The sequence below is a fragment of the Ananas comosus genome, linkage group 7 (assembly GCF_001540865.1).
Source record: "Ananas comosus cultivar F153 linkage group 7, ASM154086v1, whole genome shotgun sequence".
Lineage (NCBI taxonomy): Eukaryota > Viridiplantae > Streptophyta > Magnoliopsida > Poales > Bromeliaceae > Ananas > Ananas comosus.
In genome coordinates, this window is record NC_033627.1 from 9,501,644 (window position 1) to 9,573,539 (window position 71,896).

At 37.6% G+C, this 71,896-nt stretch overlaps 1 protein-coding gene and 1 long non-coding RNA gene across 2 annotated transcripts; both read right to left on the reverse strand.

The window, feature by feature from the left end:
- Window positions 5,429-5,778, reverse strand: LOC109712559. Its single transcript, XR_002216908.1, has 3 exons — window positions 5,745-5,778; window positions 5,580-5,647; window positions 5,429-5,461 (listed from the first exon to the last, which is right to left on the reverse strand). It is a non-coding gene; the product is annotated as an uncharacterized LOC109712559 (long non-coding RNA).
- On the reverse strand, window positions 30,703-45,618 carry LOC109712410 (L-gulonolactone oxidase 2-like). Its single transcript, XM_020235965.1, has 3 exons — window positions 44,837-45,618; window positions 36,629-36,884; window positions 30,703-31,672 (listed from the first exon to the last, which is right to left on the reverse strand). The coding sequence occupies exons 1-3, from the start codon at window positions 45,518-45,520 to the stop codon at window positions 30,861-30,863; spliced, it is 1,752 nt and encodes a 583-aa protein (XP_020091554.1). The 5' UTR covers window positions 45,521-45,618; the 3' UTR covers window positions 30,703-30,860.

The window sequence follows — 71,896 nt, forward strand, 5'->3', positions numbered from 1 at the left end:
ATACGGTGTTTGATGTGCTTCTTTTAGAATTTCTTCTTTAATGTCAAAGTCTGTCGATACACAAAGTCGGTTGCAGAATCTTAACAACCCTTGATCATCTACTCGAAAATCATCAAAATGATCAATAGTGATTTTTGCTCGAATCTTTTGCAAAAATTCATCTTGAGCTTGTTTTTCTTTAATTCGATCGATCAGGGTAGGCCGCACCACCAATGACATAAGTCTCCAAGGCGTGTCAGGAGCTACAACTTCCAAATTCAACTGCTCTATTTCCTTTACCAACAGTGGTTGCATAGTTATCGACATCGCTAAATTTTTCGTCGATTTTCGACTTAAAGCATCTGCTACAACATTCGCTTTTCCTCGATGATAGAGGATAGTCAAATCATAATCCTTGAGCAACTCCAACCATCTACGTTGTCTCAAGTTTAATTCCTTCTGAGTAAACAGATACTTTAAGCTTTTATGATCTGTGTAAATCTCGCAACGCTCACCGTAGAGGTAGTGGCGCCAAAGCTTTAAAGCAAAAACTACTGCAACCAACTCAAGATCATGTGTAGGGTAGTTCTTTTCATAATCCGTTAATTGGCGAGATGCATATGCAATTACTCGGCCATTCTGCATTAGAACACACCCTAATCCATTCAGCGACGCATTGCTGTAAATCACATAATCCACTCCAGTAACAGGTAATGCTAAAATCAGGGCGGTGGTCAATCGTTCCTTCAGCTCTTGAAAACTTCTTTCGCAGGCTTCATTCCACAAGAATTTAGCTCCTTTATGAGTGAGTCGAGTAAGAGGAGTAGACATCTTCGCAAACCCTTCTACAAATCTTTGGTAGTATCCCGCCAAACCAAGGAAACTCCGAATCTCTGTAACATTTGTCGGCCTGGGCCAATCTTTTATCGCTTCAATTTTCTTTGGATCCACAGCTATCCCAGCCTCTGAAATGACATGTCCCAGAAATGCTACTTCTCGAAGCCAAAATTCGCATTTCTTTAATTTTACAAACAGTTTCTTTTCTCGAAGTACTTGTAACACCACTCTTAAATGGTTTTCATGCTCCTCATCACTTCGAGAATATATCAAGATATCGTCGATAAACACGACCACAAACCTGTCCAAATAAGGCTTAAAGACACGGTTCATTAAATCCATAAAGGCTGCAGAGGCATTGGTCAGTCCAAATGGCATAACTGTAAATTCATAATGCCCATATCGTGTCCTGAAAGCGGTCTTGGAAACCTCTTCAGGCTTGATCTTAAGCTGATGATAACCTGACTGCAAATCAATCTTAGAATATACTTTCGATCTTTGCAGCTGATCGAATAAATCATCGATTCTAGGTAATGGATATTTATTCTTAATTGTGATTTTGTTGATTTCTCGATAATCCACACACAATCGAAGAGATCCATCATTCTTCTTAACAAATAATACCGGGGCTCCCCAAGGAGATACACTCGGTCGAATAAAACCCTTATCCAATAAATCTTGTAACTGTGCCTTTAGCTCTTTCAATTCAGCGGGTGCCATTCTATAGGGTGCTTTTGAGATTGGGGTAGTCTCAGAGACAAGATCTATCACAAACTCAACTTCCCTATCAGGTGGCATACCCGGCAACTCAGCTGGAAACACATCCCCGAATTCTCGCACAACTGGGATATCTTCGATCTTGACGGCTCCTCCGTCACTCACAGAAATGCTAGCCAGATAGGCTACACTCCCTCTCTGAATCAACTGTCGTGCTCGCGAAGAGCTAATAGTCATTGCGAACAATGAACTTTGACACCCCTTATAAACAAACTCTTGCTGACCCGGTTCCCTAAAGGTCACCGTTCTGTTCGTGCAATCTTTGGTGACATAATACTGTGTCAACCAATCCATACCCAATACTACATCAAACTCACCTAGTTTGTGTAGTGCCAATAAATCCACCGGTATAATCCAGTCGCCTACCCTAACTGGGCAGAGAGGGCAAAACTCACGAACATCTAAGGTATGGTCGGGCACGGTCACTCGTCCCGGATGCAAAATAGGTGCTAAACGAATGCTATGCAACTCGGCAAACTGCCGATCAATAAAAGAATGCGAAGCACCGGTATCAAATAAAGCACGAACACGAACATCATAAAGCATAATAATACCTGCTACGACCTCCTCCGCTGCTGCGGCCTCCTCAGTCTGGGCAGCATACATGCGCCCACTCGAACCCTGTCGAGGACTCTCAGACTGCCGCTATCCCGGTGATCGTCTGTACTGAGAGGGTGCTGACGGAGTCCCCTGGCTCGGAGCTGAAGATGCAGGTGCTGATGCTGATGAGGGTGCAGGTGAAGAACCTCTCGGGCACTCTGAGCGAAAATGGCCCTCCTGGCCGCAGATAAAACACTTGCCCCCACGTTGTGGACATTGTGGTGGAAAGTGAGGCCCACCACAAATGACACAACGTGGCTGTCGACGACGCTCGGGTGCTCCACGGGGTGCTGAAGAACCTCGACCTCTTGACTAGCCCGGCTGGCCCCTCGGATACTTTGGCGGTCTCCTGAAGGGTTGCTGACCACTGCTCTCAGTCGCTGGCCTCTTCCCTTTACTTCGAACCACAATGTCTCTTTCTTTCATGATCTCTGCCCCCTTTTCAACTATCAGTGCCCGGTTTACCACCTCCCTGTAAGTAGAAAGGTTTGACGCCTGGACCAATCTAAAAATCGCAGGCCGTAAACCCACCTCAAAAATCCGAGCCTTGTCTCATCATCTCTAACCACAAAAGGAACACAATGCAGCAATCGGAAAAACTCTCGCTCATACTCAGCCACTGTCCTGTCCCCCTGTCTTAGGTTTCTCAAATCCCTTTCCATTTGCCTCTTTACACTCTGAGGAAAATAGGTAGTCAACAGTAATTTCTTGAACCTCGTCCAGGTAATAGCGGACAAATCAGCACGGGGATCCTCACGGATATCCACCCACCACCTGTAAGCCTCGCCATCAAGGTGGTGTGTAGCAAACCAAACCCGATATCGCTCCTCGGCGAAAGTATCATAGAATAGCTTTTCCATGTGCATCAGCCATTTCTCGACCACCCAATGATCAGCTTTCTCCCCGTCAAAGACACGAGGGTTGCAATGACGAAACTCATTCAACCTTTCCATCATCCGCTCTCGCTCCTCAATCGCCACCATCTTTGGTAACACGGTCCCTATCGCAGCCACATGCACTGGTGGTGGTACTACTGTCTCCTGCCGGGTCTCTACCCTCGGAGCTACCGGTGAGGTATCTGGTATTGGTGACTGTGCTCTCACTGTCGTATCCCTATCTGGTACTATAGGCATGGAATTAGGGATCCCTCTGTCAGTCGTCTGCTGCAGTAATATATCCTCTAACCTCTTCATCCTATCCTCCTGTCGACCCGCGGCATTCATCTGTAGTCGCGCTGCCGCAGCCTGCTGAGCCACCAAATCCGTCAGCTTCGCGAGCTGATCCTACAACTCATGGATCTCACTAGATCCAGAAGTAACGGAAGTCCCCACTTCTTCCGCATCCGTCGCCTCAGCCGCCCCGGCGGCTCTCGAAACGAGTCAAAGGCATCTTGAGCTGCAGCACAAAAATAAATATAGATTAATAAAACCTATACTATTGAACCTTTACTTCAGGTATAAGCCAGCTAACCAAGCGAAAGTAAGAAAATGTAACACATACTAACTTCCGATGTCACGTTGTCGGCCGCCAACGTGGCCCTCTGCAAAGTTAGTAATTGCACATTCCGATCAAACTCCTATCATTTGAAGTTTATAAATTACCCAATCAAAGTACTTTCGCTAACAACAACGTCGACTAGATCTCATCTCTCATGAGCCTATTCTTATAGTCCAACCGGCCTAAGGTTTGCTAGGTCTACTAAGACTCAACCCTAGGCTCTGATACCACTATAATCTGTCACGCCTGGGTACCAGCGGAAGCATATCCGGTACGTGCACAGATCCGCCATACACCTGCAGTATATAAGGCGTCTACAATTAACAAGTCGATAGGAAGAAAATATAGAAAATCCTATCCTGATATCAGAGCAAAGCACAAGTCGATAATACAATCAATAATAGAACGAGGAGTAAACAATACAAAATCTCAACTAAAGGAGAAGTACCACAACCGTAGTGTCTGGTCCAAAAGTAAATATACATCACAGGTATACACAAAAAGCAGATACAATGGTAGTGTCTCTATACATAGGGACATCACCCTCGGCCGTAGCCCGAGTAGCAAGGTGATCGATTAGCAAGCCCCTAGCAATGTCTAGCTAGACGCGACTCCCTTGCCACGATCCCTAGCCTCTCCTGTAGATGGCTCTGTAAAAACAACCACAAAAAGGGCGTGAGAACTATTAACAATAGTTCCCAATGGGTAAGCCGCCAGTCTCGGCGAATTACACCACTAGGCTCATAATGTACTAAATAAAAGTAAAATCAGTAATTACATGACATATGTATGCAATGCTAACAAGTAATCAACATGTAATCATGATTTCTGCAGTAATGAATCAACTGAATAATAGAAGCATAGCAACTACTGTAAGCATGAACATAAGTATGGATGTGTAAGTAAATACTGTACACTATAACTGATAATCATTCATTACTGTCCTTGGTCAACTGTCCTTGTCATTTAGTACTTTCATTTCATTTAGAATTTTCCATTCATTCATCAGGACCTACACAAGGTAGTCCGGCTTGCGCCGCGCCTAATGGCCCCGTGGTAGTATATACTCCTCACGGCAATCCACTTCAGCACCCAATCCCGCACGGGCGAGCAACTGTCGCGTAGGCCAACTCCGGAGTGCCGGCTTATAGGGAGCGACCCTCACAAGCATGTGCGAATGAGCACAATGGCAAGCAAGCATAATCCACAGTCCAACATGTCTCAATCATCATGTTTTAGCTCACAATATTCTCGCTCTCGATCCTTTGATCGGCATTTCAATATAACAAATATTGACAATACTAGTATCTACTAGATTAATAAACGTACTAGAGTAATGATAATTTACATATGGCATTAGAATCTTTCCACTATCATGGCACTATCAACATAGGCATAAAGTCTGTTATTGTTCTCTACTTTAGAGTCAAGAGAGTGTCATTGTTCTCTACTTTACAAAGGCATAATTAATATGTCCATTAGTTACTCAACTTAACTAAATATAAACATAAACAAGAGCATAAAGACAATTATGCATGAGTTCTCTCTACTTCATAGCGGTTCTATTTCCATTTCATCAATGTTATGGCAAAAAGGTTCCGCATCCATTTAGTAACCACATAGTGACAATAACGCACGACTATATCAATTCTATAGTTACATATAGAACATAGGGGAGCTTCACTTGCTCTGGTTAGGTCAAACCCACCTATTATTAGGCTCAAATCAGTCCACAAGAGGTTCCGAATTCAAGCTCCATGAAGCTTCAATCCTGCGGTAACAAGGTACGAAAGTCGTATCAATACTACAACCGAAATGTCCAATTTCGGGACAATTCGCACTTAATACAAGGTAATAGCTTAAATTCCTGTTTCGGGTCACATTAGTACCTCAAATTAAGCCTCCAATTGCTCTCCAATGCCAACTGAAAATGATCCAAGGCTCAATCACGCTCTTGCTGCGAACAATATCAAAGCGGCATTAGAATGCTTGTATACAAGCCTTTATAGTCGAATTCTTGCGAAAATGGATTTCTAGCTAAAATTCCTGCTTACCCTTGGTTAGAATACCTTCCTAACCAGATCCCCAGGTCACCAAATTAGCTCAAAATGGTTCGAAAACCTGCTGCGAAGGAACAATTCCAAATTGCATCAAGTTACTCGATTAACTCGCGTATAGTTCCGAAATAGCTTTAGAAATCATACTTTACTTTTAACTAGCTTTAAAGCAGCTTATCCCTGATCCAAGGTGATTAATTCACAGCTAATTAACTTCTCTCAAGCTGCTGAAAACATCCTCGAATTCAGTTGGAAGCAGTGAAACAAAAACACATCAAATTCCAATACTAAAGCACAAACTAGAGAGAAAATTGAGCTAAATCCTTTTCGAAAGCTGAGATTCAGCTTCTCTAGTACTAACCTCACAGAAAACTCAGAGAAAAATCCTCCTCCCCACGTGCTGAAAGCATCCCTTGAGTACAAAAACAGCGAGCGTCGGCCGGAGCGCGAAATCGACTCGAATCGGCGACTTTTCCGTAGAGAGAGAAAAACCCTAGAGAGAGAGAGAGAGAGAAAAGGTGGAGGATCAAATTCTGAGCTCCAGAAACCTCTACTGAGCATCCCTGGTCGAGCTGGTGATAAGGGATAAGAACAGGAGGCAAAAAGACCAAAAAAACCCTGCTGCCACGCACCTACTGCAGCCACTGCTTGCTGTACCGGTACAGGGTGATGGCTGTACCGGTACACAATGCAGAAAATGTTGAATTTTGCCAGTTCAATGCACTTTTTTGCTTCTAGCTTTCCAATCATCCTCTAACTTGTTCAAAAACTTATCCAAACCTTTTAGAACATATAGGATAGTTTCACATTTCATTCCACACACTCGAACTCCGCAATTTGCAAAAGTTCAGTGTATTACAAGGAATGAGCTTATCCCACCCGCCCCAGTAGGCTACCCAATACCGCACGAGTGAGCATATGTCGCGTAGGCTAACTCCAGAGCGCCGGTTTGTGAGGAGCGACCCTCACAAGAATGTGCGAATGAGCACAAATGGCAACCAAGCATAATCATCATCTCAAGTATACGGTCATCATGTCTCCAACATGGTATGAATACTAGCAACCCCAAAGGTCTAGTTCTATGTCACATTGTAAAGGCTGAACCATTTACTAAGTCTAATGCCACTTTATGACATTATGGTTTACTATATCGATACATGTTCTAAGTCCAATGGCACTTTATGACATTATATATTCCCTATGTTTAACATATGTCCAATATTCACAAACAAGTAAAAGCTTGTCATATCACTACAAATAACATGATTTCTAGCATATCATAAGATTGTCATACACTAGCATGAGTGCTATACATATACCTCTCTACTACATAGAGATGAAAAGTCATGATACCTAACATACGCATTTTAAACATTCTAAAATTCATTTATGCTCTATTTGCATGAATATACATAATTTTTTATTTTACAACAAAGAATACAACATAGGGGGAGTTCACCCATTTCGATGAGGTCAAACCCACCGAGAACTCCTAAGATCTCCTTTGTTTGCGCGAACGAAGATGTCCACTAGCCTCCTAACTCCCTAGAGAATATTCTAAGAGGGTTATACGAAATAAACAAACACCCCATGAGTTAAACTTTAACCAACCTAAGAAAAGGGCAAAACTCACCTTGTATGGTGAAATACTCTCTCAATCCCCAAATGGAAGCTAGAGTACTTCTATTCCAACCTAAATGAAGGTTCTACACCTATCAATTAAGTCCCAAAAGCCACAAATCAAAAACCCTCATATAAAATCCTAGATTTTACATTCTAGGTTTCCATCTCAAGAAATCTACTAAAACATGGATCAAATGAGGGATTAAGGTTACCAACCTCTTTAGAAGCCCCAAACCAAGCTAGAAATGAGCTAGGGTTAAAGATCTCTTCTCCAACAAGCTCCTATCCAAGCTCCAAAGCTTTTCCTGTGGTGGAAAAGTCACCAAGATACAAAATAAAGCAAAAGGGAGAGATCAATCTCCTAAATCCCAAACAAAAAGAGAGGAAAATCAAGGAAAATGGGAGGGGAACCCTACTTTTCCTGCTTATCTATTGCAGCACAAAAGCCCCAGCCAAAGGGTGTGGGGAAATATATAGTGTAGCAACAATTACAAAAAGAACCTTAAAAAACTGGCAGTCTGCGAACTGTACTGCGTACTGGTGACACGGGATGGGGTACCGGTACCAGGCAACAGCATGCACAAACCCGAGCCTCGGGTTGGAGAGAAAACACACTACGTACTGGTACTATCACGATACAGTACCGATACCAGGTCGAGTGCCGGTACTCTGCCCTGCAGAGTCCAACCCGAGAGCAGTCCAAAATTTAAAATTTGGAGACTTTGGTGTTAAGTTTTAAACCTCACTCCTCGGGATGTGAGTCATAAGTCGGAACACAGTCAACGACCCTCCAGAATATCTGAAAAAGCTCAAAACATAGATCAAACACTTGAACCTCGCAATTTGCAAAGGTCCAGTGCATTACAAGTGGCCCACGAAATTAGGAATGTGACTGATCATGGGGAATAACTGAATAATGACAGGCGGATTATAATGTCACGCCCCAGCACCGCCACCTTGGTCGGTTCGGGCACGCGCACAAACCGCCGAAGGGATAGAATTTCTTCTGTCCGCCCAATGCTTAAACAAAACAGGTACAATGATTTTTACCCAGGAAAAATAATATCATACAGTTCTACACGAGGGCATATCACAAGAGAAGAATTTAAACTAATTATTACAACATTCCATCATTCGCATTTTAACATTCTCCCTTCAATTTACAAGTTTGCTCTTTCCTTACAAGATAGATCATTTACAACATACATTTACAATCTTTTATCTGTACACAGGTGACCTACACTTGGTGACCCTACTATCTAGGGCGCGACGCCCACGTCTCGGTCCGGTGCTGTTCCGCTATTGATAGTTGTGTGTATTATTGTAAACTTAATAATAGTTCTTTTATTCTGCTAATGCTTTATATAGATGATATGTTGATTGCAGCAAAAGATCCAACAGAAGTGCAAAAGTTAAAGAATCTGTTGAGCCAAGAATTTGACATAAAGGACCTAGGAAGTGCCAAAAAAAATCTAGGTATGGAGATTAGAAGAGAACGCAAATAAGGGAAGCTTTGGCTATCCTGAAAGACATATATAAAGAAATTAAATTGTAAAGCAATTCAGTATGTCAGATGCAAAGACGGTCAAGACTCCGTTAGCCCAGCACTTCAAGCTAGCAGAGAAGATGTGCCCAAAAACTGAGCAAGAGGTAAATTGTATAGCAAAGATACCATATGCTAGTGCAGTTGATAGTTTAATATATGCTATGATTTGTACTAGACTTGACATTTCACATGCAGTTAGTGTTGTTAGTCAATATTTGTCGAATCCAGGGAAGCAACACTGGGAGGGAGTGAAATGGATCTTGTGGTATTTAAAAGGCACAGCTTATGTAGAAATTCTCTACGCTGGAGAATCTAGAATTGCTAAAGTAAGAGGGTATGTGGATTTTGACTATGCTGGAGATTTAGACAGGAGAAGATCCATTACAGGTTACACCTTTTTGCTGAGTGGCGGATCTGTTAGTTGGAAGTCCACGTTGTAGCGCACTGTAGCCTTGTCAACTATAGAGGCGAAATATATGGTAGCAATTGAAACAGCCAAGGAAGCAGTCTCGCTCAAAGGCTTTGTAGGTGAATTCAGAATTATACATGATAAGGTAAAAATATTTTGTGATAGTCAAAGTGCTATTTATCTTGGTAAAAATTAGGTGTACCATGTAAGGACTAAAGTATATAGACATAAGGTATCATAAGGTATCACAAATTAAGAGAGTTCACAAATGAAGATGATGGAGAAATTCAACTTATAAAGGTGTCTACAAAGGACAACGTAGTTGATATTATGACAAAGCCGGTAACATCTGAAAAGTTTAGGCACTACCTAAACTTGGCAAATTTATAAGATTGCTGATGACTGGAAGCTCTAGGCAGAGAGGGCATTAAGATGAAAGAGACTGAATGAAGAATAAAAGAAGCCAAGGTGGAGATTGTTGGTTATATATCTTCTTTTGTATAAGATATAAAGATATTTGTTTGGCCCATAAGGTTTTTTGGACTACTATGCAAAAAAGACATAAATATGGAAGTTGGTTCATGGTGCATTTGGTCTACCAGAGTATTTAAAGTGTGAAAATAATGGCTTTTATTGGAGGGTGAAGTATGCTTGTGTTTCATACATGCATGCATAAAACACATGCTGCCATGATTATCAAAAAGCCTATACATAGGCTAATTAAGGAAAGTTGACAATTGAAATTGCCGACTTCAATTGTAAAACTTCATGCATGCCTATAAAAGACTTTCAACTCCATAGATAATGCAACAAGAACAAGAAGCACAAGCAACAAGCAACGAGTGAATTAAGTGAGGTGTTAGGAGAAGCATGGAAACTTAATTAGTAGCTTGTTGAGTTTCTCTCTATTTAAAAAAAAAAATTCATTTGAGATTAAGACGGAAATTTTTTCTTGTAACAAGGGAAGGGTGATAGTAATTAAGGGTGATAGAAACTATAAGGCTCTTGTATTAGATTGAGAGAAACATAAAGGTGTGAGCTTGTATTTTTGTTTTCTTCATATAAAGGATACATCTCTCTTGCTCTCTCCGTGGACATAGGCAACTTGCCGAACCATGTAAATCGCTGTCTCTTTTTCTGTGTATTTTTTCCTATTATTTTTTGCTATTTCTTTGTTTGTGTATTTTTGTTGATAGCACATGCAGGACGATTCTAACTCCCAACAACTGCTCCCTACGGCAACGGCAGTGGCAGTGGCCGCAGAGCACCAAGGTCGTGATATTTGCGAATCAGCTGAGGCGGAACAACGAGGTCATAATGTTCGAGAGCAGCTCTGTTCAAGAATTGGTTCCAATTGATCAGAGTGTCGACGATTTGAGGAATTTGGACTCTGTTGTGAATCAACTCTTGCTTCTTGCGGACAAGTTACCTCTGATGCCTGTCACGCGTCAGCAGCCGCAAAGTGATGATGGTGGCAATAGTGAGAATAATATCACTAGTGACAATAGTACTGCTCGTGGCAGCAACGGCAACGGTAGTGGCAGTGGCAGTAGTAGGAAAGTTATCATGAAAGACGGACTTAGTGAACCGGCGAACATTGGTGTCGTTGCTGGAGGGGTAGAGGCACAGGGGTATGGGCAGGGACAGGGGTGGTGGTGGGTGTGATTATCACGACGTGAAATCGAATAGTTTCTGACGAGAAAAAGGGAAGAGCTAAAAAAAAGAGGAGTAGCATCTCTGCCATAGCCAACAGCGGGGTCCACACATGCGAGAAGTGCGGGATGACGTTCGCGACGGGGCAATTGCTCGGTGGTCACATGAGGAAGCACTACGAGGGCCCGCTGATTATAAACAAGAAAAGATCTTGTGAACAGTGGAAGAAAATGCTCGCCCTGGCGGTTGAGCTCAGAGTTCAAGAACTGGTTGCGCCAATCGGCCATACAATGGCAATGATGACGGCGACAGAAGAGAGGATGGCAAGTTACTTCAATACGCCTTTAGAATCACATAATCCTGAGCTTCTGTCGCAATCCACCCAAGCAAGTGATGGTGGTGATTATGCGATGAATAGAGAAGAACCTGAGAGGTTGTCGGCAAGCAACGGAGCTCGCCGTCTGCATGACTTCGACCTTAATGTGTCAACAAGGCCAAAAGAGGAGCCTGAGAACCTACTGCAGCCACAGTCGGAGAGGAAAGATGATGATGGTAATAATGCATTGCTCTCCTTTCGACTTGGCCACTTTGATTTTTGAAGATCTAGTCGTGTTTAATTTTTTTCTTTTCGATTACTTTTCCTTTTTTTCCTCCTTTGTTGATTGGAAGATTTCATTTCGAATAGTGCAGCCCTTCAATTTTTTTGTAGTTCTTCAGAAGTTAAGATAAATAAAGAATATCTACCGTTGGGTCACTAGCATTTGTATTTGTTACTTCACTTAACTGTTTTTGCTCATTTTGATCATTTGGATAAGTCGTGATGATGTTTAGAAAATTTACGAAATCGTCAGTTTTACCTTTGATTCTGGTTAATTGCTATCTTAAAAGAAGTAAAACTCATGAATAAGTTCTAATTAAACTAGCTCTGCACTTACAATTACATCATGCAAAATGTTACAGCACAAATTGGAACAAAGTTCTATTTCACCATGGTATTTTAGTTCAATGTTTCGGGATAAATCGTGTTATTTCATGCAGAATGATGCTAGTATTTAAGTCAATTTATATTGGTAGTTGAATGGCTTAATTGATCAATTATTCTTGGTGTTTCACCATGGTCTTTGGCTATTTCATGCATTAGTTGGTGTTACTTTCTTATTATAGTTGTACCTTCTAATCTACTTAACATGCTAATTAGTAATTACTCCTAAAGTCAATCTCTGAAAACCTCATGATTTTGTTTAACTATTGCACAAAGGAATCACTCCTTTCTTTTTTTGGTTACAATAATCTAGTTACATATTTCTTTTTATTCTTATTTTTCTTTATCAAAATTCGTAAAAATGTATAAAATTTATTTGAATTAAAAGCACATGCTTACTTGGGTTATGGCTTTCGTTCTCTTCTGCTCGTGCTCTCGCTTTTAACAGTGCGCCAAGGTTCTCGTGCACAATAAAGTCGGTGGGGCCGAGGAACAATTTAGCAGCAGTTTTGGGCCCAGGGAAGAGAAGGGTGGGATAGAGAAAAAGCCATGGGTGGGGTAGATGTAAGGTCACTGTTAGGGAGAGGTGAGATAAACCATATGGTAGTGAGAGATGTGGCTATGGTTGTCACACCCCGGATTACTCGTTTTCCCGGGCACATTAACAGACCCGCCGTATATATAGAAATTTTTTCTGTATACGAAGCGAAGCTGTACCTGTACCTATAATCATACCACACTACAACCAGTAGTATAGAGCTGCTAAAAGAAAACATGTAAATAACAAAGGTTCACTATACATACATAATATCCTGGTATACAAAACGCTCGCTCTAGCGAGATACAACATAAGTATGTATAAGAATCCAAAAACCAACACTATCTGCAGCGGGTGTGTCTCTAAGTCAGCAGCAACTGGGAAGGGATCTAACTCGCGACTCCCTTTCCACGATCAGTATCAGTAGTAGCAGCAGCCGCAACCGAAGGCTCTACAAAAGATCCACAACTGGGCATAAGAACTACTGCAAAAAGAAATAGTCCTCAGTAGGTATCGCTACCGACCTCAACGGCTCACCCACTAAGTCTACAGAAGGTATGCTCAATGATAGTAAAGAACTGAAAATAATCTACAGCTATATGCCACTATACTATCATTATCCAATGCTAACTATCTATAGAATAAAATAAGCTCTGACCCAATCTAACTAGGACTGTGAATACACCCGTCCCAGGGACTGTGAATACACTCGTCCCGCTTGTCGAAGCTATACAGCTACCTCCACGCTCAGCCGTCTGTGGAGAGCAAGTCCAACCAAGACACAATGACAGCAACGGAGACGCACGAAGCCCGACTCCGGAGTAGCACTCGTAGGCGCTACCCAACCGAGTATGCAAGGGTATCTCTGTCGAGCTCAATCAGGCTCTCACAAGCTATAGTCAAGTAAACAGGGTCTAACTGGTCTAACAACCAAACTCACGTGCCCTTGGCATAATCTGATGCAAAATCAGCAATCTGGGTCCACCGTCAACCTCAACGGTATCCGACAGTCCGGAACAGCCTAAACACTGCTGTAAAAATAAACTTGGCATCCCAGCACAAGCGTAAATACATTCTACACTATCCTGGATATTCACCGCCCACAAACTGCGGTGATACAAACAAATTACGACTTCTAGAGCTAAATCTTGTAGTTTTAACATATGACAGTGTAGAAGTGTTAGTTTTCTCCTAAGTCAAATCCAAGTCCAACATGTATAATTTAGCTAACATCCTGAGCTTCAATTCAGATTTCAAATCATGCATATCATAGAATTAAGCTACTAAACATGATGAAACAAGCTAAACACATGCTGTCCAACATAGGCTTAGGAGAAAATTCGTGTATTTCGGTAACTTAACATTCAACCCACCTCAACACGACACGACGACAGCCCGCAACTGCTAGAAACCCTGTCAAGGCCAACCAAGATCACCAAAATCAGCAACTAAACCACTCCAAAGATCTACACATCAAAATCACCAAAACTTGGATCAAAACTCTAAAAATTCAGCACTTAAGCTAATTTCATCCAATTCCAATGTCAAAACTCACCTATCAATCCCCAAATCCACAATTCAGGTGAAGAACACTCTCAAAACTAGTAGGAAAAAGGTGGAGCAACTTCCGCTGGTTGAAATTACAGCTCTCTCCACGAATTGGTCCATAAAACCAAAGAAAACTCAATTTCAGGTCTAAAACAACAGCAGTCCAAAAGAATAGTAATTTGACCAAACTAACCTCAATCAAATGCAATTAAAATGGACTCTACGAAATCTCCCAGAAGTCAGCTAACCACCAAACCAAGTTTTGCAGCAATCTGATCCTCCTACGTCGCACACGAGCCAAAACGTCGAAGGTCGTTGCTGGAATTCTGCTGAAACTACAGTTCTCAAGCTTCAAATTATGGAATTTGGAAAATTAGAGGGGTTAAAGTGCAAAAATAGGCCTTCTTTGTGAAGAAGAGGTGAAAAGGGTTCACTGAGGTCGAACTCTAGCTATTTATAGGGAGGAGAAATGGTTAGATAAACCCCAGGAACAAAGAACTCAAACCTGCTGTTCTTGCAGAAACGGGCACTTTCAGGCGCCCAAAACCCTTTCTGGGCGTCCGAAACCTCCAGGCTACACAAAGCTCCTACTTCGGTTCCTCCGCCTGCGGTCTGTTATGCCCATATCCTGGTCTAGCGGACCTCACCTACCACCAGCCACATGTCAGCACAATCGATATTCACGAAGTAAACTTTCGGACACTCTTCTGGGCGCACGAAACTAGGATCCGAATTGGCTTCCAGTTCTGCTCAGTTTAGCACTTGAGTTCTGGGCGACCTAAACCCTGTTCTGGGTGCCCGAAACTGGCAAAACTCCAGTTTTGCTCATTTAAGTGCGCCAAGTCTATTTCTGCATCCATTTCATGCGGAAACGACTTCGACCCAATCCGACACTCATCGGATATGTTGACCAGTCACTAATACTGTAGCCAATCCTATCCAAACCTCCGGAACACTACAGTGGTAGATGAGGGTTGTTCGGATAAAATAAAAATAAATAAATTAATTGGATTTGGGTTTTGGGTTTTGACGCCTATTTTTGGGGGCTCCCACGTCTATTGAGCCGTTCCCGCATTTATTAAGCTGATGCTCAAGAGTTGCATCGCTATTTTTGGATAGATGATTAAAGATGCTGACGCTTTGTTAAAGCGTCATTTTAAAAGTGTCTTTGGAACCCTATTTTCCTGTAGTGTTTGCAGACACCTTTATAAGTTGAATTTAGCTTAATTGAATTGATATCCGGTTGGTCTCAAGGCTGCAGGATGTGCTGCTTGAGGAGCAGCATGGCTTCACCAGACGTCGAACAACGCGTCATATACATTGTACCATCAGTTCAACAGCATTGCATTCAGAGCGCAAGACAATGACTATTCTTTAAACCGGGACGACAAGTAAGTTAGCACCAAAATCCTCCTTGCAGAGGTGCATGCGAAAGTACTATTGTAACATACCGAAACCTCGGTAATTAAATTCGAATCTTGTTCAAATTGACCAAATTGCGAGGTTGGTACACTTCGGAGAGGTCGAAGGCATCAAATAATGCAAAATGCATTACTGGGGATCTTCGAGAGATTTTGAAAATCAAAATCTGCAAACTGCAGGTTTTGTGCTCTCGGGGACCGGTCCCTGGTGGGAGAGACCGGTCCCCGAACGCGTAGGCAGCGAGATGGCTGAGAAATCGGCTAAGTCTTAAAAAATCAGCTCTCGGGAATCGGTCCTTGGGAGGAGAGACCGGTCCCCAAAGACCGGTTCCATTGGGGGAGACCGGTTGCATCGCGCGGAGCCTGCGCAGTCCGCGGGAGAAGCTCTCGGGGACCGGTCCCAAGTCGGGGAGACCGATCCCTCACTGCAAAAAATGCCCAGTCTGGGCAGTGTACTGGGAATAAAGTGGAGGGGTCTTATTGTAAATGTTACAACACCTTATATACTCAACCCTTCTCCCTTTCCTCAGCCAAAACCCCCACTCCTCTCATTTTCTCTCATCTCTCTCTCTAGAACTCACCTAGGGCTTGAAGGAGAAGAAGAAGAAGAAGCTTGAGCAGGGATTTTTGGTGGACTTGGTGGGTCTAGAAGCTCTCCAACAAGAAGGAGCTTGCTAGAACTTGGGCCAAGATAAGTTTTTAGCATGTAGAGCTCTAGGGTTTGGATTTAAACTCTAAGTCTTGGAGTTTTGAGCTTCTTAGAGGCTTTAGAAGCATGTTAGAGCCATGAACACCATGAAACCCTAGTTTTCTTCATGGTGCTCTAATGGAGGATTTCTAGGGTTTGCATTCTAAGTCTTAGAGATAGTTAGGATGGTTCTAAATGAGCTTCTAGAGGTTAGGCAATCTCTCTTTTGCTTGTTTTAGAGATCAAAACCTAGGGTTTAGCAATGGGTTTGGTTAAGGCACCAAATTTGGGGCTTTTGCCTTCGAGTGTTTCTAAGGCAAATTGACCTTGTAGAAACCTAATTGGGGGTGTTCTCGACGCGTTGGACAACTCCGTTCGACGTTACGAAAATGTTTAAGTATGGTTCATGTACAAAAGGCCTAATATGACACTATTTTGGTTATAGGACGTGGGATCGGCTTTCGTAAAGTTTGGGAGTCGTCATGTTCTACACCCACACGACCACTCGAGGTGCGTGGTGCATTCCAAGGACCTCGAAAATCCCTTTATGTTTAAGTGTCCATGTTTTGAGCATATGTATATATTTGAGCATTTTGCATAATAGGGTTAAATTGTGAACTTTTTATTGCATGATGTAAATTCAAATGCATGTTAAATATTTGTAAGAATGTGAGAATGACAAACCCTATTTATGCATGACAAGTGACAAGAACTTAGAAGGGTTAGTGAACAAAAGTGACACATCGACATAGATCTAGTGAGTGACATTGATGAGTCTAGAACACTTAGAAAACAAGAGTGGCGTTTGGCATGAGAACAAGAATATAGCACTTAGAAAATAAGTGTGGCATGAGTACAAGAACTTAGTAGTGCATATGACACTAGCCATAGTAAAGAATGCAAAGAAAAGAATGATTGAGTCATTATGACATTTCAACCTTAGAGTTAAGGGTCATTTGGGCATGGTCTTCCTTAAAGTTAAGAAATGGATTGAACTTGGAATCCTCAATGTAGGATTGATCGTACTCACATTTTAGTCCTTGCTCGAGGGTGGTAGCTCCCCTTCGGGCGATATGCTCCGGAGTCGACATCACTGGGTTGTAGCGGGTATCTCCTCAGAGGACGGTCCTATCAGGTTGTAGCCGGTATCTCCCCGGTTAATAGGATTTTGGGTTGGTGAGTTTGTTGAGGGCGAAACCTACGGGTTAGCCAAGAGATTGGGTAAAGAAATTGTGATCCTGCATTCATCACGAGCATTATATCGAGCATCGCATTTTATATTGTTCAAGCATATTAGTTGCATTTGTTAGTTGGTTACTTTCCTTCTTCTATTCTATTATGCCTGATTAGACCTAGTGGGATAGTCGGCGTGGTTGATTGCCGAACCCACTGGAAACTTTGTTGTAGTTCTCACACCCCTATTTCCACAGAGCTGGGACCGAACGAGCCGGCAGACGACCGCGGTAAGGGCATCGCGCCCTAGGTAGAGACCGCCCGAGATGTTTTATTTCTTAGTTGCATACTCTTTTGATATATCATCTTTTGTATTTCGATGATTATAGTTGTTAAATGAAAGGACATGAATGATGTAAAAGAGTTTATTTAATATCCATGTTATATTTTGGAGGAATGAGAGGTAAAAAGAAATGATGCAAAATTGTAATTGATTTTCTAAGTGTAGTTATTTACTTTCACTATTGGCTATTGCTTGCCCTCGCGCAAGCCATTGTGAATGCTTTCGCTTATGCAAACTTTATACTCTATTGATACTTGTTGTTGAGCCTTGGGCGGACAGGGGAGGCTCTGTTCGTTCGGCGTCTGTTCGACGCTCTCGAACCGGCCAAAAAGGATCGGGCTTGGGGCGTGATAACTATTTTGTTTAAATTTGATCAATGGGCAACAAACATTGCATAGCAGTCTAATTTGTTAATCGTAGTACTTACATGAGATCGTGAGTTCAAGTCCTAACATATGTATTTAAAAAAATTAAGAATTTAGAATTCTGGGCGTCTCAAATAATATAATATATTCTTGTACCATACATATATTTTTATATTTTTTTAGAATAAGGCAGTATGCTATCTCTTCATTCAATTTACAGGATAAACTGGGCTACATACGAAGGCAGCCAGGCCTAATAAAATAATAATAATAATAATAATATAATAACAGCCCCAAGCATCATAATGAGCATATCTTGGGCATCACTTGCCCCGGAGTGTGTGTAATTTTCTCAAAAGTTCTTCTATTCCGCTCCAATCATATAACCCACCATATAGTGGAGATTGATAGTAATTCCCATCCCCTAGGAGCTTCACTCTTTAGACTACTCGCCTTCCAAAGCCAGCGGATTGCAGTACAATTAAGAAGAGCCAATTTATTTCGTAGCAGTCCCTCCAACAAGAGTCTGGTACTTTGGCACCTTGTGAAGAGATGATCCACTGTTTCAATCTTGTCCCTGCAAAAAGCAAAGCTCTCCTCTCCACCCCAACCCCTTTTCAGCAGGTTGTCCATTTTGCGCACCTTTCATTTCAAAACTAGCCATACAAAAATCTTGATTTTCAGAGAGAATCTAATCTTCCACATTTAAACAAAGCTCCTATTGTTAACTCCACCATCATGTAAGAAATTATAAAGCGATTTCACCAAAATATTTTATATAATTCCCATTTCTATCTGACTTCATCCCTTCTATTATACAGTGTGATAGTGGAAATTGACTCTTTTAGCTTCGAGATCAAGTCTCTATCAAATTGCGAGCTTGAAACAAAGCCTGACAAAATTTGACGCTATTTCCATTTGTTAACTCTACGAAGTTCTTGATTATGTAGTTTTTACTCACTATACTTTGTCATAATTAAAGGGTATAAGGTTTGTAGTGGAGCTCGGTTGCTCCAGATGTCTGTCCAAAAACTTATTCGATGTTTATCTCCAATTGAATAAGACACTCCACACTTCAAAATATCCTAAGGCTTCGTTTGGTTCGGGAATTAGTAGGAACTAGTTATACCGGGGATAGGTACAAGTATGTGTTTTTGTAAGAACACGGGTATTTTTTTGTTTGGATGAAATTGTGAGTATAAGCTGGAATTAGAAAAATTGTGTTTGGATGGTTATTGGGAATAAGAGAAATAGTTGATGGTTATAAATAGAAAATAATGATATTACCCCCATAATTAAATTTAAATTTTTAAATTTTAAACTTATAATTTTAAATTGAAAATTTTAACTTTTAAATTTTAAAAATTGAAATTAAAATTTAAAATTTAAATANGTATAAGCTGGAATTAGAAAAATTGTGTTTGGATGGTTATTGGGAATAAGAGAAATAGTTGATGGTTATAAATAGAAAATAATGATATTACCCCCATAATTAAATTTAAATTTTTAAATTTTAAACTTATAATTTTAAATTGAAAATTTTAACTTTTAAATTTTAAAAATTGAAATTAAAATTTAAAATTTAAATATTCAAATTTTTAATTTTTAATTTTAAATTTGAGATCAAATTTAAATTTGAAATATATAAAATAACAAAATTTAAAAATTAAAAATTTATAAGAACAAATTTAAATTTTAAACTTTAAAATTTACAATTTACAATTTACAATTTACAATTTTAATTTTAAAATTACAAAATTTAAATTTTAAATTTTAAAGCAAAACTCTCTCTAGATCTCTCTCTCTCTCTCTCTTTCTCCAGTGGGTGGTTCCCAAGCTTGTTCCTACCCGGGGTGGGAACTATTGTTCCCACCCTTTACCGGGTTATACTAAGTATAGTATAACCCGGTAAGGAATAGTTCCCACCCCTTACCGTGTTATACTAGGTAACCCCACCCCTTACCCCCGCAGCATTAACCCCACCTCTCTAGAGGAAAGCCATCCATAAAGCCTCTATTCATCGAATTACCCATTTGGCTGCTTTAAAATTCAAGAAAAAATATAGTAGCAAGTTCGAGAGTACTAAGTTCACAGGGACTAACTTACCTCCTTGTGAGAGAAGTTTCGCTTACAACTGTACAAATTTCATTCAAGATAATCCCAGAACTAGTAGCTTCCAAGCTCAATACACACCAGGTTATATACATAATCCTCTCATAGCGTCATCACCTATATTTTAACCACATCCTTAATTATCTAATTAAATTCTTTGTCATTTATGACTAATAATCACCACCAACGTAATCAGGAGGCCTTCTCTACAAAGACAGTGACAACAACCTTTAGTATGCGATGGCCGCTTCGTCCCTTCTGCTCACCTACGCCAAGTAGCTCCAATCCAACGGCATTTCAGTCTCCTGCAGCGCTTCTATTGTAATTGCTAGAAAGCTCATCTCACTAGCCAAGAAACAGGTGAATTATAATCCTTCCCTCCGATCCGTCCAAACTGTCCAATCCATCTTAATCGACCTAAAATTTTTAATTTTCTTAACTATATCTTTGAGTTTAGTTGAGTTCGACTAAGCGAGCAATTTACTCTTAATTGATGTTACTAAATATGATCTAACCTGGCATGCATGATATGCTACGGAGTAGTTACCGTGCAATTCAAATTATATGATGACGTTGAAATCTACTCTTCTACAGGTGGACTACATACTGGGCCAAAATTCTGCCAGAGTGTCGTACATGATCGGATTCGGACGACCTTACCCTTGGCATGTCCACCATAGAGAATATTCAATTCCTTCAGTGCACGCTCACTGTTATCATATGTCATGTAGCGATGGTTTCGCGCACTCGTACACGAGATTGCCTAACTTGAATGTACTTGTCGAGGCTATATTGAGTGGATTGGATGAAAACGATGGCTTTTCAGACGACAGGAACAGCTACCGGCAGTCTAAGCCCGCGACTTATATCAATGCTCTGATGGTCGGAGCACCCGCTTTCCTCGTGAGGACTTTGATGGCAAGTTGATTGGTTCATCACTCACCTAGAATTTGTACAGGATATAATGCTGTAGTATATGGTGGAACTAGAGATGCAAAAAGAAAGACTAGCTCCCCCTGATTATCAATGTTAAATCATTTAAAGGCATCTATGTACAAGTACTGCCAGATTTTAGTAATATTATAAAATTAAATTAAAGCTTGAATTAGATCTTAGTTGTTCTTGAATTACTTCCTACAATCATCTTGTTTATTAATTAGAGAAATTTTTCTTTTTTACTTTGTTGTAATGGTTGTGGCTCGTCTTAGTTTTTCTTTTCCCCTCTTATTTTTTGTTTCGTTTGTTGAAGATAAGACCAAACTATTTGTTAGGAAATTAGTTACTTAGAATAATCCTTTATTTGTTTAGTTTGATAAACATGTGTTAGTTGGGTTGTTAATCAATTTGTTGGGTTGTTAGCATTACAACCTATTTATATTGGTAACCATCTAGGCCATTAATGCATCAGAGAGGATCCATCAATTGATCCAGCTTCTTCATATTATTCTACCGCATCTCTTCTTTTCTATTCCTAATTATTTTTTATGAATCACACACACCATAACAAGTGAGGTGATCTTTTGAGTGTGCCTACCACCATAACAAGTGGTATCAGAGCGAGGTTTTGACGTAAGAAGAAGACGATGGCGGTCAACAATGTCGACGGAACCCAACCGGTTCTCCCAATATTCAAAATGGTGAACTATGATTTCTGGTGCGTCAAGATGAAGACGCTCTTGCGGTCACAAGATCTATGGAATCTTGTGGAGAAAGGGTCCACAGATGCGAGCCCAGATATCATAAAGAAGGATGCTAAGGCGATTTCCTTATTCAGTAGGCCATTGATGAAGAAATTTTTTCTCATATTGTTGCGGCTAAGAAAGCAAAGGAAGCATGAGACACACTACAAATCAAATATCAAGGTACCACTAAAGTATTAAAAGTTAAGCTTCAAACCTTAAAAAGAAAGTTTGAAACCACTTTTATGCAAGATGGTGAAAATATTCATTCTTTCTTTTCAAGAACGATGGAAATCGTTACACAGATGCATACTTTTGGTTATACTATTACTGATGAAACTGTTGTTGAAAAAATTTTACGACGCTTAACATGCAAGTATGAGCATGTTGTCTCAACAATAGAAGAGTCAAAAGACTTTTCTAAATATTCATGTAGTGAATTACTTGGATCCCTTTTATCACATGAAGAACGGATGGATAGGCCTCATGAAAATTTTATCGAGAATGCTTTTAAGACTTAGTTGAATATTTCTCAAGATACAGAAAAAGATAATACAGATTGTAACCGACAAGCATCATCATATCGAGGTCGTGGTAGAGGACGTGATCGTGGCCGTGGCCGCGAAAATAGAGGTGGAGGTAGATCTGGGGTGACGGATCAACGAAGTGGCGATAGATCATATGGATCCAATCAAGGTAACACTTATAAGAATATTCAATGCTATTATTGTAAGAAATATGGCCACACTGAAAAATTTTGTAGATTGAAAAAGGAGAACAATGCATCGATTGATGCTAAGTATGCGGAATCTGATGTCCTTTTTGCTTGTTATACTATAAACAATTGTTTAGAAAATATCTGGTATTTGGATAGCGGTTGTAGTGCTCACACATGACAGGAAGAGAAGATCTATTTATTGAGATGGACAGATCGATACAGCAACCGATCAAAATGGGAGATAGCTGAGTTCGTGAAGCACAAGGAAAAGGAGTGGTGAAGGTAAATTACTAAAATATCGAATGTTCTTTATGTTCTTAGATTAGATGCAAATTTATTGAGTGTTGGCCAATTTCTTACGTTTGGATATTCTTTAGTGTTTGAAAATTCTAAATGCCTTATTTATGTAGATGATAAGAAAAAAAAATTACTTGCTCAAATTTCCATGGCAAAAAATAAGATTTTTTCCATGCATGTTGATTTTCAAAGTCATGTTATGAAGGCATCTATTGATGAAAATTGGTTGTGGTATGAAAGGTTTGGGCATTTGAGTTTTGACATATTGGAGCTTCTACATAAGACGGATATGGTTGACGGTTTGCCACTAAGTGCACATGACGGATCGTTTTGTGAAAACTGCATATGCAAAAAGCATCATCGAAATCCTTTTCCAAACAGAAGCTCATGGAAGGCAAAGAACCCGTTGGATTTAGTACATGCAGATGTGTGCGGCCCTATGCAAACCCTCTCATTAAATAATAATATTTATTTTGTGGTATTCGTTGATAATTATAGTCGTATGACTTGGGTTGATTTTATAAAGAAAAAATCCAATGCTTTCTTATCTTTCAAAAAATTTAAAAATATGGTGGAAAAAGAATCGGGTTATAAAATAAAAACTCTCCGGACAGATAGAGGTGGTGAACTTATTTCTAACGAATTTGAAATTTTTTGTGAAGAAACTGGAATCATAGGCAATTGACGATGAGTTACACCCCACAGCAAAACGGAGTAGTGGAAAGGAAAAACAGAAGTCTGGTAGAGATGGCCAAGAGCATGTTGAAGGCTAAACAACTACCAAATAAATTTTGGGCAGAAGCAGTTTCTACAGCAGCTTACATTTTAAATCAGAGTCCTACATCGTTTTTGGGGAATATTACTCCGTATGAAGTATGGACCGAACGAACCCCGAAAGTAAAACATTTTAAAATTTTTGGTTCTATCGCTTGTGTTCACGTACCAACTCAAAAACGACAAAGCTGGAAGATAATTCACAAAAATGTATTTTCGTGGGGTATAGTGTTAGAAGTAAGGCATACATACTTTATAATCCCGTTTCATGTTCTTCAGTAATTAGTCGTGATGTAATATTTGATTTGATGAACAAAATAGTTAGCAGTGGGATGAAGTTGTGCAGGATCGACTTGTTGGAATGGTTGATGAAGAATTACTTATAACTAATGAGATGGAAAGTGCGAGTTCGAGCCCCACTCACACTTCAGCAAGTTCTTCAACAAGTTCATCTCCCAAACCATCTCTATCAAGGATGAGGTGGTTGGAGGAAATTTATGAAAGAACAGATGTGTGCCAATTCAGTTCTAAACTGGAACCCGAGATCTTTGAAGATGCGATAAACTCACCAGATTGGTGCAAAGCAATGGATGAGAAGATATCGGCGCTAGAGCAGAATCAAACCTAGGAACTTGTAGATCTACCCCCAGATAAAGAAGCTATCGGCTTAAAGTGGATTTAGAAAACCAAGTTCAAGCCCGACGGATCAATTCAAAAATTAAAGGCTAGAATTGTTGCCAAAGGGTATTTACAACGAGAAGGTATTTGTGAGGATTGAGATTTTGAGGTGTAGCTAGACTCTTTGTTGATGATGTTTTTATGTGTAATTTAATTATATAAGCACTCGCCAAGTTTTAGGAGAAAATGAGTTAAGATGGAGAAGTTACGCGACCTTTAGTAAAAACTTAAGTGAATTTAATAGTAACTCGGGTTTTCCGGAGAGGCCAATCAGTGGAGATGGCTTCTGATGCATATTTGACTCCGTTCATAGTGATCCAATAGCTTGTTTTCAACGGTTCAACTATTTTGGACCCAATGGCACTGACGGATTTGGATTTTGATGCACGATTTTTGAGAAAAAAGGGGTTTATTAGATTTACATATATATATATATATATATATATATATATATATATATATATATATATATATATATATATTTGTGTGTGTGTGTGTGTGCNGTGTGTGTGGTTTTTGGAATTTGGTGAGGGGATGCTTTCATCACAAATCGATGAACATATCGGGTGAAACAAAATCGTGAGTTCGATATCCCGGTCGTGTCGAACGCGTGGGCGCAGTCTGTTCGCAAATCTGACGGACGGATCTTCTGATATCGCGCGTTGATTAAGGAGGGGTAGTTAATGGCAAAACGGTAATTTTGCGATAAGCCATACATTTTATATACCGTTTTACGTGAAATCGTAAGTGGGGGTGTGTTCGCGCATTTTACTCGCGCTATGAGGGACTCAGCTGAAAATACTGAGTTTCGGTGGACTAAAACATAATTATACATGATATGTATATAGGGTCATCTATGTTTGCACCATGCAAACCCTAACCCTAGCACCCGAGTTGACCTCTCCAGCCGCCTCAACTCTACCCCCTGCCCTAGCCGCGTGCACCTCGGCCGCCGGCGCGCACCTCCAGCCGCCGAAAAAGGGCAACATTTCCTTCCCTCTCTATAAGCTCCACTAAATTTCCATCACCCCTGCCGTGGACCACCAGGCCGGACCCACACCCTCAGGCTCCTTCCCCCTGCAGAGAGCCGACCTCCGGCGACTCCCCCGCCAGCCCCCGCCGTCCGCGCGCGCCGCCGCCTCCGCCTGGGCTATCCGCGGCCACCCGCGGTCAACTCGGGCCGAGCTTGAGCTAGCTCGTGGCCGCGAGCTGCCACCGCCTCGTGATTGGCCACGCCGCTCTCCTGGACCTCTGGTGACCTCCCGCACGCCGTCGCCACCATCCCCGCGGGCCCCCGACCGCGGCCCTTGCTTCCTGCGGCCGCTATGCACGAGCTCGAGCTGAACCACGGCTCGCATAGCCCCCGTGTGCCGCCCTTCCCCGATCTCCGGCTACTGGCCGCCGTCGTCCCGGTGCTCCCCCGGCCGCCGTTTAGCTGCCGTTGACCTTTGAGCCGGAGCTGAGCCGCACAGGCTCGTGCCTCTCCACCGCGCTAGCGGTCGCCTCCCACCGCCGGCCAGCATGTGCTCGGGCCTCCTCCGACCGACCGCAGCCTCCCCCTGCCGGCGCGTCCGCTGTCCGGCCACAGCCGGCCATCCCGTGCTCCACCTAGCTTCGGTGAGTTAATTTAATGATTTTTGCGCACTGTTTCGAGTTCGGGTCGCTGTTCCGGCGATCCGAGAGCACCCCGACGCTCCCGAAAGTGAGCACGACGATCCCTGATCTATGCTGATCATCATGCTCACCTCCTTTGGGGTCAGTGAAGCCCCGGTGTGCGAGTTAAACGCTGTTTAGGCATTGTGCGCTCTATTTGCAAAGTTTCGTGTCGCTCCCGCACTCTCTATAGTGGACGGCCATGCTTTGAATCATAAGCGCGGCCTCTGGCACATCGAGACCTACCAACAGGTGTCTCGGCCAGGCTTGAAAGTCCTCGGTTTGCGCTGTCGGGCTGTAAAACCCCGAAAATCACATAAAATGATGTGATTTTTTGCAATCGCGGGGGCTGATATGCAATTTTACCCTTCGTGGCTGTTGTGGGCAGTGTGTGTGGGCAGCGGGTGACCTCTGGACTGGTTGTCCAAGGCCCTAGGCTTTTTCAGAAATCAAATATCGATTTTCGGTGCCTCTTTCGACGAAATCCGCCGACGGAACGCGATTTCAGTTCGAATTTCTTTCGACCGTGGCTTACTGTGATTTACATTGTCGCTGATTCTTATTGGCTGGTCACTTGCGTCATTTCGAGGGTTCGAAGACGACGGGTGAGCGACGGTGGGTTCCGGTGTTGAAATTGACACTTCCGGGAACTCGGATTGGAATGATTATCCAACGATAATCGTTTTGATGTGAGTATTCGTGTTTGCTACCAGGACACCTTAATTATAGTGTTGGGTGGCAGCGGGTGACTCGTGGCATGAGTCGGTGAATTTCGGGACACTTCGTGGGTCTTGGCGGAGTCCCAGTACGATTTTCGGGACTTCCGGCGAGTTACGGTAATCGACGTAGGGGAACCGATTCCTGTGGGTTTACAGGTGGGAATGTGAGTTTGTATTTTATATAAGTGGGTTAGACACTAACCCAGTGGACCCTCTGTAGGTTCGGTTGATGTTTTTCCACAGTCGGGAGACAGGTGCTACGTACGTACAGGTGGATACTTCGACCCGAAGTCGGTACAGTGGTGCACACTTGGTGACATTCCCTTCACTCTTTCCTTATTATTACCTTACATGTTATATGTTGAGCCTAACATCCATACCGTATTTCTTTATTGCTCTACTTAGTTGGTTTGCATACCCAGTATCATATTTTAGAAGTAGAGCGGGTTTGTGATTATTTGTGAGATCTATGACCTAGTCGGTCGGTTCATTGCATCTGGTATTGTTACCTACTTGGTCGATTGGACTACTTGGTGACCTACATGGTCAGTATACCCTGAGGGGTAGGATTGTCAGCTAGTTGTCGACGGTTGGCTATTGAGCATATTAGCATCGATCGCCACTGCTCGTACGCATTTTACGAACACCAACGGTCTGATCCACCGCAAGAGGATATTCTTTTCCGAAAAAGTAGTTGGAAATGCCAGCTCGTGAGTCTAAGAGCGTATGCTAGGGTTATATACTTTCAGACCCAAGAGCTTATGCTGGGGTCATATATCTTTCAGAACCAAGAGCTTATGCTGGGGTCATATGCCTTTTAGACCCAAGAGCTTATGCTGGGGTCATTTACAGGTTAGAGCAGTAGTGGCATAGGCCTAAGGTCTGCGGACCGATATGGCAGGTTTCTGATTCGGTACTCTTGGACTTATTGTCCTGTTGATGCATGTATACAGTAGCGGTAGTGATTTATTGTATCTCCTGTTTCCTTACTTATCATTGCTACTGTATGACTGTTGTTCATTCTTTTAGTTATCCTCCTTGACTGGTGAGTACCCCTCGTTCTCGTCAGCTTGCGTTACCCACTGGGAGGGGAGACATGTGTACATGTTCTCACCCCCACCCTCTTCCAGGTGACGTTGCGGGTCCGAGTCGGGACGGTGTGTGAGGAGCGCATTTCAGCGATCGATAGAGCTACCGACCCTTTGATTTGGTTTAATTCTTAACCTGGTTTTCTTAAAATAATTGACGTAGTATTCATGGTTCAGTTGGTTCTATGTTTATTTGAATACACGTGGTTTTGGTGAAATTAATAAAGTAATTGTGGTTTTCATGTGAGATTATGAAAATAGTTTCTAACCCTCGTGGTAGTGTGTTTTTAAAAGAAAATGATTTCCGTGTGGGAAACGGTATTGAAAAGATTTTTTTGATTTTCATGACTCTTAGTGTTTCAAAATGAGTTTCCGGCTAGGAAACGTTTTAAACTAATAGATGTGAATTTATGAATATCTGTGATGAAATGAATGGTGAATGTGAATGGTGAATGTATGTGATTGTCATACTGTTGTGGTTGTATCTTGTACTTGTGCAACGCTGTGCAAATACATGGGAGACTCTGTCCGTGTGAACAGTGAATTTTCTGTATTTGTGGCGGATCTGACATACTCTGGGGTGAAGGTTTAAAAAAAAAAAAAATTTGGGAACTTTCGCGTTGGCTTTTAATTTCAAAAAGGAACCCTGGGGCGTGACAGTATTGATTTTTCTGAATCCTTTGCTCCAGTTGCTCGTTTTGATACAATAAGAATAGTTTTGGCTCTTGCGGCTCAATATAAATGGAAAGTTTTTCAACTTGATGTTAAATCTGCATTTTTAAACAGTTTTTTGGATGATGAAATTTATGTTAAGTAGCCTCAGGGATATGAAATTAAAGATATGAAAAATAAAATGTATAGGCTCAAGAAGGCATTGTATGGACTCAAATAGGTGCCGCGGGCTTGGTATACTCGAATTGATGCCCATTTTCTTCAAAATGGTTTTAGCCGAAGTGAAAGTGAGCCTACACTTTATGTGAAGACCCAAGGTACAAAAGTTCTGGTTGTTTGTCTTTATGTTGACGATTTAATATATATTGGTAACTCGCAAAAAATGATTGATGAATTTAAGTTTCATATGGTGCGAGAGTTTGAAATGACGGATCTCAATTTGATGAACTATTTTTTGGGTCTTTAGGTTGTACAATTAGAGAAAGAATTTTTATTTCTCAAAAGAAGTACATATCTAATTTACTTGACAGGTTTGGTTTGAAGGATTGTAATTCGGTGGCAAATCCGATGGGAACAAATTTGAAATTGTCAATTAATGACGGTGCTGAAAAAGTTGATGCCAATAATTACAGAAATCTAATTGGGAGTTTACTATATGTGACACACACGAGGCCAGATGTTTTATTCTCAACAAAGCTTGCTTTCTCGATTTATGCAAAATCCGAGTAAAATAGGCCATTTGGGTGGAAAAAAGCAAATCCTACGATATTTGAAGGGGACTAGCGGCCATGAATTATGGTTCACTAACTCTAAAGTTTTTTCTCTTTTTGGTTTTTCTGACAGTGATTGGGCAGGTTCTATCGACGATCGTAAGAGCATAAGTGGATATATGTTCAAGCTCAATTCGAACGTGGTGTGTTGGTCCTCAAAAAAACAACATCCGACGGTGTTATCTTCTTCTAAGGCTGAATATATTGCGGTTACTGGTGGAACTTGCCAGGCTATTTGGTTGCGGCGAATTTTATGTGATCTAAAGCAGAACCAAATGGATTTTTCAGACAGTCATCTACTGCGACAACCAATCTACGATCGCCATGATAAAGAACCCAGTGCACCAAAATCGCACCAAGCATATCGAAATTCGATACCATTTTATTCGAGACCAGTTGGCAAACGGCAATATCATGTTGAAGCATTGTTCGACTGACCAGCAACTAGCAGATATTTTCACTAAGTCATTACTAGTGGCGAAATTCGTTTGGTGTCGTGAAGGACTTGGCAACAACGAATTTGGTCTTACAGGGGCATGTTAAAGATAAGACCAAACTATTTGTTAGAAAATTAGTTACTTAGAATAATCATTTATTTGTTTAGTTTGATAAACATGTGTTAGGTGGGTTGTTAATCAATTTGTTGGGTTGTTACTGTTACAACCTATTTATATTGGTAATCATCTAGGCCATTAATGCATCAGAGAGGATCCATCAATTGATTTAGTTTCTTTATATTATTCTACCGCATTTCTTCTTTTCTATTCTTAATTTTTTTTTATCAATCACACGCACCATAACAAGTGAGGCGATCTTTTGAGTGTGCCTACCACCATAACATTGTTTTCCTGTTTTGTGGTTTTCTTTACAGCTTGCTTTGCGGAGACGAAGAAATTTATGATCATTATAGATTAACGTGTTTTTTTTTTTTTTTTTTTTTTCTTTCTTCTCTTGAATAAACCCAAGTACCACACGAAGGAAGACACTTCAATTTAAAACTCTAATTAATTATTAAGAACGTTTATGTTCCAAAATTAAATGAATAAGGGTTAAGAATATTTGTCCAATGTTGAATTCGAACTTTTTTTAATATAATTTTAGAGCTCCGCTTACGCCTCTTTTGTAGCCCGACATCTTTTGGTTCGGTCTAGTACTGACAACTAATTTCGTCTTGTTCTAAACTAGTTCATCTAGTTCTTTCACTATTTGAAATTAATCTAGTTTACACTTTTTTGGAGCCACTATCTTTTGGTTTGGCCCAATTATGACTAAGCTCATACAGTTCTAAACTAGTTCATCTTATTCTTTAAAAATGTTGTCATCTATCAGTTATTGTCTGGTTTAGTCAAAAAATTTTAATTTTTTATATGCTATATTGAGTTTGTGCCACGTATTAGTAAAAAACTAGTACGTGTCAAAAGAGCATGGTAAAAATATTAACCAGTACAAATCAGAATACACCTAGTAATGTAGGTTTTTTGAGTTGGATTCAAGCCCTTTAACAAATGTTACAATTTCAATGTACAAATAATTTATTAGTCTTCATGTCGATACATTATATAATCATACAACTTGCACTTCCACTTTCACTTCATTTTTTTTTATGTTCTGCAAAGCCAAACAATAAATATATACATGTATCTTCCAAGCACGTACATGACCACTTACCCAGATTTTGTGCACACTCTTGCGTCCTTGTACACTTTCCCGGGCCTGCAATAATACCCTCTATCCGGGGCGCAATGCGCGTCCTCCGAGCATATACACAGCCCTTCTAACGCGCATCCTTGCTTGTATATGCTCGTCCTCCCCTTAATCCCGAGCACTTGATCCGTCCACTCGCTCGAGAACAGCCCCTGCGGATCATACTCGTTTTTCACCCTCAAAAACTCGCCGATCTTCGGGTACTTGGCGATCACGCCGTCGAACGCGATGTTCCGGTTCTTGCCCCAGTGCGGCATCCCGCCGTACTTGAAGAGCGCCATCTGCTCCACCTCCTCCAGCACGTCCTCGTAGAGCCGCGGCACTGCCGGGTCGTGGCTGCGGTAGTACGTGATGTCGAAGTCGAGGCAGTCGTCTTGCTTGCCCAGGTAGGCGGAGGAGGACTTGACGTAGCGCATGAGGATGCCGTTGTAGAGCTCGACGCCGCAGAAGGCCTCCGGGTTGAGGTCGCGGAGCTTCTGGACGTCTTGGATGAAGTCTTTGGCTTCGGACAGAGGGATGCTGACGGTGGTCTGGTGGAAGAACTCGCCCCTCACGCGCGGGTCCCACGGGCAGGCCGTCAGGAGGGCGTCGTCGGGGCCGTCGAGGCAGCCCCCCGAGGACTGGATTTTGTTCTGGAAGCCGACGACCGGGTAGCCCGTGAACAGCAGGCCGTTGTTGGTCAGGCCGTAGCCGTCAATGGCGATCGCCGACGTTGTCAGCCTCGAGTACTGGCACCTGCCGCCCGCGTTGCCCGTGGCTTCCAGGCCCTCCTCTTTCATCATGTCGTAATTGTAAGTGCATTAATTAGAACTATTAGTAGACATCAATGCCGTAAATAATTTTGACTTTATCATACATTTGGATTAGGCATTCGGGACACGGAACATAAAAAACGACATGACGTTAACTTTTAAAATGTTAGAACATGGATACAAATGAATACTGCTATTAAAATATATCTATACTATATATAAAAGCACATATTTTAAATTTCGACCCGTCGACAGACTTATTTTTTTGGCAAAAATTGAAAAAAAATTGATTCCTCTTTTGTTACATAAAATAAATAACAGAATTGAACAAACTTTTAATTCCTCTTTATTTCTAAAACAGAAAAAAAAAATTATGCTTATCTAAACTTTTGCCTACAACAGAAAAAAATATATGCTTATCTAAATTTTTACCAATTGAAAAATATCTACTGTAAATTTATATTTTAATTCAAAATTTGTTTAATTCTTTTTTATCTCTATCTATAATATAATATCTACACTATCTATACTATATATAAAATCACGTATTTTAAAATAGTAAAAAAATATACTTATCCAAATTTTTGCCAACCGAAAAATATCTACTATGAATTTATATTTTAATTAGAAATTTGTTTATTTTTTTTATCTCTAAAATAGAAAAAAAAATTATGCTTATCCAAATTCTTGCTTGACTATCTACTGTAAATCTATATTTCAATTCAAAATATAAAATTAATTTAAATTTTGGGACTATCAACATATTACAAAGGAAATAATTTAAAAGATAGATTAGTTGATAAATTTATAAATCATAATTTTGAATTAATATGATGTACAAATTTATAATCAATTTGTAAAATATTATGATAAATTGGTTAAAAATATTTGAAATAAAAATAAACGATCATAATCAATCTGTTAAAAAATAGTACTTTTATCCATCTATTTTATATTAAAATTTAAATTTGAGTTCAAATTATGAATTAAATTTAATTTTTAATTTTTGATATCAAATCTATTCATCTATTTTACATTAAAATTTAAATTTGAGTTTAAATCGTGAATTAAATTTAATTTTTAATTTTTGATAACAAAATTGAATTTAATTATATAATGGATCAAAATTAAATTTTAAATTTTAAAATAAATGTCAATTAAATTTTGATGCTTTTAGTTTAAAACACTTATTTAAATTTTAGATTTATTAGAAATTAAAAAATATATAAAAATATCTAATGTATATAAAAAAGAACATATTGTAGATATTTTCTAATAAAATATAACATATAAATTTACAAAATATTTTGATTCTAAATTCTTAAATCAATATAATTTATAATTTTTTATTAATTTAAAATAAATTAAAATAATTATTACGTGTATTTGTACGTACACTCGACTAGTGTATATATATATATATATATATATATATATATATATATAGAGTTGAGCTAGAATACTCTCAAAAGCACCAATGAGATAGTGCTTTTGAGTTTTTAACCATTGGATGGAGGAATGTAAGGTTGTGATGATGGTAGTAGGTGATGGTAGGTGGAATAGTTTTTGATCCAATGGCCATTAGTAATCAAGGAGTAGATCTACGAGCTAGAAACCTAAAAACACCAATGGGGTGATACTTTTAAAAGTATTCTAGTTCAATTATATATATATATATATATATATATATATATACGTATAATATATATATATAATTAGGCTAATATACTATCTATAGTACCGGAGCTTCGGTTCTATAGTCTTGTTTTTCATCTTGGGGTATTCAAATTAACGATCAACACTGTCAAAAACTAATCTAGGGTAATATTGAAGTTCTTAGGAATAAAATTTTAGTTTTTTTCGACATCGTTTACTTAGTAAATAAATTATTCAAATGGACGGTGAAAATTGAATAATCTTTAAAATTTGAGCATATGACTTTTAAAATTCAAGATCAAGAATGTTAACCTTAATCTAGATAGTTTAAAATATTTTCTATCAAAATTTGAAGAAATTTAGATTCTTCTGCACCGTTAAACTCCAAACTCGCTATAGTAGCCATTGAAAATTGACAATTTTGAAATGGTTTGATCATAAAGTAAACTATATTGAAAAATTATAAAATTTTATTTCTAAAATATTTAAATATTCTAGATCAGTTTTAACGGTGTGGATTATTGATTTGAACACCCTAAAATCGAAAACGAGACAATAGTACCGGACCTCCGGTACTATAGATAGTATAGGAGACTAGCTCTCTCTCTCTCTCTCTCTCTCTCTCTCTCTCTCTCTCTCTCTCTCTCTCTCTATATATATATATATATATATATATATATATATATATATATTTGTCTTGCTAAAATAAAGTTATATTTTCCATACGGATAAAAAGTAATAAATCTTTTATTTAATTCATATGTTTTAAAAAAAATATTTCTTCTCTATATATAATTTATTTATATTGTCCAAAATTTTTTTTATGTTTTCATCAAAAAATCAAAATGTTTCTCATCTTATATTATATATGCATAAAGAAAAATAAAAATCAAAATATTTTTTAGTGGAATGACTAATGGACTTGCATCGAATGTGTGTTCATAGTGTGTTTGTGTTGAACACGAGTCTGGCATGGATACGTCGGTGTCCGACAGGGGCATGCAAGACTTATAAAACTGTCAGTAATACATGGCATTTGGAAAATCTTTTGGAATGCTTAGAGGCTTTGTTATTGTTCAGCCAAAGGGACATTTGAGGTAAAATGCGCCAAGAATAGCACATGCAGTAGTTGTGCTTCGATCGCAAAAAATAGCAGTGGTTATGTTGGGAGGTTTTAGGTAATATTATTTTCATCATTTTAAGAGGATAAAAATGAAAAATATAATGAACATTTCAATGGAAAATGAATATATATAAGTAATAAAATGTTAACATAAATTGATAGCAAGATTTATAGGTTTTCTATATTTTTTTATAATTTTTGGTTCATATTTTATTATTTATATATTAGCGAGTAATTCGGCAAAATATTCGGGCAGCCAAAAACACTCATGAACTATTTGCAAGTTTTTCGAATTTTTTTTTTATTTTGTTACCACGGGGGAGTCCAAAAATAATCTTCCAAGTTTGAAGTGATTCACAGTTGAAGCTTTCTTATATATAACCTAGCAAGGAAGCAACACATTATTCCTACCTTCTTCTTCTTCTTGTTTTTTTTTGTTTTTGTTTTTGTTTTGGTTTAAGGGCCTGCTTGGTCTTACTTTTGGAAAAGTGATTTGATTTGGAAAAGTAATTTTGATTAAAAGTTATAGAGCGTTTTACTAAATTTAGATAAAAGCGATTTTTCTGAAGTAATTTTATAAAACTATTTGGCAAATTTTTTTTTATGTTTGTATAAATTAATATTTTTATTAAATTTTATTTTAAAATAATTTAAAATTTGAATTGAAATTAAAATTTTTAAATTTCAAAATTCTACAAAATTTAAAATTTAATATTTTAATTTAAAAAATAATTTAAAAGTTTAAAATTTTAAAATTTATAATTTGAATTGTTAATAATTTAAATTTTTAATCGACCATACCTAGAGCAAGTGGCAAAGGACTTGGTGGTTGGTACTCGAGGTTCCAAGTTCGAATCCTAGTTGATTCATATTTCCAGCTAAATTTATTTCATTTCAAAGCGGATAGCGTAATACCTATCTCTCAAAAAAAAAAAAAAAAAATTTAAAGTTTAAAATCTAAATTTTAAATTTTAGATTTGAAAAGTTGAATTTAAAAATTTAAATATAAATTTAAAATTTAAAAAATAAAATAAAATTTAAATTTAAACATTGAATCTAAAATTAAAATAAAAGTTTTAAGTTTGAGTCCAAAATCAGAATGTGATTTCAAGAAACAGCTTTTTTCTGTTTCTTATTTTGGGGCCTTCAAAATTAATTTTCTGATTCTGAAAAGCAAAATAAAATTTTCAATATCTATTGTCAAATGCTCTACTGGGCCCAAAAATAATTCTGAGAATAAAATCACTTTTAGAAAGCTAGGCCAACTAGGGCCTAACTATCTTACTGCATCTTGTTCTTTCGAACTTTAAAATATTATGTTTTTAACCAATCAAGGATAACTATGTTTAAAATAACTATTTTGCACTTATACTCTCTTTATCACTTTTGTTAAATTAGTAGATAATAATTTTTAAAAGAAATCAGAGAGTATATACTGAGCTGCCTTAATTCAGTTATCAAAGAATAAAACTTGATTGCGGCATTCCAGTTAGTCATCATGCTAATCTTAATTTGAAAGGGCAAAATAATCATTATACTAGCATATGATTGGATTTTACTAATTTAAATATATATTTATGAGCTTTTAAAGCTTACATTAGTTTGTATGATATTTTAAAACAACTAATACTGCATCCACAATTATTTTTAATTTGCTCGTAATCTTACAATCATTCTATCCAAAGGCCAAAATTTTTACATTAATCTTTTCACTCTTTTTTTTTTTTTTTCTTTTGTAAGTAGTAAAATACAAAATGAATTGTTTAAATTCTAGGGGAAAAGATTTAAACCCTTGGATGAAGGATTGTAATTCTACAATCCTTTTTGGCATTTCTCGTTTAATATTTGAAGGAATAATTACGTAATATTCCAACTTCGGAGGGATATTTAAGCAAGGTGGTTGGTTCGGGATAAAAATGCTAGAAAATAATTTTCTATCTTAAAAAACAAGCGAGGTGTTTGGTTAAGAAAAAAATTTCTAGAAAATAGTCTGCTATCTTAAAAAATAATTTCTATCTGTTTGGTTTTCAGAAAAAATAATTCTTTTGGAATGATTTTCTTTTCCAGATTTTATAGAAAGTTTTCCTTTCCATTTTCTGAATTTTTATTCGGAAAACTTTTCGTAACTTTTTTTGCCTTGGAGCGGGAAGCATTAAATATGGATTTACATTACATTTTTGAGCACATAAGACAATACCTGCTAATCTGTTGGCAAACAGTACCAATGTTGCCGTTGATCGAAACCCGATAAAATCAAAGACGCCGTTGCTGGACACATTGTTCGGTGTGCGATCGTCGATCCGGTAGAGAACTTTTCGCTGGCCCGGGTACCAGGCTATGTCGGCGAACTCATGCTGGCTGCCGAAGGGGACGGCCTGATCGGCTAAGTCCGCGTCGTCCTTCTCGGTGAAGGTTACTGATCTCTTGAACAATGGCTGCAGTTTGAACGTTACCTGAAAAGAGTAATCACTCCAATTTAAAACATTTCTTGGACATATTTTATTTGTTACTGTACTCCATTGTGAACTAACAATCACTGCTAAGTAGTTAGCAAGTGTAGAGTTACTATAATTTCGAAAGTATAAGAGAATTGATATTTCCTATTTTTTTGGCTTGAATTAATGAATATTGTAGGATCGGTATAATAGTGATTCCCCTTAAAATTGTGTGTTTCCCCTAAGTTAATATTAATCCAAATCTTAGAAATGATTAACGGGGTTGATCTAAGAACCAAAAAGTTGAAAGTACCAACTCCCTTATCCTTCCGAAAGTATAGTACCTCTATTCGATTAGCTATTATTCAATTCAGGTAAGAGAAATGCTAGGTTTATAATTTACTTTTGGATTATAAAACTAGCATTTCTCTTTCTCTTCACGCAGTATACTGTTCCATGCTTTATCATTTTCTTCCATTATTTACAATGTGCTATTTTCTTTTGGAAGATGACTAAAATATTTTTATTAACAATTTCCATATATAGTACAAGCAATACACTTTTTATTTAGATGCGAATAACTTTGTTAAAAAAAATATAGGTCGTGTCGGATCATTGACGCAAATTATTAATTTCAAAAGCTCAAGTCATTAAAATGATGCAACCAATTCGTTTAAAATGTACAGACACAATGTCCACGGGTCTTGATTATGACTTGGCCCAACCAGTCTCCCACCATAGGGTAGGATGCTGACTCAGTTAAGCTAACAGTTCTCTCCCCCAACACCTACATAAATTTGCAACATACGAGAATCTAACCCGTCACATCTAACTTTGATACCACTTGTCCGATCGTTAGTATTAACTATTAATTTTAAAAGCTTGAGCTGTTAAAAATTACATTAATTCACTTAAAACATACAAATACCATGCTCATGGATCTTAATTCTGACTCGGTCCATCTAGCCTCCCGCTACTACGAACATGACTCGACCCAACATGATATTCTGTCATTTCAAGTGTGACTCGGCCCAACTTAGCCTTCCGCCACAAAGCAGAATGCTGGCCTCTCTAAGCCAACAGGCTAGAAGTAGTATATAAATTTGACTTATTTTGAGAGAAAAAAAATCAAAGTAAATCCATTCAGAATTGATCTTAAACTTTGAGAGCTAAATGGTTGACCAAACTGATCCAACCTATTTCTCTTCATTGGAGACACTTTTCATTGTTTTGATATAAGTTATTCAAACTAATGAATTGAGAATTCTGTTGTACTAAAATTTAAAGTTTTTCTAGTTGCATGCCAATAGTTAATCATTAAAAACATAAGCAATATTATTTAATTTGATAAAACTATCATTAAACTTGCTGAAATTTCTACGATGACGCAACATTTTCTCAATACTTTTTATTTGATGCTAATCAATCATTGACGTTAGAGCAGGTGGTAGAACTTTGTTCAACTAGGGCAACTTGAAGGGTGGTTGCTCTACTAATTTAGTTTAGCTTTTAAATTTCATTAAAAATGATTTATAGCAAAAGCAACTATCCACAAATTATTCGACCTTCTAATTGATTGATTTGGTTATTTAGAATAAACTTATAATCGGACACTCACCAACTTACTATCGTTCAACTTATGATTGGATACTCACCAACCTATATATTATTGTTCATCACATTAGTGTACGAAACGAGATCTTTAGATGGCCAAGTCATCAGATTACAGCTTCTCTGATGCTGCAGTTAGGATTACTCTTCTATAAGTAACACTATACTTAACGAAAATCTTACAAACTTTGTACAAACTCATGGATTTTGATTGTTAGATTCATTCTTCAGTTTGTGAATTGTGAACATCCACTAACAATGTATTACTACCTAAACAAGCTTGTATAAAAATTTGTAAAATATTTTCAAGTAAAGAATTTTTATTGACATTCAAAACTTTTTATTTTGGCTAAGATGCATATTATCTTTTGAATGTATCATGTGTCGTACTTAACCCCTTCAATAGATTAGAAATATCTAAGCATGTATTTGGTTCGGATTATCCTGTCAATATTATAAACAATTCTGTCAGAATTACTGAGTTTGTTTTATCCAGTCTATAATGTGATTAATAATATAACATTACAAATAGAACAATATTACTCTATTAATATTACCGAGCAGGGGGGGCGGAGGGGAAGGGGTGGGTATATCGTATTACTAATAATAAGTAATATTGCATGTTATATAAAATTATAAATTTACCCCTCCATACCCTCCCCCTCTCCAAAACTCTTTCAATATGTCATTTATCTCTCTCTCTCTCTCTCTCTCTCTCTCTCTCTCTCTCTCTCGCACTAACCCTTCCACACTATCAATCTCGGCCAAATGTTTGCCATCGCTGCCACCTCAGCTGTCAAGGTCGCCATCGCCACCCTCTCCGCAGTCGCTCTGCCACCAACGTCACCGCGAAAGTCACTGTCGGATCATTGGCGCTAACTATTAATTCCGAAAGCTGGAGCTGTTAGAATACACAACCAATTCACTTAAAGCGTATAGATACAGCACCCACGGGTCTCGACTGTGACTTGGCCTAACTAGTCTCACGTCACTTCGAACATGACTCGGCCTACCCAGCCTCACGCCATTTCGAACATGACTTGACCCAACATTGTCTCTCGCCACAGAACAGCATGCTGGCCGGCCCATTTAAGAAAATAATCCCCCCTCCAGCATCTGCACACATTTGCAGCATGCGGAAATCGAACCCGTGACCACTAGCTCTGATACCACTTGTCGAATCGTTGGTGCTAACTATTAATCCCAAAAGTTCGAGCTGTTAGAAATACGCAATCAATTCACTTAAAGTGTACAGATACAGCGCCCACGGGTCTCGATTGTGACTCGGCCTATAACTAGTCTCGCGCCACTTCGAACATGACTCAGCCCACCCAGCCTCACGCCATTTTGAACATGACTCGATCCAACATAGCCTCTCACCACAGGACAGGATGCTGGCCCATTTAAGCCAACAGTCATCGTCGCCACCATCTCTCTGCCGCCGACACTGTCGCGAATGTCGTCGCTGATGAAGTCGCCGCCACCTCTTTGTTGCCGATATTCCGATTTACAAATGAAAATCCTAGTTTGTTGTTGTTGTTTTAATGTTTTGGTTTAGTTTTGGATCTATGTTATCTCTCATCTTATTCTTCTTTTCTTTCTTTTGATGTATATATATGGTCCTTTTTTAATTTATCCATATATAGTTTGAAATTAATTTTTGGCTTTATAAATTTTTCTACCATGTGTGATCCTTTTATTTATATTATTTATTAATAAAATTAATTCAAGTACAAATTGTATTAATTTATAGTTTAGTAAAAAAATTAAATATAACCACAAGGATAATTTGGAATAGATTGTACTTTACTATCAAGATTATTAAATTTTATAAATTGAATCAAACATAGTAATTCTATATATACTACAATTCAACATTATATTACTGTATTAAACCAAATACGGTAACGCATTATCAGTAGTAATCCGATTCAAAAATCTTAGATATCTAATTATATTGAAAAAAAACTACATAACATGAGTTAAACGCGCCCTTAGAAAATTATAATGCTAAAAAATTACTGAAATGATCAAAATATCCCTCTATTTAATTTATTCTATTCGTCCCTCTGTAAGACCACCTTCACCACCTCCTCCTATGTCGTTGTCATATCCTCTGCTATTGTGACTGCCGCTACCGCGACCAAATGCACCACCTCTTCATTCTCTGCCTCTTTTTTCTCATCGTCTACTATTACCTCTTACTTTTTTTCCCCTTCTCTTCTAAGTATTCTTCTGCTCTCATTGGTTCTTCACCTCTTTTATCTATAAAAAAACCACCATAAACTCCTCTATCTTCATCCCTTCATCCTTCTCTCATTCATTGTATTAAATTCCAAGTAGGAAATGTGAGAGAAAAGGAGCAAAAATATAGGTGAATTTGGAAAGTACGAAAGGCATTTTTGGCACTAAAAATAAGGTATTTGCAGAATTTCAATGGTAGACTGACAAAGGGTAAAATACTAATGGGCGTAAGTTTTGAGAAGGGTTAAGTGCATAAATATATTTATTTTAATCTGATCACACTACAACAGAATTAGGTTATATGAATACATGTTTGGGACACTTTTGAGTAAGTGTCCCATTTATGCTAAAATTTAAAAACACATCTACTAATGCCTAAATATAAAGCCCAATCCAACCAAAAATAAAAGATTACTCTACTCGACCCACCACACCCAGTCCATTTGGCCCGATTACAAACAGAAAAAAAGAAAAAGAAAAATCAATTACCATTTTTTCTTCTCTCTTCACTTAATTCACTGAAATTCTAGATGAAGAGCCTTTACTATCGTCATTCTCCGCCACCGCAGCCAACGAGATAGAGTTTCGACGGTTGTTATATGCTTAAATAAGTATTGGTAAATTAGCAGTACTCTTTTAGGTTATAGCGACACTCTTTAACTGTCACTATATACCTAGCGACCCCCACATATAGCAACACTCTTTAAAAGTGTCGGTAATTTTAGTTAGCAATACTTTTTTAACATGTATCTACATTTAAAAATGTTATTATAGATCATTTTTGTTGTAGTGTCAGTGGGAATTGCAATATGGGATAGATTCAGGGGGATGCTCTATACTTTGGCCTTTTATTTTGCAAATTGGTTAATGATTCTTGGTGGCTTATGTTAAGTCATATTTCGAGTGGATTCTGCGGTCAAACTTCAACCTTTTGAGGTTATTTGATGTTGAGCTCTATAGCCCAAGCTTGTTCTGGAGCCCATGCTAAAGTTTCGTATAATCCATATTATATAGGTGTTACTGGTTGAGCTGACACTTTAGCTCCGGAACCAAAGTTTTAGGCGTTGAATCCCAACATTTGGAAAAATTCCTAATTCCGTAGCCCACTGTTTTAGCTCCAGAGCCACAGATTTTGATGGACTTTCTGGCTGCATTTGGTTCGGATATAAGTAAGAGCCGCTATTTTCAGGAATAGGTGCAACTTCAGGTATAACAGAAATTAGATCAATTTTGCGTTTGGATAAAAATTAGGTTGCTCTTAGGAATAAAGTAAATAGTGTTTGGATGGTTAGATTGGAACAAGAGGAATAAGAGTTATAATTTGAAGTTAAAATTATATTATGTAATTAATTAACATCAAAATATTACTTAAAAATAAAAAATAAATTAATATTAATAAATTAATAAATAATATTAATAATTATTAATAATTAATTAATAAATAATAAATTAATAATATTGAATATCTAATTAATTAATAATAATAATAATAATTGATAATTATTAATAAAGAATAATAATTATTAATATTACATTAATTAATTATTAATAATAAATTAATAATAATATCGATTATCTAATTTTTATTAATAATAATATCGATTATCTAATTATTAATAATTAATTATAAATAATAAATTAATAATACTATCGATTATCTAATTATTAAGGATAATAACTATTAATAATTATTAATAAATAATAATAAATAATAATAGTTAATTATAAAAATAAATCAATTATAATAATTATCTAATTATTATTAATTAATTATAAATAATAAATTAATTAATTATTTAATTATTAAAGTAATAAATAATAATTTAAATATATTAATTAGATTAATTAATAATTTATTGCAATTAAAATTAAATTTAGATTTTAATTAACCTTATTCTCATCAAGGAGCAAGTTTGTTCCAGGAAAATGGTGGAACAGCAGTTCCAGCCTTATACCAGCTTATTCTTGAAATCCTGGAACTACTGTTCCCGGATACCAAACATCACGTTTGGAACAAAGGGAGGAACAAGGGCTTATTCCCTCCTTTGTTCCCGAACCAAACGCTACCTCTAGGCTTCGTTTGGTACGGGAATTAGTAGGAACTAGTTATTCCAGAGATAGATACAAGTATAGATTTTTGTAAGAATAAGGGTACGTATTTTTTTGTTTAGAAAAAAATGTGAGTATAAGCTGGAACTTGAAAATTTGTGTTTGGATGGTTATTCGGAATAAGAGAAATAGTTGATGGTTATAAATAGAAAATAATCATATTACCCCTATAATTGAATTTAAATTTTTAAATTTTAAACTTATAATTTTAAATTAAAAATTTTAACTTTTAAATTTTCAAATTTGAAATTAAAATTTAAAATTTAAATATTCAAATTTATAAATTTTAAATTTTAAATTTAAGACCAAATTTAAATTTGAAATATATAAAATATTAAATTTAAAATTTAAAAATTTACAATTTTAATTTTAAAATTATAAATTTTAAATTTTAAAAATTTAAATTTTATTTTAAAACAAAACTTTCTCTCTCTCTCTACCCAAGTGGGTGGGAACTATAGTTCCCACCTAACAAAATAGCGTTTGGGTATAAGATGGGGTATACGGCCCTTATACCCCATCTTGTACCCAATCCAAACAGAGTGTTAGAGTTTTAAAGCTTTATCGTAAAAACCTAGTTGAGAGAGACTAGAGAGAGCTGAGAGAGTTTTTTTTGTATCCAATCTACTCCTTATACTTTGTCCTGTGGAGTAATCGAAGAATGCATTGAGCAGATCTTGCCCGTGGACGTAGATCGGCATATCATTAGCTAAATGTAAATTTCTTTTGTTCTATGTTTTTATTACTTTCTTTATTCTCATGTTAATTTGTTTCTTGATTGTTATTGTCTATTTTCAACTATATAAGATCTGGTTTTCGCTACGCGCAAGTGCTGTGAGAGTTTAAGATGTGCTGAATAAGGTCTCGACTGGTTCCTTTAATTAGTTGGTATTGGCGGTGAAAATATGGCAGAAAATGCTACGGTGACAAAGTATTAGATTGCTCGGTTTGATGGAACTAACTTTATGTTGCAAAAGTTGAAAATAAAGTAGTGTTGATACAAATTGCCTTACAAGGAAAAGAGAATAAGCCAATAGGGATGACGAATAAGCAATTCGAAGATGAGGACACGATAACAATGTCAAATCTACAATTTGGCATTAAAAGATTTGGTAATTTTCAATGTGAAGAGCGAGATAATCACAACAAAAATTTGTGAGAAATTGAAGAATCTCACTGAAGAAAAATTGTTGAACAAAATCTTCTTGAGACGGCAATTATACAATCAAAAGATGAAGAATGGAGCACCAATATAAGAACATTTAAGTACGTTCAACTTTATTGTGAGAAATCTTGCTGCCCTTGACATGAGAATCGAGAAAAAGAGAAAGCAAGTATCTAACTTTGCTTTATACCAAAGTTTTGAATAATTTGAACATAAACTTGAACCATATGAAAACTTTTAAGATTAAGTCTATTGTTGTATCACTATGTACTAAGGAGATAAGCCACAAGTTTTTATTTAAGATTAGTTATTTAAAATTAATTCTAAAATTAGATTTTACACGTAAAAATAATAGCACTTACCGAAATATTCTTACTATTAAATCCATCAACTCTTATTTTATATTTTTATATAAGTACAAGATAGCATCGGTGATATAAATCCCGCGGCATCACGAGGGTTGTTTGCTACTTAAAAGTAAAAGTTCATTCTATGCCGCAATCACTTGCATGATTTAATTTGTACTATTATATTTGATACTCGATGCATGTGACACTTAGTGCTACAATCAGCTAGAAATTTCAATTTTATATAAATGAAGGATTAATTAAGATTATAATACCTCTCTTGTTAGATATATATCCTCCACATTATTCGTATCTGTTAGGAGATTTACGGTCCAATTAGAAGCCCAAGCACTTGATTCAAAAGGCTAAGCATGGTTTTTGTTATTCAACCATCCAGCTACTTTCTAACTTTGTTGTTTATTTTATATTACTCGTAGGTGAATTTCTAATAATATTTTATTAGAAAGCGTGGGCATGGAATATATGCACGTTACCTGCGAAATGATTCCAAGCACTCCAAGTGAGACCTTTGCTGCGTCCAAGTCCGGGTGGCCAGGCCCCAGCCGACGCACCTTGGCGTATCCCTCTGCGGCCGGCGCTGGTGCGACGATCCGCATCGCGACGACGTACTCGTGCACGGCGCTCCCCTTCCCCCGCAGGGAGCTGCCGTGCGCCCCCGTCGACAGCATTCCCCCGACCGTCAACCCCCACCAGTACGGCGCATACGGCAGCGCCATCCCCGCCTCCGCTGCTGCGCCGACCAGCTCCTTCAGCGTCACCCCTCCCTCCACCGTCATCTCCAAATTCGCTGGATCCACCGACACGATCCGATTCAGATACTGCGTACTTACGATCAGCCCATTATCGTCGTCGCCGTCTCCCGGGCATACCAGCTTGGGAATGCTGTGGGAGTACCGCGTCGCGACGCGCATCTTCTGCCCGGCGGCAGTGGCGTTGGCCACCGCTGCGATCAGCTCCTGCTCGCTGGCCGGATACGCGGCGGCGCCCGCGCGGCAGGTCGACCGGTCGGGGAACGTGCCGTAAGAGTTCGTCACGGTGCATCCCGAGGCAGACGTGCACGTCACCGGATTCGGCGGGGGGCTCGGAGTCGCGAAGGGGATTAAGACCCCTGAAATTATGAAGATGAGGAGGAGGGGAACGGTGACCGTTAGTGGCATTTTATGTATGTTGTTGGTGTTAGATAGTTTTTTGAGTTTTTGTGGAGTTTTTCGAGGTTTTTACTCGTCACGAGTGAAGCAGTGTGTGATCGAGGTGGCATCTATTTATTTATAATGATGAGGCAATAGTCGGTGTTTAATTTGCAGGTGTGTATATATTGTAGGTTTTACTGCGCTAATCCAACTCTCATTGGTGGCAAAAACAGCGGGAGGGGTCCACTCATTCGTAAGAATCACATGCACGGTAGTATATGTTGCGTGAACGACTCTAATACAGAGTGATATCGATTGGTAAACATAAAAATGAGCGAAAATTATCACAAATTACTTCCTTTATTATTATTATTAATTATTATTGAAAATTAAAAATAAATGCCTAAATTTTGAATGAACGAGTATAAGATTTATATATAAATTAAAATTAATATTTTTTGTTAAATTTCTTATTTGAATAAAAACTTTGATATCAAAAATAAATTGAAATTTTGAACCAGTAACACATATTACAGATTAAAGTTTTGATTTATTTTTAATGCCAAATTCATTGTTTTACAATTTTCACACTTTAATTTAATGTATATATTAATTTTAGTTTTCACAAATTTTTAGAGATAATTCTTTATGTACCCTTTTCCGGCCCATAATTATGTAGGAATTATCCATGTAAGATCATAATTAATATCAAAAATGCCGCTCAAATTTAGAATATAAATATATATAGGATAGGGCTACTATACTCGTATGAGTATAGAGTCCTTGATACTCATAAATTGTTTTTAATGATTGAGCTTTCGAATCGACGATCCACTCTGTTAAATATGATTTAGAGTATTTGAAACTTTTAAAAAATAAATTTCGTAATTTTTTGAAATTATTATAAAGTTCATCAAGCGGATATAAAATGAATGGTCAAAATCGAACGACGTCTTAAAAATGGATGATCGGATCCTTCAATTTAAGATCGGAGTTATTAATTTTTATCTATGTAGTGAATAAAATTTTCCATTAAAAATTCGACTAATTTCTATTCTTTTACACCAATAAACTAGCAAATATCTCATACCGGCCGTTAAAAATTATCAATTTTGTAACATTTTGATCGTAAGATAAATGATGTTGAAAAATTATAAAATTTGACTTCTAAATATTTTAAATGCTCGAGATAACGTTTAACGGTGTGGATCATCGATTCAAAACTCTATCATCAAAAACAACTTATGAGTATGAGGGCGATCGTACTTATAAGAGTACAGTAGTCGGACTATATATATATATATATATATATATATATATATATAGTGTGAGACTACTATGTTTTTGGAAGCACGGAGCCTTCCGTACTTCCAGGTTATTTTCGATGTTGCGACTTTTGAATCGTCGATCGGCTCCGTTGAACTTGATCTAGAGTATTTGAAGTACCTAGAAAATAAATTTTATGATTTTTCGATATCATTTGCCTAGTGATCAAAGGGGCTCAAAATCAATAATTTTAATGGCCGCAGTGAGCCGTTTGCAAGTTTAACAGTGTAGAAATATCCAAATCGCGTGAAATTTTGATAGAAAATTCTTTATACTATATAAAACAAGATTAATATCTTAGATCTAAAATTTTAATGTCATATTATCACGTTTTGTAAGATTTTTATTTTCAGCCGTTGATTTTGAGCCCTTTCGTTCACTAGGCAAATGATATCCGAAAAATTGCAAAAATTTATTTCTAGTACTTCACAATACTCTAGATCAAGTTTAATGGAGCTGATCGACAATTCGAAAGTCGCAACATCGAAAACGACCTGAAAGCACGGAAGGCGCTCGTACTTCCAGAAGCATTAGTAGCCTCACTCATCTCCTCTCTCTCTCTCTTCTTCTCTCTCTCTCTTCTCTCTCTCTCTTCATTCATATATATATATATAATAATATATATATAATGAGCTGAATACTATCGATAATAAATGGATTCCGTTGCCACCCATTTATTTTCGATATTGGAATCTCCAATCGACGATCGGCATCGTTGAATATTATCTATACGACTTGAAGTATCTAGAAACCAATTTCAAATCTTTTTTACATTATTAACTAATAATCAAAAGGTTTCAAAAAATTATAAATTTAATGGTGTCATATGAAGCGTTTTCTCATTTCACGATTAAAAGATATCCAAATCGATTGAATTTTGGTTAGAAAATTTTTAAACTATTTAGATATAGACATATGCTCTCGATCTTGAACAAGATTTCCTGTCATAACTTTTTAAAAAATATCATTTTCAGCCGTTCATTTTGTTTCCATTTGATGGATAAGAAAAAAATATCGAAAAAATATAAAATTTGGTTTCTAAATACTTCAAGTGTATAGATCAGATTCAACGGTGCCGATCGTTGATTTGAGCTTCATCATCGAAATAAATAGGTGGCAACGATCCCGTTTGCTACCAATAGTATTCTAGCTCAACTCTCTCTCTCTCTCTCTCTCTCTCTCTCTCTCTCTCTCTCTCTCTCTCTCTCTCTCTATATATATATATATATATATATATATATATATATAGGGTTTTGCTAGAATACTATCAGTAGTAAACAGCTCAGTTTATTACCGATTTGTTTTCTATGATAGAGCTTCCAAATTGATGATCGGCACCGTTAAACATGATCTAAACTATTTAAACTATCTGGAAATCAAATTTCACATATTTTCGATATTGTTCTCTTGTCCATCAAGTGAACAGAAGAATGAATGGCTGGAAATGAATATCCTTTAAAAAGTGATTATACAATTTTTATATTTGAGATCTAGAGTCAGATCTTATTTTAAATAGTTTAAAGAATTTTTTAACAAAAATTTAGTTGATTTGAACTCTGCTATATACTATTGATAATACGGAGGTCTCCGTGCTACCAAGTTGTTTTCGATGGTGCGGCTTTCAAATCAATGATCGGCTCCGATAGACTTAATCTACACTGTTGAAAATATTTGGAAACTAAATTTTATAATTTTTTGACATTATTTGGCTAGGAATCAAAAGGTATTGACAATTTTAATGGCCGATGTGATGCATTTGTGAATTTAATAGTGTAAAATAATTCAAATCTGATGAAATTTTTATAAATTTTTTTTTTAATATTAAAAGTAAGATCAGTATCTTTGATTTTAAATTCAAGTATTTTATCATTACTTTTTATAAAATTTTTATTTTCAACCATTCATTTTTAAACCACTCATTTGATAGGTAAATGATGTCGAAAAATTATAAAATTTAGTTTTCAAATACTTTCAATAGTGTAGATGAAGTCTAACGGAACCGATCATTGATATAGAACCCGCATCATCAAAAATAACTTGATAGCACAGGAAGGCTTCCATGCTCCTAATAGTATACTGGCCGGATTTTATANTACCAAGTCATTGGTACTTGTAAGTTTTCGACCCTTGGATTAAGGAATGTGCGGTTAGGATGATGTGGGCCCCCTGGGTTGAGTGGGTGGTTGGTTTAATACTATGATCTAACGGGTGAAAATCTACAAGCACCAATAACTTGGTACTTTTAAAAGCATAGGAGCTCAATTTTATATATATATATATATATATATAGAATTAGGCTGGAATACTATTAATAGTAAAACACTATTTTTGCTATCAAGTTTTTAACCCTTGGATCAAAAATTGTAAGGTCAGGATGATATTAGTCGGTTAGAGTTGAGTGGTCCCCCTAGGGTTGAGTGGTCCCTACTGGGTTATAGTAGTTAATCCAATGGTTAGAAATAATAAAAAAAGTTGATCCAAAGGCTAAAAAACTGGTAGCAACAATGGAATTTTGCTACTAATAGTAGCCCAGTCCAACTCTCTCTCTCTCTCTCTCTCTCTCTCTATATATATATATATATATATAGTTTGGCTGGTATACTATCAATAGCACCAAACGTTTGGTGCTATCAAGTTTTCCACCGTTTGATTTACCCTTTGACTATTTTTTACCATTAGATTATACTATTAAACCAATAACTCACTCAACCCTAGGGGGCCTACATCATTCTAACCGTATATTTTTTTCATCCAAGAGCCGAATACCTAATTATGATATTATGCACGGTTAAGATGATGTGGGCCCCCTAGGGTTGAGTAAGTTGTTGGTTGAATAGTATAATCTAACGGTTGAAAATAGTCAAAGCATTAAATCTGACGATAGAAAAACTCGGTAGCACCAAGTGCTTGGTGGTATCAATAGTATCCAGCTGAACTCTATATATATAGAGAAAGAGAGAGAGCAATGCTTGAATACACCATAAGTATTAAGATGAAACTCTTAATTAGTAAAGGTTATAATTGTATTTTACATAAAGTAACCTATAGAATAGGTTACCGATTTGAATTAGTTAATATGACAATATGAGAAAAAAATTAGTAGTATGCAAATTTGATAGCATCCTATAATATTAAGTATCTTATTTAGTTTTGTTACTTACCAAATTTAAAATAAAACTTTCAGTTCAAATTTAAAATTTTAATTTCAAAATTTATATTAAACTTTTAAATTTTGAATCAACATTGCACTTTTAATCTGAAAGCCAAATTTTAATTTTTGATTTAAATTACAATTTTAAATTTGAACTGAAAGTTTTATTTTAAATTTGTGCTTTATATTTAAAAGTTGAATTTGATTTATAATTAAGTTTTTTATGTTGTTTGGTATTTAAATTTACAGTTTAGTTGTAATTTGATTTCCAACTATTGTTGTAGGTATTTGAGAAGGTTATAGTATTCTTAGTCGGATAAAACAAGTTTTGTACACCAAAATATTTTTCTAAGACCAAAATACCATTTAAATAGGTTTCTGGTGAATAGTACCTATGCCAGAATAGTAGGTCGCCTTTAGAATCATATTACATCTCAACCATCTATTTAAAAAAATAAATGGTCAAGATTTACATGGTGTATTGAAATATTACTCATATATATATATATAGTGAGGCTACTATGCTTCTGGAAGCACGGAGCCTTCCGTGCTTCCAGGTCGTTTTCGATGTTACGACTTTCGAATCGTCGATCGGCTCCGTTAAACTTGATCTAGAGTATTTGAAGTACCTAGAAAATAAATTTTATGATTTTTCGATATCATTTGCCTAGTCATTGAAGGAGCTCAAAATCAATNCTGTGAGAAATTGACAGAGATATATGGATCGCTGGGGTGTATATCGTTGTGAAAAATTTTCACAGCCATTAAAATCGATCGTCGTGAAAAAACTATATATGGATATAAATTTTCACAGCGATATCTGGCAAAAATAACATCACATATATATTTTATAGCGAAATGAAGACACAATCTTCAACAACAGTTGGTATCCCGAAAGCGAAAGACTCGTAAATATAGAGTAGAACGATGGAACCTTGAGCCACATCGACGAAATCCTGTTTTTTTTTTTGACTTGGACGGGTCTCAGGTATCTAGACATTTGATTTCGTCCAAGGAAAAAAAAAAAGTTAATTATACAAAATATAAAAATAAAAATAATTACTTGCCAATCATTAATAATAATAAAGATATTTTAATAATAAAATAGGAAAGTTTTATGAAAAAATAGTAGAGGGTGAAAAGAGTAAACGAGGATTTCAAATCAAACTATAACTGCACTTAGAGTGATCTTACCTCAACTCTTTTTTATATATCCCTATATAAAAACGCAAAAAGCTAAATTGGCATCTTTTATATAGTATTGACTGATTGGCGTTATACGCCTTATGTTATAATACATACCTTTGTTTGTCTTATAAAAACGTAGCAGCAAAGAGTGATATGCATTGCGTTAGAAAGGCGTTAGGGTTTGCTTCGAATTCAATCCCTGTGTTTTTCATGAAACTAATAACCAGAAAAGTTTATTTTGTAAGATGGTAGTAGTTATAAAAAATAAACGGGAATTCAATTCCTATTTTTTCCATAAAATTAAAAAAAATTGAGACTCTCTATAAATTGAATACAAATTGGGTCTAATTAAATTACCCACCATTGACATCCTCATAAAACCTTATTATCTTTTTATATATTCTCCATATAATTTTTCTTTTTTTTTTCATCCTTATTTACATTATAAAAGCTTCAAAAGTCTCTATATATCTATTAATAAGAAAGAATTTAAAACGATTTTACGACCAACTGGAAAAGTTTTCTCTCCAAAGCTCCTTTGTCAAAATCTGAAAAAAAATTATTGAGAGTTGAACCACAATTATTGAACATCGATAATAAAGTCAGTAATGTCAACCAATACGTCACGGAAAGTAAACCAATTTATTTAAAATATGTATGGCTAGCAAGGATCTCGTTTAACGTTTACCGAACTATCAACTATAGGCTCTGAGTTCAAGCTTAAGATCAACTAAGTGTAAAGATCGATTCAAATAAAGATTTACTTTATTTGCTTTGTCTATCATAGATAGAGAATTTTTTTTTTTTTTTTTTTATGTACGACCATATATTCTTACACTAATCAGTTCAGTTGGAATTGTTTAAGAAAAGTTTAAAAATCACTTTATTAATTCTTAAACAAAACAACCGGTTAAACACCTCTTTATTATTTGTAAATTTGTTGTGCTTGCTCGATGTTCCATGTATTTAATCGAGAAGCCATTGATGTGGAAAGAGTTTGGATACCATGGATAGTCTTATCCTATACTTTTCATGATAAATACTCTAAAGTTAGTCTTCACATACTAAACGTGGGAAAATAAATTCTTAAATGTTTTAAGAAATTTGAACATTATAAATATTTAAAAAAAAAAAACTGTTCTTTCTCTCTTTAAAACCAAAAACTTACTTTTCTTACATTCTAAATGTAGGGATTGTAACGAAAAAATAAATAGTTTCTTTTCACGGATAGAGAGTATATTGGGTAAAGAAAACAACTTGAGAGACAATCTTTCTGATCAATTGGAAGAAAAAAAAAAAAAAAATTAACCCGATATTTTCTCTTTACGCCAACCACGCCTAGTATCGGGTAAAGAACTCCTGGGTGATTGGTTATTCTACCAAGAGGGACACTCTTATGAGTTTTTGGGTTCGGTGTTTTTTATATAAACCCACAGACGCTTCCCGGAGGGATAATCTTTCGCATGCTTATTAGGTTCGGTGTCTTTAATAAACCCGTAGAGGCTTCTTTTAGTATATATATATATATATATCTCTCTCTCTCTCTCTCTCTCTCTCCGACGACAACTAAACCTAGTATAATAAGTTGGTTAGTGGATGAGTTGGGATCTCCTAGTGATAGTAAGATTGATTCCTGGTGATAGTAGGATTGGGGTATAAGTAAGTAGGTTGCCGGCTTTTGAATATTCATGTTTCTCGAGATATGAGTATTCTCATATCATCGAGATCGTATGTATAATATATAAATAATATATACTAAAATTTTGACAACAGGATTTAAATAGCCGCTTGACCGTATACCGTCGAACATACAGTTAGGTAGAATTATTATGTTCAATTAATATAGAACCCGATTAAATGATATAAGCATGAAACAATTATTTATTAACAAAAAAGAAAAAAAGGAAAGTAAGATAATAATACATAGAACATATCATGCGTTATCAATAATCCAATTTAAGAAAAAGAAGGGGTTAATGCAACAGTTCTAAGTCAATAATTTTAACAAAATTACGGGTAAATGATTGAAAATAAAGTTCGTAAATTTTGTACCCGAACCCTGTTGCTTAGAGTAATTCGTTCCTTTCCACAGGCAAAGATAGGTAGAAAAGCGGTATTTGCCATTACTTACTACCTATGTAGAAAATAAAGTGACATTTTTTAAAATTTCCAATTTTTAATGTAATTCACAATAAAATTTTTAATGTATATCAAAATCATAAGTAAGAGAGGGAATTATTCCATGATTTTAATGTAACATTAGGAGACAAGGTATCAAATGTGTAAATAATATTTATTTATTTATTATTATTATTCATACAGTATACAAAATGACATTTTGAGATATATTCCTAAGAAGTTAGAGGAACATAGATATGATAAATTTCTAGAAAAGTACTTTACGAAAGGTCGGTATATCGTAATAATACCTGTTAATTAAGGGATGGTTTAAATCGTTTAAACTGCACCTCCAAGAAACTAGTTCTTAATAAAATTAGTCAATGAATTAACCATAAGATAGAGTAAGTTAAACGAACCATTAGACTCTATTCTGTGTTCACATGGCTAAAAGATAACGTAATTAACGTTGAAAAAACACTAGGTAAATAACAATAATATTATAATAATAATAAGAGACAATAAGGTAACAACTGAGAAATTAAACTAAACAATGAATACATATAAAGAGAGATATATATATTTGTACCTTTTATTATCAACTTATAGATATAAAAATCCATGCATGGTACATTAATGATGAGGTAAAGTGGTTAATATAATAAAATGTATAAACATGAGAAAATCCTTATTTGAATACACTTCACTGTATATAGATTGCTGAATAATCTCATACATTAATTTAAAACTAAAATTTGGCTCGTTCTACAATAGTTTACCACGTCAAAAGTATATTAAAACATCGAAATCGTAACATTTTTTTTAGGTTTATTTAACAATTCCTAAAAAAAAAAATTTTTTTTAATTTATCCATTATTATACAATTTTTTATATCAAATTTTTCTAAAACTTTTAATCGTATTATAGGGTAATCTAATTAGAATATCATCTAAGAGTTGAGGTTCTAAGCAAAAAAAAAAAAGAGAGAAAAATAAGTTCTTAAAATATTTTTATTATAATTTTTGATCCACATCGACGAGACACGTAAATGTGCCCAATGAATCATCACACAGGTATTTCAAGTGCGGTTGTTGGACTCATCAAGAACCACCAAGATATAACCTATAATATATATATTTTGTCAGCTACGGATGTAATAATTAACTCTTTAATAACGCACGAGAACCAAGGGGTTGTAATGAGCACATGGTGGGCACCTGGTGAAGAATCATTGAAGTGTGAGGTTCAAATTTTTCAAAATTAATAAAAATTCGGCATCATTACTTCATCTAAGAGATGCCATTTATAAACCCCCCAGGTATTGACTGCACCACCTGGGACAGGAAGGCAGCCACTCGGCACCTTTATTCCTACTTTATAAAGTTTGAATTTTAATATTAAATTTGAAATTAAACTTAGGTATTTATATTAAATTCAAAATTTACTTTAAACTTATTTTGAAATACATTTAATTTTAAATTAAATTTAAGTTTAAGTATTCAATCTAAGCTTTATGAACTAATTTAAAATTAAAAATTAAATTCAAATTTAATTTTAATTTTTAATTTTTAAATTAAAGATTCAAATTTGAGTATAAAATTAATTTTTCAACTTTTTTTTTTTAAATTAGGCTTATTTATAGGTAAGGCATGCCAAAGTTGAAGGTAAGACCGGAGGATCCGGCCTAACTTTTTTGTCCACTAATCCTTTAAGAGTAAGGTGAGCCTTTAGCCTTAGCCTTACTCTGAGGGCACATAGTTTGTGGGTGTTTGCCTAAACGGGTAAAGCTAGCTAAGGCTAAGGTACCACTTTTTTTCGCTTGGTTTGTATGGCATTCGAATGCGTTATACGTGCTTGTTAATTACTCTAATCAGTTTTAGTGCCTCTTACGTAACACATTTTACTTATGAATGTTTTTTTATAAATTCCAACTACCCGGTGATCAATTGGTGTTCTTTGGATTAGAACACCCGGTACCTCCTCGTGTAGTGTCGGTATTTTTACACTCTTTAATAATGAACGTGGGTCACGTAAGTATACAGATCACGTGACGCGTAATAAATTTACAGGACCGTGTACGTTATTTAATATAGGACTAAATCTTTTTATATCTATTTTTGTATAACTTAATAAGACTTAATTCTTGATAAAACTTAACCGATAGATTAGAAAGCTTTAAACTAACATGATAGGTTTAAGAAGTTAAATAAACTGAATTCAGTTGGTTGGCATAAATCAAATTGTTTAAATATCAGCATTTTTTAATGTATTCTATAGCATTGATTCGGACACTTCTATTTGTCGCATTATTTTTAAAATTCAGTTTCATAGTAACCGACTAAATTTAGTAGTCTACTTAATGGTTCAACCTATCATTTTAATTTTAAAACTTTCTAACACATCAATTAAGTTTTACTAGGTATCAAGTGTGCTTAAGTTATGCATAAATCCTTCTTATATATTATTTTATAATGGTTACCACATATGCTCTATACATGTGCTCCACGTGCGTTATTAAAGAGTTCTTTTCACCTATAAAACAACGGACATGTTTCCCTGTTCTCATTATTGATCCAGGTTTTGGATTAGGTGTTGAAAATTAGTGTGTGTGTAGGGACAAAAAAAAAAAAAAAAAAATAGAGTTAAATAGTTGGATTAGTTAATGATGATGATAATTTCGTTATTTTGGGGTGTTTTTACAATTAGGTAACTGGTTAGTTTTCGGTTGTTTTTTCGTACATTTTTCCTTTAAAAAATTTGTTTTTTATTTTCTTCTAGAATTTTTATTGTTATTATTGACTCTTTTCCAGCCAGGGAACGCACTCACAGTTTAGGGGAATATAAGAGAGAGAGAAAGAGAGAGAGAGAGAGAGATAGAGTGATAAAGAGAGAGATTTTGGAACAAAGTGAGAGAGGCTCTAAAGAAGAAAAGAGAGAGAAGAGGGGAGAGAGAGAGAGATAGAGAGAGAGAGAGAGATCTCGAGAAGTGAACCACGCCTCTTCTTTACGAGGCTTTAAAGTTCCATTAGGTTTGTTCGACACTTTTAAGATCTAATCAGGGATTTCGGGGAATTCAAAAAGAAAATTAGAGAGAAAAAAAAAGAGTCTAAACAACATCCAATAGTTGCAAGTGCCTCAACCAAGACCAACAAAAGACGTTAACAGTGTTTAAAGCACGGTGCTAATTTAAAAATCATAAGAGCATATATGTCATCATCACAAAAAAGAAGAGGAGGAGAAAAACAAACTAAAAAAAAAAAAATTTTTTTTTCAAAAACATAGGATTTTAATTTGTTTAAGCTACGTTTAACGAAAGCATGCCTTTTTTTCTCTCTTTTTGGGACAGGAGCTAAAGGGACGAGAGGCGGTCTTAGTTTTCAAGGAAAAATGGCTATAACCTAAAAGAGTGCTGATAATTTACCAATACTTATTTAAGCATTTAATAACCGCTGAAACTCTATCTCGTTGGCTGCGGTGGCGGAGGAGGACGACAGGAAAGGCTCTTCGTCTAGAATTTCAGTGGATTGAGTGAAGAGAGAAGAAAAGATGGTAATTAATTTATCTTTTTTTTTCTTTTCTGTTTGTAATCGGGTCAAATGAACTGGGTGTGGTGGGTTGAGTAGAGTAATCTTTTATTTTTGGTTGGATTGGACTTTATATTTAGGCATAAGTAGATGTTTTTTTAAATTTTAGCATAAATGAGACACTTATTCAAAAGTGTCCCAAACATGTGTCCCTATAACCTAATTTTGTTGTAGTGATATATATATATATATATATATATATAGAGTGAGACTACTATGCTAAAAGAAGTACGGAGCCTTCCGTGCTTTCAACTCGTTTTCGATGTTGCGACTTTCGAATCGTCGATCGGCTCCGTTAAACTTGATCTAGAGTATTTGAAGTACCTAGAAAATAAATTTTATGATTTTTCGATATCATTTGCCTAGTCATTGAAGGAGCTCAAAATCAATAATTGTAATGGCCGTTGTGAGCCGTTTGCATGTTTAATGGCGTAGAAATATCCAAATCACGTGAAATTTCGATAGAAATTCTTTATACTATATAATACTATATAAAACAAGATCAATATCTTTGATTTAAAATTTTAATGTCATATTATTACATTTTGTAAGATTTTTATTTTCAGCCGTTGATTTTGAGCCCCTTCGTTCACTAGGCAAATGATATCGTAAAATCATAAAATTTATTTTCTAGGTACTTCAAATACTCTAGATCAAGTTTAACGGAGCCGATCGACGATTCGAAAGTCGCAACATCGAAAACGGATCTGGAAGACGAAGGAAGCATAGTAGCCTCACTCATATTATAATATATATATATATAATATATATATATATATATATATATATATATATATATATATATATATATATATAATTGAGCTCATATACTTTTAAAAGTACTAAGTCATTGGTGCTTATAAGTTTTCGGCCCTTGGATTAAAGAATGTGCGGTTCGGATGATGTGGGCTCCCTAGGGTTGAGTGGGTGGTTGGTTGAATAGTATAATCTAACGGGTGAAAATGATCAAAGGTATAGATCTAATGGTAAAAATTTACAAGCACCAAGTGCTTGGTGCTTTTACAAACACCATAGCCGGACTCTCTCTCTCTCTCTCTCTCTCTCTCTCTCTCTCTATATATATATATATATATATATATATATATATATATTGATTGTAATCTATCTAAAAGAAATTCCCATTATTCCCGTTATCCAATATCAATGCCCTTTTAATTAACTTAAAGAAGAGTTTAGGTAGACAAAAAAGGAAAATTTAGTCATCAGTAGATGAGAAATAATTCATTGGCCTCACATAATATCACAAAATTAATTATAATTAGGTATAACTCGAGACGAATTAGTCCAAAATTTTAGTAAACGTGATGGAGGACAGTTTTGATAGAATTCTTAGTCATCTTTAGATGAAAAATAACTCATTGGCCTCACATAATATCACAAAATTATTTATAATTAGGTATAATTAGAGACAAATTAGTCCAAAATTTTAATGTGACAACCCACTTCTCCGGGGTTACCTATCCTAAAATTATTCTAGCCTAGCACTCGTAATTCTCTTAACCCCTTAGGCTTAGTCACCACCAAAATATTATAACCACCTTAAGAAGTTTAACCGTATTTTATCTTATATATAGAACTATTTCAAATTCTAGAGGTATCACATTCCTTTACTTTTTGAGCCTTAACTTCTTCGTCAGGGTCAAGCATGCTTACAAGCACCGGGTGATTGTCAGCAGGCATAAGTAGACACACCAGTACTAGGCGATTATCAACCTAGGAGTCACGCTCTGTCCATTGTTGACCCTAACTCTGTCGAAATTCATCTCACACTTCCGGCTAGTTATTAACTCTAATATCAACTGTAACATCCCATTTCCTACGGGGTCGGCTAGTGATTAGCTCTAATATCAATTATGAGTCTGTGACGCTCCACTTTTCAAGAGGTCATCCATCCTAAAATATTCTAGTTCTAACATACTTAACTTTCTTAACCTTTGGAGTCTAGCTAGACACAATAAAAAATAGTATAACTAGATTAAGAAATTTAGCCCTATTTCATTTTATATATAGGGTTATTTCAAATCTTAAGAGCGTCACAGTAAATCTTACACTCTTTATCCTAGGATTTACAACCTATTATGGATTTTTAACATTTTTTAAAAAGGGCAAAACAAAGGGCAAATATTGATAATTGGATGATGGGTCGTGAGATTTACATTAATTTTTAGGGGGTATACAAGTAACATTCCTCTATTCATTAATTTATAGTGGCAAAAATGATGTTAACAATTTTGGAGAGTTATTTATAATATTTTAGAACTTTTTGAAAAATATGTCAGAAATTGCCCCAATTTTTAAGTGTAAGGGCAATATTTTGAATAATTGTTTGTATCCTTATCTATATTGCACGAGATCTAAAGACCAATACAAACACAATATTTCATATTCTTAGTAATTTAAGATATATAATATTATTTCATGAATCAAATACAAAAATATATATGTTTTTTTTTAATAATTTAGTTTCTAGAAATGAGTTTTTTTAATAATTTCTGAAAATTTTATTAATTACGTGAACGAAACTTAATTACCGTTTACAGAATCTGTAACGTCTAGGATTCGTGTTCCTTTCGTGTAGTATCAATCTCCAAAATTATTTGAAAATATTATCTACGTTTCTTGGCCCTTGCACGCATAATTCATACTAATGGGATAAACTATCGCCTTAGGTATTGTTTACGTGAAAAATTCAAACATCACATGCTTAGAAAGTATGACTAAATGTTTAAGACGTACGACGTATATCATATTCAATTTTTCAAGTCAATTTTTTAAAATAAATAAATCATCTTTCAGCTAAAATATATACTATCCTAAACAATCTCCAATGTAACAATCACAGAAAAAATCTTCTTACTCCAGTGCTAACTTTATATAGCACCTAAACAATTTCTTAATAATGAATAAGCTCTAAGGGCCTATTTGGCAACATTAGGGTAAGTTCTTAATCCAGAGCTTTTGGAATGCTCAAGTACTTTTAAGAAAATGAAAAGGAAATTAACAAACACCTTCAAATCAAAGTAAATTGATCTAAAATAATATTGTATCCTCTTAGTTATATTAATTCTATGATATTTCTAAGTTCTGTTTTATTTTTTTTCTTTATTCCCAAATGGACCCGAATAAATAATTATAAAATAATTATAAATACTCCGAGGAAGAGAATTTTGGAGTTCAAGAAATATATATATATATATAGTTCGTTTATAGTTCAGGAAAGGAGAGAAATAAGAACTAAATCAACTAACTGAAATACCACAAGATTTCGACGAATTAAAATGAATAATTCTATGCTTACAAACACGTTACAGACCTTTTGCACACTCATGCATGAATTTGAATGAATAATTCTATGCTTACAAACACGTTACAGACCTTTTGCACACTCATGCATGAATTTGACTGCACGGATTTGTTGCTTAATATCATTATTTTTAATTATCAGCCAATAACTAATGTATAGTCATCCAAACAAGTTTGTAAAAAGGTTAGGCGAAATTGTGTAAAATTAATATAAACTTTGGGCGATTTGAAACGAATATATCCAACTTTTCAAAAATTTAATTTTTCTCGTCGCACCTGTTAAATAATTTTCTTGCCCTCTTAAAAACATTTGTACTATACTTAGTGCATGCGTCAAAATATTTATACACCATATTTTAATTCTTTTAATATATTTTATAAATATACAAATACACTGGATGGACACAACAGTTTTTCAAACCTAATAAACAATTAAAATCCAATAAAATAAAAGATTAAATGGTAAAATTAAAAATTAAAAAATTGAGATAGTTATTTTTAAACAATTTATATAAAGTTCAGAATAATTAGATACATTTTCAAAAAATGTACAAAATTATGGGTGTGTGCATGGTAGTTGCTATTACATATATTGCGATACGTAATAGCAACTACTACGCGGGTACACGTAGTAGTATATTGGTATAGGTGTGAATGTTCACTATAGCAAAAATGGTATATAGCAGCACTTTTAAATATCGGTACAGGTCAAAAAATGTGCTGCTGGCTAAATTACCGATACTTTTTAAAAATGTTGTTATATGTAGGGCGCTATATGTAGGGTCGTCTTGATGTTTGGCACCCATTCGTACAACGGCCTGTGGCGGAGCGACACGTGGCGATCATAGCCCTCTACGGTCCCTGCGAAATCCTCGCGACCGAACTCCAGCCACCAGAAGCCTACCTCATTGGTTGCGGTGGCGGAGGAGGAGAAGGGAGATGATGATCAATTTTTTTTTTTCTTTTCTATTTGTAATCGGGCCGAGTGGGCTAGGTGGGGTTGGTTGAATAGAGTAACTTTTTATTTTTGATTGGACTGGGCTTCATATTTAGTGCTTATTAGATTTTTTAAAAAATTTTTAATATAAATAGGACACATTTATAAAAATATTTTAAAAATATGTTCTTATAATCTAATTCTATTGTAGTGGTTTACTTTTTAGTAGAGGCTAAAACTCTCAATATTCCAATCCTCTTCATGGAATTGTCAAATCTACGTGTATCAAGCGGATGGTAATTGAAAAAGGTAACTTGCGGAAGACGTTTCAATGTCTTGGTCACATGATTTACACTCCCAATATAATATATAGGGAAAACTTTAAATAACCCTTCATGTCTTACATCTTTTTTATTTTAATATTTTATATTTTAATTGTATAACTTAAACACTCTATGATTGGTTGTTTTTTTTTTTTTTTTTTTTTTTGTGTCAAACCCCTCATTATCTTTGATGTTGAATTGGTCATGCGTGATGCACGTTGTGGAAGATGTCCCTACAAAGGTCGACAGAAAGGCATAGGACCCTTCTTGGGGCTCAATCTCTATCATTGTTGAAGGATCTTGGTGTTACGCATTTTGGTGAAACTTTTTTTTTGAAAAAAATTAGCAGAAAACATATATTTTTTTGGAACCAGAAGACTGTCTTAAACATGCACAGAGCAGCCACTTGAACAGAATCTTTCCTATACATGTACTATGTAGGAATCTATAGTACAACATTCAACTATCAAATCAACCACAACAGTAATAACAACAACAACGGCAGCTTAAGGTGAATAAACAACTATCTAGTAGAGAGATGCTAATATTGAAAACTGAACTGAAAAAAAAAACTACATGAAAGTACCGAATACATCATTCACAACTACATATTAACATGAGTGATACTCAAATAACAAAACTCCAAAATAAAAGAGAATAAAACTAAATCTCGAAGTTAATTTTAGGAGGACTAGTCTAACTAACAGTGCCCTAATGCACCATTTCGAACTTGTCCTCCAATGTCACCTACAGAAAATAGGAGATGAGAAATCTGTACACATATATATCAGTGGATACCGCAATCTATCAAAGACAAGCTATACTCATTGATCAACAAAGGAGAGAGATAATATAAGTCAGACAGGTATGAACAAATTTGACTGATATAGTAGCAAAAGTAAAGTAAGGAAAACAAGTATGCAACTAAGCATCTAAAATAATACCTCTAGTGCAATAAGGGTATGCATATGCGCGCATCAATCTGATGAACAGTCTAAAATCCCAACTCAATCCAAATACCACCATATTGGTTTAAAGACTTGGCAATGTGTCACATGTGCTCAATTACCAAGCATATAACCCCAGTGCTCAATTACTGAGCATATAATCCAATTACAAAAGATATCGCATAGGGCTCATGAGTGGAATTACAACTACTTTTCTTAGAAAGAATATCATTGTGGTGGCAAAATTATGGGTGCAATGTGGGCCATATCGGGCCGGTACGACCCACATTCACCCGAGTTGAACTGGGCCAGAGGTTAGCTCGGCCCAACCTGGATAAAATCCATGCCTGGCACGAGCCCAGCCCAACCTGGATAAAATCCATGCCAGGCCGTGCCGGGCCGAATTTCATAGATGCCTGACCCAACACAGCCCTTTAGCTCGAATAGCACGGGTTGTGCTAGGCCGGGCCATGTTCCGTGCCGATCCTTTAATTTTTTAATAGGCCGGGCTCCGTGCCAGTTCTTTAATTTTTTAATATTTTAAAATATTTAAACTATTTTTAAAATAAAAAATAAATGATTTTCTTTCGGTTAAAATATTAAATAAAAAAATAAATTTATTAAAATATTTATAAATTAATAAATTTTTAAAATAATTTTAAATTTTTATAAAGCTTTGAAATTTTTTAAAAAATCTCTTTTTTGAAGAGTTCTGTAAGCCCTTCGGGATATAGGGCCAAGGCCCTAGGCCCTTCTTTTCATATCCTTTGGGAGTTGGGGAGTTAAGTTGGCTCTCCAAGTCCCAAGGTTTTGGGGAATTGGGCTCAGGAGCAACTTCCCAACTCCCCAGGGTCATTAGGCCGGGTTGTGCTAGCTCGGCAGGCACGGCCCATGCGGGCTGTGTCGTGCCAAGCCACAGACCAAATTGTTAACCTGGCAAGGTCCAGGCCTCTAACGGGTCGCTCCGTGCTGGGCCAACGGGCTTAGCTAGACTGGCCCAGCATGGGCCATGTTGCCAGGTCCGGCCGGCCCGACACGGGTTCTACAATACCCGTGCCATGCCTAGGCCTGGCCCGTAATGGGCCACCCAGCCCGTAATGGGTCGCCCAACCCGTATTGGGCCACCCTGCCCATTTTACATCCCTAGTTGCATACTAAATTCTTCATGAGCAATAGCGATCGATGCTATATGTCGGTCGCTGGTGCTCGGCGTTCACCTACTGACAAATCAAGCACTATGCCACGTGTTGTGCCCCATCTAACTTCATCCCTGGCCACCATAAGTTCTGCTTTTGGTCGTGATACATCTTGGTTCCGCCGAGATGTACAGTATACGGGGATCGATGTGCCTCAGATAGGATCTTTCCTCAACTCCAAATCATCAGGCATACACCACCTGCCTCTGAAACAAAGAGATTCGTCAGAGTGGATGGAGAAGTCCTCTTCCTTACCCTGCTCGACATTCGTTCGCACCTTCTACAAGTACAGGTCACTCTGCTGTTAGAGCATGATCTGCTCTGTCAATGTGGGCTGCACCACTAGGATCATCAATTTAGCCGTGGCCCTAGTGGGAACAACCTCTATCTCGAGACGGCGGAACTCCTCCACTAGACGATCCTGCCTCGTAATCATGAAAGACAACTCGGCTGGCGATTGCTTTCGGCTCAAGGCGTCAGCCACTATTTGCCTTTCCTAGATGATATTGAATAGAGAGGTCACAGTCTTTTAAGAGCTTGAGCCATCACCTTTGCCTGAGGTTTAGCTCCTTCTGGGTGAAGAGATACTTTAAGCTCTGATGATTACTGAAAACTTTGCAATGTGCCCCATAGAGATAGTGCCTCCACAGTTTAAAGGCAAACACCACTGCTGCGAGCTCGAGATCATAAGTAGGGTAATTCCTCTCATAGTCCTTCAGCTAGCGTGAAACGTAAACAATGATCCGGTCCTGCTGTATAAGCACACAACCCAATACTACCCGTGAGGCATCGCAATAGACCACGAAGTCCTCACTAGGTCACGGTAAGATCAGGGTGGATGCATGGGTCAATCTGTCGTTCAGCTCCTTAAAGCTCTGCTAACACTTAGGAGTCCACTGAAACTTTTCTCCTTTCCTGGTCAATTTGTTCAGCGGCGTAGCGATTTTGGCAAAGCCATCGACAAGTCATCGGCAATAACCCGCCAAACCAAGGAAGCTCCTGATCTCGGTCATAGTGGTTGGTCTAGGCCACTCAACCACAGAGGCCATCTTATTCAGGTCCACTGTGATACCCGACTAAGTTATGATGTGCCCCAAGAAAAACACTTCGCGGAGCCAGAACTCGCACTTCTTGAGCTTAGCATAAAGCTTGTTCTCTTGAAGTAGCTTGAGTGCTCGTCGTAGATGATCCTCATATTCTTCGTCGCTCCGCGAGTAGATCGGTATGTCGTCAATGAAAATTACGACAAACTGATCCAAGTATGGCCAGAAGACTCCGTTCATCATGTCCATGAAGGCCGCCGGAGCATTAGTGAGCCCGAATGACATTACCGTAAACTCGCAGTAGCCGTAACGAGTTTGAAAAGCTATCTTCGGCACATCCTCAACCCGAATCTTCAGCTGGTGATAATCGGACTACAGATCGATCTTCGAATAGACTAATGATCCCTGAAGCTGATTGAAAAGGTCGTCGATCCGAGGAAGAGGATACTTATTCTTTCCTGTGACTTTATTGAGCTCCAGATAGTCGATGCATATCCGTAGACTACTGTGCTTCTTTTTGATGAAGAGAACTAGTACACCCTAGGGAGATACACTAGGTATGATGAATCCCTTATCCAGGAGATCCTCGAGCTGAGCTGAAAGAGCTTTTCAGCTCAGCGAAAGCCATTCGAGGGAGCCTTCGAGATCGGTGTTGTGCCAGGGACCAACTCAATAAAGAACTCGATCTCCCGGTCTGGAGGCATCCCTAGTAACTCTGTTGGAAATATGTCAAAAAACTCCCGAACTACCGGAATCTCCTCTAAAGCTGGTGCCGCCCAGCGGATGACATCCACCGAAGCTAAATAGGCCACGCATCGGCCATTCACAAGCCTTTTGGCCCTAGCTGAGGAGATAGTCATAACGAAGAATGAGCTCTTACATGCTTGGTAAAAGAACTCCTCTTCATCGGGCACCGCGAATTCACAGTGCTCCGCTCGTAGTCAATAGAAGCGTGATGTTTGGTGAGCCAGTCCATCCCAAGCACCACATCGAACTCTTTAATCGGGATTAGCACTAGATTCGCCAGGAACGCCCGATTGCCCAAAACAACCGGGAACGACATAATGCATATGTACGCTTCCAGATCAATTCCGGGCATCTCAATTCGGAGGGCCAAAGCGAGTGGACTCGAGGAAAAACCATGGTCACGTGCAAATGAATGCGATATGACTGAATGAGAAGCTCCAATATCAAAATGAGTTATAGCACAAGTGTAAAGAGTGGTAATACCTACAACGATGTCACTGCTCGTCTCGCCCTCGGGGTGGGACATGTTGTAGACATGCCCATGAGGTGCCTGGCACGCCCTCTCATTCTGGCGTGAAGTAGAGGGATGCCCACACAATGTAGTAGCAGTCAGGGCTCCACAGTTCTAGCTCGGTGTGGCTAGAGATGAAGCAGTACTCTGAGAGATCTCGCCCCCCTAGGGCAATTAGCCCGAATGTGGCGTGGCTAATCACACTGGAAACAGTGGTCCCTCAGCTGTGGGCAAGCAGTCACCAGATGCGCTTGCCCACAGATTACACAGGGTCGATCACTCTGTCACTGGCTACCCGACGGTGCGCTCTTAGCCGACTGCTGAGTGAACGGATGCTTTGGTGGCCTTTTACTGGAGAAAGAACCATCGCTCGACTTAGAGTGGGGACGCTTCTTGCCCCCATTCTTCTCGTACACATCCCGTTCGATTCGTGCCTCTTCCATATCATTCTAGATCATTAGGGTCCGATCCAGGCACTCATCGAACGTCATCACCCAGGCGATCAGAATTCGGATGTTGGGTTTCAAACCCCTAGCAAACATCCGGGCCTTGTGATACTCGTCGCGGACAACAAAAGGGATTAGTCCCACAATACGAGAAAAGTCCCGCTCATACTCCACCACGGTGCGGTTGCCCTACCTGAGCCGCTCCAGCTCGCGCTCCAGGCCCTGTTTGGTGCTGTCCTTAAAATACTAACTGTAGACAAGCTCTCGAAACTTTTTCCAAGGCGGGTATGTCTCGACATACTTTTTCTCGAAGAGGCGCAACCACTAGACATATGCCTCATTCTCCAAGCAGTGAGTAGCCAACGAAACTCTATCCTGCTCCTCGATATGCAGATCGCGAACAGCTTCTCTATGTGAGCAACCTAGCGCTCAACTGCCCAACCGTCATCATTCTTTCCCGCAAACTTTGGTGGATCAAACTTCCGAAACTCCGCTAACCTCGCCCTGATGCGGGCGCCTTTCACTACAGGGGCATCAGTAACCCCAGCGAAAACCGTCATAGTGGCCGTCGTTGTCGTCGTCATGACAGCTGGAGTCGCGGCCGGTGCTGACGTAGCAGGATGATCCACGGTCGCCGGAGTGCCCTGTGCTGTAGGTGGAGCCGGGGCGGCACCAGCTGTAGCTTGCTGCTGCAAGAACTGCTAGAATAAACCGAAGAGGGTCGTCAGCTGACCCCTCATGTCAGCCACCTGGGCCTCGAGCTGCTGGGTATGAGTATCGCACAGCGGCTCAGTGCCCACTTGCTCTCCACCACCTCCACTCGTAGGGACCCGCTCTCTCGAGCTTCCAGATGCCTTCGCACCAGCGCGTCGACTACCACGACCTAGACGAGGGGGTCTACCACGAGCTATCTGAAACAGAAAATACTGTCAAGCTAGTGAATCGACTCAGCAAACACACACCGGGACTCAAACCCAAACCCCTCACTTGCGTGCCTATACACCTTTGGTCTTCCTATAGGTCAACCTAACCAGTAGTTCAGCTTATTTTTCAAAAAGGATCCATGAATGAAGCCATGGTTATAAACTTGGCTCGGATACTACCTTAATCTGTCACGCCCCGGGATCCCTTTATAGTTTTTGGATCAGCAAAAACTGCCCAAAACTTTTTTTTTTAAACATTGACCCAAGAGTAACAGACCCACCAAAAATACAGGGAATCCACTGTTCATGCAGACAGAATCTACCCTATATTTGCATGGCATCGCACATAGTACAAGTTACAACCACAGCCATTCACAACACATATTTACAAATACATTCACCACGACATAGTTTAGTAATGATAAATCATCCACATCTCTTAATTGAAAGTGTTTCCTACCCGAAAACTCACTTTGAAATACTAAAATCATGAAAACTATAAAACCTTTTTTGAAAACCGTTTTTCACACGGAAATCTTTATCTTTTAAAAGCGAGCTATCACGAGGGGTAGAAAACCATTTTCATAAATCCCCACGATGTTCATAAAACATATTTATTTAATATTATGAAACATGCCATAAGTAAGGTCAAACCAAAACAAAACCAAATAAAGCTAAACTGAACCACATAAAGTCTAAATTATTTATTAATGAAAAAGGGGTGGAATTTAGAACCGAATGCCACCAGGTCGATACCTCTAACGCTTGCTAGATACGCGCCTCATGTCTCATCCCGACTCGGTCTGCCAAGCTCACCTGAAATGGAGGGGAGGGTGAGAAACCAAACAAGGGTCTCCTAGTGGGTACCGCAAGCCAACGAGGGCGAGTATACTCACTGGTAACCAAAATGTAACGTGGAAGGTAATACAGTCACAACATCAATAGGAAACAAGATACATACATATGCAACTATTGCTACTGTAAATAACATGCGTCAACCGAACGATCAGTCCAAAATACCCAATCCAAAATCCGTCGTGTTGGTCTAAGGATCTTAGGCAAGTGCCACGCCGCTCTAAATAACATATAACCCTAGTATAAGCTCTTGGGTTCACGGGTCGAAAGTCCGACCATTTTTTTGGAAAAGAACACAGTTGCGGTGGCCAAACCACTGGTGTACGTGAAATGTATACAAGCAGTGGTGATCGATGTAAATATGATCAATAGCCATCGGCAAGTAACCAACAATCAACCCCTCGGGGTGTACCGACCAATTAGGTCATCAAACAACCAGAATCTCAAAACCGACAAACTGGGTCATAACTGGTGTCACGTCATGCACAGATATACTCAACAACCGCTCTACTCCTAGATCATGACAGTCGAATGTAAAAGTAACTAAGTAAAGCAACATATAATGAAGTCATATGGTGCTAGGCTTAATAATCATAGGTAATGCGAGGAACATAAAAAGAGAGGGTGGAGGGAATGTCACCGAGCGTGCACTACTAGACCGATTTCGGATCGAAGTACCCACCTGTTACAGTGTCGCGCCTGTCTCTGGATCGCGCATGATCGTCGAACGGACCTACGAAAGGCCCACAAGGTCAGGGTCCAATCCACCGACTCAAATCATAGTACTCACAATCTGCAGAACTCACCACGAAATCAGTTTCCCAAGAACTGATCCCCGTAATTTGCCAGAAGTCTCGAAAATCGCATCTGGACACCACCGGGACCCATAAAGTGTCCCGAAATGCATCAACTCAAGTCACGAGTCAGCCGTTGCCTCGAAACACACCAATTTGGTTATCCAAGAAGTCAACACTAAAATTCACGTCCAAACGATTATCGTCGAATAATTGTTCCAACCCGGATTCCCGTAAGTGTCAATTTCGTCACCAGAACCCTTCGCCGCTCACCTGTCGTCTCCGAACTCTCGGAATGACGTAGGTGACCAACCAACAAGGCTCTACGGCAAAATAGTGGGCATTCCAACAACGTCGGAAAAAATCTGACCCAAAATTGTGTTTCGCCGGCGAATTTTGCCAAAAAATGCACCGAAATCGATATTCGGTCTTTGCGAAGGGTTTTGAACCTTGGAGGGTCAGTCCAGAGGTCCTCTACCACATATACACGCTGCCCATAGCAACCGAAAGGCAACAAATTGCACAAAAGCCCCTACAATTTTAAGTAATCAGCATATTTTATGTAAATAGAGAGGTTTCATAGATCATTACCACTAATCGAGGGTTTTTCGAGGTCAGTCGAGACACGGGTTGACAAGTCTCGACAAGGCGGAGGCCTGCTTACTGTCCGGAGCACTGCAGAATACTGCGAAAAGCATGGGAGCAAGCCAAATTTTAGCGAACAATGCGCACGAGGAGCACCAGGGCCGAACTCATAGATTCGGGACTCGTCGACCACAGATGAGGTGAGCACTGTGATTAGCGTTGACCAGAGGTCACAGTGCTCACCCCCTCGGCGGCGGCTCGGCGGCGAGCAGATCGGCGGCAGGGAGGTGCGGCCGACGAGGAGGAGGCCGGTGCTCTTGCTGCCCGGCAACGGGAGACGGTGGCGGTAGTGCTGGACCAACCCGATCCCTCGAGGGTTAAGCTTAGGTTCGGCTTGCTTCTCCGGCCACTGCCAGGGTGGGGAAGGCCGAAAGGGTGGTGCGGCATTCCCCTGAAAACGAGTGGAGAGGTAGGCGATAGCGGCCGGCGGCCGAGAAGGCAGTGCGGCAAGGCTTGGCCGAACCAGCCCTAAATAGCTGTAGAGATGCAGCAGCCGTGGCCGTGGCGCTCTGGAGCGGCTGCGGCCCGCACGAGAGATCGCCGGAGGTCCCCGGGTGGCGACGACAAGGGGCCCGTTGGTAAAGGGTGCACCCTGCACAAGTAGGCCGAGATGGAGGAAGGTGGTGGTAATGTGAGAGGGAGAGCAAGAGAATGGGATGCTTTTCCGGCGACCGGAGGTACGTGCCGACAGCCAGGAGGCGCGCGGCGCCGGCAGAGAAGGGAGAATGGGCAGCTGGGGGCTCAGCTAAGGACAATGAGGCTAGAGTTAGGGTTTTGGATCATGAAAACCCTATTTCATGTTTATATATAGGAATGTAGTTTGCGTGTAAGTCCTCCATTTTCCATCATTTCATGCTGAGTCCCTCGCAACACGTGTAAAACGTGAGCACGCACCTCCAAGTGCGATATCACATGATTCGGTACATAAAATATAGGATTTTTTTGCAAAGTTTTTGATTTTTCCACTTTGACCCTTCCTCGATGATCGCATGATATTAGGAGATCTGTCCGTCGGATTTGCAAACGGATTACACCAACGCTTCCGGCACTGCCGAACTATCGAGTTCATGATTTTGTTGCGCCTGAATTGGTCGCAGATTCGGGACAGAATCCATCCTATCACCGGTTCACACATACCACACACATATATATGCATTATATACATATATATATATATATATATATATATATATATATATATATATATATAGAGAGAGAGAGAGAGAGAGAGAGAGAGAGAGAGAGAGAGAGAGAGAGAGAGTAGGGCTACTATACTCTTATGAGTATAGAACCCTTACTACTCATAAGTTGTTTCGATATTGGAGTTTTCAAATCGACGATCCACACCGTTAAATATGATCTAGAGTATTTGAAACTTCTAGAAATCAAATTTCATAATTTTTCGACATCATTACTTACGATCAAAAGCTCACAAAATTGACAATTTTTAACAGCCGGTATGGAATACTTGCTAGTTTAACGGTGGAAAAGAATCGGAATAGGTTGAATTTTTGATGGAAAATTCTATTCACTACCTAGATAAAGATCAATAACTCCGATCTTAAATTGAAGGATCCGATTATCCATTTTTAGGATGTCGTTCGATTTTGACTGTTCATTTTATGCCCGCTTGATGGACTTTATTATGATTTCGAAAATTACGAAATTTATTTTCTAGAAGTTTTAAATACTCTAGATCATATTTAACGGAGTGGATCGTCGATTCGGAAACTCCATCATCGAAAACAACTTATGAGTACTAAGGGCCCACTACTCATAAGAGTATAGTAGCCCAACTTTTATATATATATATATATATATATATATATATATATATATATATATAAAATTCAAATTTAAATAAAAATTCAAATTCAAATTTGAATTTTTCTTGATTAAAAGTCTCGGATATTACAATGAACAAAAATTTAATAACTGAAGTGGAGAAATTACGATGATAAGTCAAATGGTGCAAAAGATATAGCCAACCATGCAATGGAATAGAAAGATATGAGAAAGTAACCGAGTAGACAGCACTTTTCTAACTTTGAATCGAAGCACTCACCTATAAGCTAAATAACTAAGTCTGTAACTCCACCATTGCCTCAAGGCGCTATGTGAAACTAGACATAAATACTGAATGTCAATGTAAATCGCTTAGTGTCCTCTATGCCAACCGATACACCTATACCGCACCAAAGTGCACATCAAATGCTCGGAACTCAATTTAACAATCTGACTTTCGGGACTAGATCTACCCTTGATCTAGCTCTACAAGAGTCCAAACTGCTCCTAACGTCAAACCATCAACAACCCTCAGCAATAATGTTTTATTAGTTTAGAGA

Excerpts from the sequence above, each read along its gene's own strand:
- LOC109712410 (XM_020235965.1), bottom strand. The coding sequence starts at position 45,520 with ATGCCACTAACGGTCACCGTTCCCCTCCTCCTCATCTTCATAATTTCA. Across the intron at positions 36,885-44,836 it reads TGCTTGGAATCATTTCGCAG|GTAACGTTCAAACTGCAGCC; the intron begins GTAACGTGCATA and ends TACTCTTTTCAG. Across the intron at positions 31,673-36,628 it reads GTTTGCCAACAGATTAGCAG|AGGAGGGCCTGGAAGCCACG; the intron begins GTATTGTCTTAT and ends ACATGATGAAAG.